Raw genomic sequence first — 72089 nt, 5'->3', positions numbered from 1 at the left:
TGACTGAGAGAGCAGAGACTTTGTTTTCACACACACACACACACTACCACCACATTTGTGTTTGCAGGAGTATTTACACTCTTAATAAAATTTGTAACATGGTGTGGAACAATACGTGATGATATGTGGGAGCTAATTTCACCTCACCAGCTTCAAGTGTGATGGCAGGATAAATGACAATTGTGCCATTTCTAAAGAGACAAAGTAACACTTTACTTGAAGGGCTTTTAGTTTGTTACTTCTCTTCTCTTGGAGCTTCACACGTTACAGAAAAAAAGTCAAAAAACTATTTTGTATTTAGAAGGACCCAAAAAAATCTTTGCAGCACTGCTACTGAAAACTTATGGAGTCTGTATGTGAGGCTAGCTTAGGGCTAGCAGGGCTCACATCCTTTAAAAGGAGAGCTAGCTTTGCTGACATGCAGATTTTCAATGCAGTCACTGCCATACACAGAAAAATCTAAAATTTCTGTTTAAAGCATATGTTAATATACTGAAAAAACCTTCTAATGGGTAATTTTAAAATACTTTCATATGTTGAAGTAAAAGAGTAGTGTAATACTGGTTTGCTACTTTGTATGGAAGTGCTTTTAGCAAAACCATTACACCCAGTATTGGTCTTAACATTGCAAAACAGTTATTTTAGTGCCAGCTGGCATATTTGATAAGAATATGTAGAGAACATTGTTTCATTAAAGATTTATTGTGATTTTTTTTTTTTTTGGAAGGATAGCAGAATTCACTTTTTTTGGGAATGTAGCCTCTGTCACTCAAGTTGCTGGCTTGGTCTTTCTCAATTCAAAACCATCAACACAGCGAACAAGTATTTTTGTTTAGGCCAAATCAATATATAAGTTATAATTTTTTTAAACTAACTTTGTACAATCAGTAGGCTGTGTACTTGAAATAATAGAATAAAGCTGGTCCACCACAGCATTTCAATCTACTTTATGTGGGTTTTAAGTGCATTCGGGGCAGCAGGGTGTCCTAGTGCTCAGAGAGATTGTCTTGCATTTAAAATGTTAAAGGCTGAATTCTCCTAGTTGCCAGGTGTGCTGCTGAAGGGTCCTCAGGCAGGACAGCGACCCCCCCCCCCCCCCACCTACTCTCTCAATGTGGGTAAGAGCTTCCGCCTCTACATCATGTACATGAATGTACATGAGTACATCATGATTGATATACTACAAAACTGTAGTGTCAGATTTTGCACATGGTTTGCGGTAGCCTGTTGTGTATATATCTGTTTTTATAAAGAGGACAATATCACTCAATCACTGTCAGCCTCTCTCATCTTTTTTTCTGTGGACGGAGCTGTTTTATCAAAATGCAGTAGCATTTAAAAAACATTGTGTCACACAATTGGCATTTAGCGCTGTGACATTGAGCTGAAGTATATTGTTTGTATATGCTGTATAGTGCAGAATGAGACTTAATGCCCTATTCAGCGTCAAGTCTTTCTATGGTTTAAATGCATACACAGGAGTGTGGATTTTCTTTTGCAACACTTCCTTTGAGCTGTATACTTGAGGTTTTGTTTGCATCAATAGCAGAATTCCCCTTTGTGTAATCTTAAACTGCTTGTGATTGAAATATGACATTGACAATGTAATGCTTAAAAATCTTCAGTATGTATAACAATGTCTAGTTTCTGTCTGAATGGAGGTAAGAAGTGCATATTGTATGAATGCCATGCATACCACATATGTTTATAAAAAGGAATTTTGTTTTTTTTTGTTTTTAAGATTTTTATTTGTGAAGGTTTGTACTGCCACTGTAAAAGCTTGCTCCAGACATTAGCTAGTTTAATCACTGTGTACACTAACACGCACACTATAAGTAACTTCCCTCGGAGACTTGGCACTCGTAGTATAAATATAACAGAATATACGGACACAGTGTATATAGTAGGATACAAAACTATGTACACATCATGCACAACTGTACACATGATTAAAACATGCACTGGGTGGATTTACATCCGCGCATTAGAAGTAGTATTGAAGAGTATGTTACAGGAGTAGTTGACAGACAGCAGAGGAGGGAAAAATCAAATATTTTGTGGCAGACCTGAGTGGGAGGCATGCTTACAATTGCTCCTGTCATGCTGATCTGAGCCTGCCTGTCTACAGCACCGTGCTCTGCTGTGCTGTATTTTGTTGCGATTGTTTGTGTTGAGCTGTGTGACCCACTGTTTGGACTTCTGTTCCATTATCTTTCAAAAAACTTGCTGCAAAGAAAAGCAAAGTGAGAGCCCAGCGTCAGGTGCTACAAGCTGCTAGCTAGGCCTGTAGCCAGGCCCAGAGAGCCAGACCTGGCAGCTCCGAGGCTGCGACGTGTGAAACACTGCACACAAAGGAGCTCGCTCCATCTGTATGCACCCTACATAGGCAGGCTTTTGTTGCAGCCGACAGGCACATGACTGCTAGCATCTTAACCCCTGAGAGCCAGCGTCTCTTTTCCCCTCTTAGTGGACTGCACACTGCAGTAGAGACCACAGTGAGCAAGTACTTTGAGGAAGAAAAAACAACAACACTTGGTTCGAAGTTAGAGCTAGTGGTTCATTAGTGATTTATGCGTTTGGTATTTCTGTGGACACTTCGCTCAGTAAAAACACCCCAGAAAATTTATCTAAAAAGAAAAATTTAAACAGATATCATTGTATGTATTCTAGCATAATGTTTGTAGGCTCACACTTTAAATTCTCTGACATAAACGTTATTACAGCAATAATGAATGCTATACATTGTTTGAAGAATTGGACCAGGGCTTCATTTTTAACAATGATTTGGGGTTAATATCGAGGTCGTCCATGAATAGGGAGAGACCACGCATAATAAAGAAAAAAAAAAGAAAACATTAAATATATGTAAAAATATGCAGATGAATATTTTCTGTGCTGCTGTACAAATTTACAAAACAATAATTATGTAGGTCAGGGTGGTTTTCACATTTCAGCTTTAATTGCATTTTTGCTTTTTTTGTCAGGACAACTTTGATTATTTGTCTGTACATTTTGCATACAGTTTTAGGGACAGTGCAGAAATGAGACCGCTGAGTCCCGCTGGGAGACTTCTCTGCAAAATCCAATTAAAGATAAATCACTAGCATCGGGACGCGACGGCTACCACAGTTAGGAGATGCTCCGACCTATTAGCACTCTTCGTTTTTCAGTTTTAAGCGTGCCACGTGGACGTCCTTGATTAGAACATACTCATGCTCTCACTGTGTTTCTGAATATTTTCCTTATTAAACTGCAGTAAATTAGCAATAAAAATGATGGAAATTATCTTCTAAATTCAGAATCCTTCCTTGTGGAACTCTAGTTCACATAATTAGATGAAAGTTGACTTCATGTAGTAGATATACTTGCGTGTTTTGTATTATCCTGTGTAACTCAGACAACTCCAGACGTGTGCGTGCATGTGTGTATGCGTGAGTGCGTGTGAAGTCGGGGTATAATGTGTGCGCAGGCTCGTGCTCAATATGAAATCAAACAAACACTCTATTTAGCTGTTCCTGAACCCTTGGTCAGCTCAATCTGAGACAGACGACTGAAATGAACATGCTGTCACTCGGTCAGATAAATGCCTGATTTTTGGAATCAAGTAAAGAACAGAGGGGAAATCACAGGAAGGGAGGACAGAGAGGCTGCAGTTAAAATAAAACATGTCCTCACATCACCCCACTACCGCCACCTTCCTTGTACGAAATGTGGGTGTATGGTCCCGAGGGGGGCTGGGGTGCGAAAGGCTTCTATCTGGGCCGAGCTAGGTCACGCAGGCCCATCCAGGCTGCAGCGGCTCTGTGACGTGGCATTAAAATAGATCCAACAGCAGGTCCGAACCCTTTAAGAGGTGGTACCACTCCCAGAGAATGCCAGAGACCTGCGTGTACTGTAAGCTGATGTTTGATAAGAGCCACAAAAATGATCATTTTTAATGCGGGAAGGACCCCGAAATGTGAGCTGCAAGCAGCTGGGAATCAGGAGGTGTGTGTGTGTGTGTGTGTGTTTGTGTTGGGAGGAGGGGGAGAAGAGGGAGAAGTGGGGTAAGTTTCGAATATTAAAAAAAAGCATCCGAAAATATATTTTTTAAATTTTTATCTTTCGCCTGTCTGCGGTTTGTAGTTTGCTTCTTTTTTGCATTATTTATAAGGAGTTAACAATGTTCAAAAATACAAATATTTGAGCTGAAGTGTTGCAGCCTTGAGAGCACTTGACTTCACATTCGCAGCATTTTTCTTGTGTCATCTAGCAGAATATTCAGTGCCTCTCAGTGAAAATGTATTTAATGGAAGCTTGAATAAGACCAAGGTAACAAGAACAGCAGCTTCAGTTTTGTTTGAAATAAATATTTTCCATGTTCCACACTATAATATCTTACATTTAAAAAAGCCCTTTTGCGAGGATCAGAGTGGCATTTCTTTGTTCCCTGGATAAAAAGTCCTTGTAATTATATTTTTTTAAATCCTCAAGATGGACAGTGTATTCTAAATTAGAATCCAAACTTTTCTAATAAACCTTGCAGTTACAGAATGACCTAGAGAGGGGAGTCTCATGGTTAACTGAAAGTAGGACGATGATTCTCCCAAAGCACTGCCTTTACTTTAATGAGAGAAGAGCAGCAAAAAAAGGGACGAGCTGTGAAGCTGTCAGAGTGCTGCTTGTTTTGGATTTATTGTCTGTTTGGCTGTTTTAAAAGCTGTTCAGGACAGTCGTCTGTAGCGAGTGCAGGTTCTTCTCATCTCGTCTCTTTTCCAACCTTTGCTCTGCTCTGCTACAGAAAGGACTCCCTCCTCACAGAGAAGCTCGGTTTTCAGAGGTGAGTAGCTTGATGATTATCAAAGAAACACATTAGAATCAAAGTGCTCAGTTAGTGCCCTTGATAAGTGCCAACTGTGTTTGGGAGACACTTGAGAAGTTTGTTTTTGCCCATGCAGGCTTGTACACTTTGTATATTGTGTTTCAATATACGACTATGTTTTGGTCGGCCGCTTTACCTTATCGAATCCCATTGTACATTTGTAATATAAAACTTCTCAAAAACCTTTTTAGTAGGTAAAGTGGTAAGTATATAAATGATATATGTTTTTAATAATTGAAGTTCAAATGTGAAATAGTACAAAAAGATTGAAGCACTTTGCAGTGGTGATAGCTGTGTTTGGAACAGATAATTTGTAAATTACTCATTCAAAATGTCAGAAGGTCTGAAGGTTCAAATGATTTTGTACACGCAGATGGCTGCTGATTTTCTTGATAATTACAGTAAATTTTTATTATCAAATCTTTCTAAAGAGATTTAAAGTTACATAAGAAAGTGTTGAAACATCCTGGGTGACAGCTTTCTCAATACACTTTTAACTGCACAAACTGAGGGCATTCATTTCTAAGTATTTCCAACTGAAAATGAAGCTTGAGTAATTTATAAAATTTCCATATCCTGATTTTTAAAATAGTAATTATAATGTGTTTTTTAATGTCATTTAATCATGATAAGGCGGTGGAAAAAAAGTACACTACATTTTCAACTTTCAGCAGAATACAGGAAAACAAAATTATCATCATTTTGTTGTTGAATTTATAAACTGTCTTTTCAGAATAAAAGTTTGTCCTTTTGCAAGGGTACATTTTGAAAAAAAAAACAAACTTATCTTTTCCTTTGACTTGTTAGGTTAGATCGAAATTTAGAATTGAATTTTCAAACTTTTTCCTTTTAATAGAGCCCTACATTCTGTCAATGAATTCATTCATTTATAAATTCATTCAGTTTTTAAAAATTTATCTAGAGCAGAGTGAAATCATTTTGATCCTTGACTAAATTTGTTTCCTTTTTTCAGCACTGAATGCCTGTTATTCTGGCTCACATTACATTACCAAAAGCTCACAGTGTGGCTTTTATTTCCACTCATTGTTAATTATGCTATTATATATATCTATATAGATATATATAGAGATATAGAAATAGATTTATGTATAGATATAGATATATCAAAATTAATATTTATGTTTATGTGATGTATGTATTTGATTTTTCTGCTTTTAAATAAATGTATATGACTGTATTATATATAAGTCAGATACACTAAGAGAGAAAGAAAGGCTATAATAGTTCAGACTCTTTATTTTGTCAGTTTGGCATGAAATAATTACATTTCAAACTTGTTATAAACTTTAAAACCATTGAAATACTTAATTTGCTCCAAACATCTTTTAAGCAAAAAGAAGAAATTATTAATTATAATATGAACAAATCAAAGTGAGTAAGAAGCGTCCAGTCCACAGCCCACATAGTCCCTCGGTGTTAACCTCCGACTCTGTTTGGAGGACTGAAGGAATTCGTATCTGTTTCTCCTACGGTCAAGTCATTGTAGGTTTTTGTTTTGGCTTTTGTTCAAAAATAACTTTGCTTTACATATAGTGTACGTTTTTTGTAGCGATGTGTTAAGTTATGAGCAGTATGTGAGTGACTGCATCACTCAGTCCGCCATGTTGTCTCCTCCTGTCCTCCATTTTGTGATTCTGCCTCTCTGTTCTTGCTCACCTGTTTTTATCGAAGTTTTACCAAACTCTTCCTGGTTGTTTATCAAAATGAAAAAAAAAAATCTATTGCTTTCATATCATTTTCAGATGTGATTTTAATTTGTTTCTATAAAACCTGTCAGGCTTTTGTTTTATTACAGAGACAGCTTACCGATGGCTGATAACTCTGCCTTTTACCTTCAAGTTCCTTCTGAAAAAAAAAAGAGGAATCTGCCAACTACTGCAGTGAGGTGAAAGCTGCCTGGACAAGCAAAACTCCTCAATCGGAGGTCTGTTTCCTATTTGACAAGGCGTTTACCTCTTAAAACAATTTGTCTATATAATCAGCAACACCCGAGGTTCCATGCGACGTTAAGTTTTACAGCTCTGCAGTGTGAGCGACTGTGACTGGTAGCCCCATAATGGCCGCCGGGGGTCATGAGGGTTAATAGAGACTGATGTATGAGGCCCCAGAGTGACATCCCAAAGGGGATGGCCCCTTAATCCTTATTAGGCCTCTGTGTTAGTGATCCTTACCTTTCAAAGCAAACAGCACGCTCCCTTTGCCGTGGGGCCCCGGCCTGCCCCCGGCATTACACTTCTGACCCCGGGGTCGTGGCCTTTGTTCAGAACCCTTCAAAGACTGACCTTAGGGGTCATGGCTGTAATAGAGAAGTTGTCAAGGCGCGTGCTATCGAGGGGCCCCTCAGCGGACCACCTCGTAGAGGGAGCCGGCGCACCGCCCTGGTCACCGAAGAGAGGAAGAAGTGTGTATGTTAGCGTGTGTGTCCGCCGGAGCGTGAATGTATAGACGGCTGTAACTTGCTGGGTGAAAATACTACAGGGGCTTATATAGGTGTGAGTTATTACCGTTCGGGACTGGTCTGAAGCTTGTAAATAAGACCCGAACTTTGGCATTTTACACGCAATAAGTCATGTAATCACTTCAGAGAGGGTCACATCTCTCTTTACTGGCATTCCCAGGTGGTTCTACTTATTAAACTGCATTTGCTGACTAAAAGTCAAAAGTAATACATTGAAGAAATGGCATTTTTGGTGCAGATATGAATTATACATTTTTAATTTTTGACTTTTTTCTGTTGTGTCTATTGGTGAACTTCCCCTAAGAGAAATCTGAAAGCTGTTTCAGAATCGATCCTACTTCCAGTAAAAAAAAAAAAACTAATAATATTGAAGTCAGATAAAAATTTATGCTGTGATTTGTTTATATTTAAATGACATTTTTTTTGCCAGGCGAGTATTTGAAAAGTTTGAGCTCATATTAGTCCATTACTAGGCTCTGTGTGTGTGTGTGTGTGTGTGTGTGTGTGTGTGTGTGTGTGTGTGTGCGTGCATGCGTGCATGCGTGCGTGTGCGCGCACAAGTGTACCATAAATTTCCTGTTTGTATGTTGTTTGGTCACGTTTGTTGCAGTGGATTCGCACACTGATTTGATAAGGATGTGAAGGTGCTGGGAGTCCAATAGGACGACATCAACGATTCCTTTGTTTCAGCTGATGAGTGAACTATAACTCTCTTTCACAGCCATGTTGCCACTGCGCAACATGAGTTGTGCATCACTGACACATTCACTGCGGTCGGTTTATTTGATGGTGTTTTGGATTTAATTCTCCCATTCACACCTCTTTGATTTTTGCAGATGTAGAAGATTTGCTGATGCTTAATCACTTTACTGCAGCTTCTCTTCTTTTTTCTACTACTGTGTTCCAGCTGACATGTGCTTTAAAACATGATTTGCATGCTTATCAGATATCAACAATGCAACATGCCTTTACACACTGACTATAAATGTGTGGCGAGGCAGAGAACAGCGCATTTAAGCGTGAGGTGAAGTGGTTTGGTCAAAGAAATTGTGGTCGTGGACTCTTGAAGGTGTCATAAATGAGGTTGTTAATATTGGAGTTTCATCAATGGCAGCATTACGCAGGCCGCTCCTGCAGGGGCGAGGCCGTGCAGAGGGCTTCAGTGTCAGAAGTTGGCAGCTGAGCCAAAACCAGAGTCGTATCCTCAAGTGAACTCTCCACGACGTACGGTGCAAGAGGCTCTGCCAAGTTTTTTGAATTCCTGCCACATGTTAGATGGTAAACAACTGACTAGCAGAAACAGTGTCTTAGATACATGAGGAAGACTAAGACTAATTTGAAGACTCTTCAAATTGCAGATGAAACATGCATTTGTTTACACTATTGTTTGATTTATATTCAGCATGCAGTTGTTGTGGCGTTTTATGCTTGGAGTGATTGCAATTGGTTCAAAGACGTGGCGAGATGTGACGTCACAAGATTAAATCTGATGGCTGTTTAGTGCTTATTCCATTTTTTTTTTCTCATCAAAGGACACAAATGAGTTTATATCTTGACAACAGTGCAGCGAAATCATTCACATCGAACGTTGTAGCGGCCTCATTTCTCTCTCTTTCGTGCTCAGTTTTCACAACTGGAAGTTTTTCGCGTTCGTGCATTGTGTGTTTTTGATATGTGGATGGTGCAGCAGAACACAGAGAATCTGAGTTTCATTTGAGACTGTGGAAAGCTGAGGAGAGTTAGGCAAGACAAGTGCACTCACTCTCTCTCTCTGGGTCCGTCCTCTGAGGTAGACGCACACTCATACACAGCAGTGTAACGCCTTTTCTTTCAGCCTTCAGGACTGAAGAGTGAGGAGGTAGGAGAGGCTGCAACTAAGCAAGCGGCCATATTAGTTTGCTGTTTAGCCGCTTCATACTCGCTCTGGTCTTCGTCTTCTTCTCAACAGTAAAAAACACACGTATGAGAAAACGATTAAGTGTATGTAAGGAGGTTTTCCCACCTTCATTTGTGTCAGTGTGCGCAGTTCCCCTTGAAGACAAACTGAAATCAATACCAGCTAGCCATGCTCCATGATGTGAGATCTGTCGTTTCTTTGGACAGTTTTCCCTTTTTCCCCTCTCTTTTGTGCGGCTGCTACTTTGGGGAGAGAGGAGGGGAAAAAATTTGCCTGTGTTGAGTTCTGGGTTTCTTTTGGGAAAGAGAAGACTGGAGGGGAGGGGAATGGCGTCCAAAAGGGAGGAAGTTGGGGATTTTTTTTTTTTTTTGCCATGGGGGAATCTCTTGCAAACAGCTAAGGGGCATTACAGCACTTAGGTCACTGAGAGAATGGACGCAAGTTGGGTGGAAACCGGACGGGTGTGAATAACCTTCAGCAGGCTGATGCAGAGGTTGGTAGGTGTGCATGAGACAGAGGGGAGAGAGAAAGACAGCAGGGGTGGTATCTGGCACAAAATCACACAAAAAAGATCCTCCTCATGCAGGCTTAAATTAACACTAGTTGTTCAGAGCAGGGCTGTTTATTACTTTAGTCTATAACAGTGCTACTGAAAGGACAAGAAAGGGTGGGAGACAGAATAGGCTGGACACTGAAGGGGAGGCGGAGGGGGAAGGAGGGTGCAGGACACGAGCAGAGTCATCAGCAGAGTCCATTTTATCGTTCGGTTACTGCCCGACATTTCTCCTCTCCTTTTTCGCACGCAGGAACGCCGCTGCTGCTGTAGATCGCAGCAAGGCGAGGGTGGCCTAGTAATGGCACATGGCGGGCGCACTGCGGTAAATATTACAGGATTTTACAGCACGGTTCACTGTTGCAATCAAGGCAGGGCAGTCGCACCCAGGTGCTTATCTGACTTTGAGCGTGTGCCAGAAAAAAATTATTTGTAGGTTTTTGACTCACTAACCTGTCTGTGCACGATAAAAAAAGAAGCAACAACCAAGACTGGACTCTTCAGTGATGGACTTTAGTTATTTGGCCTTTATTGCGGAAACACCATTGTTTCTATCGCTGCCTGGAAGTATTGTAATAAAGGACATGTAGGTCATAGACAAATGTCTTCGATTAAACTGAAAGCAGCAACAGCTCTGAAATGAAAAGATAACTCCTTAATCTTTTGTGTTAATCTCAAAGTTAGGTGTTGCAAGTTGTCCCAGAATCCTTTAATAATTTGTGAGTGTTTGCTGTGACTCTACTCCTCAGGAGAAGTGCACACAACCCCCCCCCCCAGCAGCTCCCTCCCCACCCGCCTCGTGCACGCGCACGTCACGCCGGTGATGAAAACGCGCAGTGTGCACGCACTCCCACACGTTCCTGTTTCATCATCAGCTGAGCCCCTTCTCCTCCACTCACAGCTCTTCTCCCCTCCCTCTCTCGCCCCCTCCCCTCACGGCTCTTGCTTCTTTTTCTATCCATCGCTCTCCTCCTCCTCCTCTCTCCCTGGGTCCTGGCCACATGCGAGAGGGTAGACTAGGACGCTGCAGCTCTGGAAAAAAAAAGAGAGGGGAAAAACGCTCTGCTGCTATTTCTACAGGCGGGCCCTCCCCTTTAGCTAGTCTGTGCCAAAAGAGGGAGGGATTTTTTACTACTCCCAGTCCCAGGATTTTAACCCTCTGCCTGCTCTTGCTTCTCTGTGCAAGATCTGCTCCTCAATATCATGCAACAAGTGGCTTTGCTTTACTCCTACTTCGACATTGCTGCGTCACATATGAAGACGTTTTTCAGGAACCCCGTTTTCTTCGCCTGGCGAGCGATGATCGCTGCATTTTGTCGTTTTTTTTTTGTTTTGTTTTTTTTTTTTGCTGCTTTTTGGTTGTTGTCAGTAAAGTTAATCTGGACTGGGTAGAATAGGTTTTGGTTCGTGCCCTACCGTGATGTGAAGGCTTTTCGAGCACGTGCTTCTTGACTGATCGCCATGCTTCCTTTTCTCGTGAGTCTTCCCTGAAGCTGAGGACGAAGACAGCAGCTTGTTTTTTAAGCATGCTGTTTGACCTGCGGCCTGATTTCATGTTACCTGTGCATGTGTCTTGGTTTCATCAGATGATTTCTCATGTATTTTCCTGTGCTCTTATCTCCTTCACCCTCCTCCTTCCTCACCCTTTCCATCTCTAAACCTCTCCTTCTTTTGGGTTTTCTGCCCCACCCTCTCTTCCTTACTCCCCCTCCTTCTCTCTCTCTCTCTCTCTCTCTCTCTCTCTCTCTCTCTCTCTCTCTCTCTCTCTCTCTCTCTCTCTCTCTCTCTCCCTCTCTCTCTCTCTCTCGTGGGCAGTCTCCACTGAAAGGGGAGCAGGCAGGAGGGCGGAGCAGCAACAGGGCTTTTTCTGGGACAGGTGCCAATTCCAGACAAAAGACACAAAAAGCCAAAAAAGAGTGAGATAGTTCCCAACGACAGGCAAAAAGTGGCATGTTTCGAGTACTGATTTGTTGTAGTAACGTGTGTGTGCATGTGTAACTGTTTGCCTCTTGCAGTACTTTTTTCCACTACATGAATGAGTGGCAGCATAGATCTTGAATTCTCTCTTTTCCCCCCTTCTCTGCTCTTTTGCTCTCGTGAAGGCATTTGAGTTTCGAGCGGGGAAAAGAAGGAGGGGTGGGTGGAGTTGGGAAGGGGCAGTGGGAGGCGGAGCTTTGCCTCCTCTCCTCCCTGTAAGTCTTCTGCATTATTCATATGCCCGGGCCAGTGCTGCAATCTGACTGGCTGCCTGGCTTAGCATTCACCCGACATTCAGCAGCTCTGTTTGCTAACATTCCTCATTCAAAGCCTTGTTAACTGCCAGACGGGAGGAACACGCGACTCCATGGGAAACCCACATGGCCTCCTTATTGTGGCGGGCCCTGACAGTCTCAGACTAGAAGGTGGCAGACAGGGGAGAGCTAAGGGAGCCGGTTTGCAAATACATGAAAGCAAGTTAGCTGAGGTGAGGCAGGTTACTTGAGGTTTGGAGAGGGCGTTTGGGGTTAGGTGGCCAGATTGACAGGGTAAAACCCAGACAGAGGGGCAGACAGATGGGCAGGCAGACATATAGACAAGGCGCTGAGGCAGACAGGGAGGCTGGCAGTTTGTGGGACTCTGAATGGGTTCTCTCGTTGCCGTGCCCGCCTACTCCTTGCAGGGAGTGCAGAGCTGTGTGACTGAATCCGAGCTCCTTCTCTGCCCTTCTCTACAGAGAGGATATGTGGACATACAGCTACGGAGGGAATCCAGCACAATGAGCAGCGGAGATTTCGGCGCTTTACCCCAGATAGCTGACTGACTGCGGGGTGTGTGTGCCAGTTGCCTCAAAGTCTCAGTGGGTAAGTAAAGAGAGAGTGCGTGTGGGTGTGGAGGTAAGTGTGTGTGTGTTCATGTACGCCTGTGTATGTGTGCGTGTGAGGCATGCACACATGCAGGGGTTTTTTTTTTTCTTTTTGTCTGACAAAAACGATGAAACACGAAGCTGAAATCGGCACTGCTTCGTTTTGACCCAGGCTCCATGTTGGTGTGTTTTAAGTCTGCATGTTGTTTCCTTCGGGGCGACTATCCCGAGAGAGGAGGCTTAACTGTATATATGCAAACCGGGGGGGAAACGTGGCAGAGGCTCTGAGTTTTTTGATGAAACCAAGTTAATCTCTCCTCTGGTGCATTCGTACCTGCAGTTTTGCACTCCAGGTCGGCCTTTTGTGTGTGTGAAAGAAGGTTTTGGAGGGAGCAGAGAGGGACTAGTGCTGTAATGTTGGGCCAAGGGCCAGACAAGGCCTGCTATACAAGGCCGAGCCACACCACAACGGTCTCTCTCTCTCTCTCTCTCTCTCTCTCTCTCTCTCTCTCTCTCTCTCTCTCTCCCTCTCTCTCACATCCCCCCCCCCCCCCCCCCGTCTGTCTCTTTCCTCTTTTCTCTCCTGGTCAGCTATCAGAAAATTATAACTGTGTTTCTCTTCGTGCGATTTTTCATTAAAACCTCGTCTTTGTGTATATGTTTAAAGTTTCTGGTTTTTAATATAAGGTTAAACATCTGAAATCGGGTCATTGTTGACACGTGGCCACACGTAGCGTTGATATAGCTCGAACAGGCCTTTTGAATATAGCGTTTATTATGCTTTACAACTAATATTGCCCAAATACAGCTGTTCATTTTCATATTTTACATTTTCCCTCACATGCATAAACAAAAAAAAAGGCTTCGAGGCATCAAGCTGTCGACATTCCTCCCTTTAGTTCGATTATATGGTTTGAAATGTTAAATTCGAAGCAGTGCCATTTGGGTTGTGTACCCGAACCGGTATGCTTTGTAAAGAATTAATGAAAGCTGTGTTGTCATTAACATTCATCTCACAGCTGCCTTTTCCCCGAGGAAGAATATTAGCTCTAATTTTGTCTGTATAAAATCATATTTTACACATAATTAAAAAACTCCACACTCCACACACAGTATGCCACACCCCCCGTTGATGCTTTCTAGTGTTTTAATCTTTAATCTTCTGTTAATTATCGCCCATAAAATTGTTTTTTTAACCAGCACTGATTGAAAAATCGTATTTTTTTTCCCCCACTTAGCCTGTCGATGTAGCTTCACGTTGAACACCTCAGCACATCAGTCTACAGTGACCAATAAGGTAGGAGTGGAGGCAGTGTGAGTCATCCCAGATAGCTCTAGTCATCCCACCTACGTCCTACGTTTCACACTACAGGGCCTGGCGCGAGATCCGCCATCACTGTCACCTCGGCCGGAAAGCTCTAACTTCGCTTCCCGCATTAGGTGTGTCTGAACCCCTTTTCTGAGGCCTTCAGCCTGCTGATGTTACAAGTTAATACAACAACATTTGATGAAAAAGTACGTCATCGCTGAACGCCAATCGACTCGCGAGGTGCGGCAGCGGAGTCGGATGAAGGTGATTTGATTGTTTTTTTGATTGTTTTTTTTTTTGTTTTGTTTTTTTTTATTTTGTATGTCCTTACATTTCTGGTTAATACGATCACCGAAATGAGAGGTAATATTTGTGCGGCGAAGTGCCGCTGCTCGCGATCAAGTGCTTTTCGTGAAACGAGGAGAAGCGAACTTTAATACACGTTTCATAACATGGAAACTGTTGATTGTTTCGGTAACTTTTGAAAAATGTCAGAAAATATTTTATAGTGTTATAGAGTCTGTCAGTTGTACTTATGTCACAAGTAACAAGATGTACAGTATTTTTTAGTAAGAATATTTTGTCTTGAGGATACAACAAAAGGCAAAGGTTAAAAAAAAAGTATATATTTTTCACACAAAACCGGCAATAACTTCCACATTTTTGTGCAGTTTTACACCACATTTAAAATTTTATTCCTGCATTTAAAACATTCTCTCAGATGACAGCTGAGGAGTTCCGCGTTGTATTTTTAAGCAAAACAACTAAAGTAGAAGCTGTGGATTTTGCCTCCACGTTGAATCTACAAGCCTAACATGTAAAAGAATCATATGATGTGTTGCAGACAAAATGAAGGAAATGTGAAAACTGACACGTAGATCATCACATCGCCACACATCTAGAAGCAGACATTCAGGACGCATGCACACACACTCACATGCTCACACTCACACAGGCAAACACCCAGACACATTTGATGCTATGTACCCCACAATGAACCCTGGCTCCTGAGATGAATGGGGTTCCCACGCCTCTCCCAAGGAGTGCATGGCACAGCCTCCTCCTCACACAGCATTCACACACACGCACACACACACACACACATTGCACACAGTACAGATGGCCACACAAACACACACAGGTGCATTTGGGTATAATGTAGAGGCACACACACACACACACACACACTTGCAATGAAAAAGGCACACAAACACACTTAAAATATTGATTATTATTCAGAGCACTTACACCCTTGATGAGCATGTCAGTTTTTAAAACTGAGGTGAGACACACAGCTTTATTGCTGGTACTTCAGCAGGTTGCCATAAAAATTACTTTTAATTTGTTAAGCAGCAAACAGGAAGGTAAATGAGGGATGAGACGTATTTGGGGTGTTCAGCTTTTGGTTACGCCTCCTCTTGTTTCAGTGTGTATTAGAGTGTGAGCTTGTGTGTTTGTTTGCACTTGTGTGTGTGTGTGTGTGTGTGTGTGTGTGTGTGTGTGTGTGTTAGTCAGTCATAAGGTTTTGGTTAGCAGGGAGAATTTAAATGAAACAGAAACAAAAGTTCGTGGGAAAATCTAACATTTCATTTTCCAAGGGTTCAAGCAGCACAAAGTGTGTGTGTCAGTGTCTCTGTGTGTGTATGGTTTTCACATGAATATGTAATGATTATAGATGTAGGTCTCTTAGTTTCAGTCTAAAACCTGATTGTAAAATTAAAAAGGGATATATTTAATATTTATTTTATATTTTCACTTTGCACATTTGACTGTTTTTCAAAAACGTGTCGTTTTTTTTTTTCCTTGTGTCAAAATAAGTGCGTTATTCCTTCTTACAATATGCACATAATATAAGAATACATTAAAAAATTATATGTAGTGAATTAAATGTCTTTAATTATACTTTACATTACAGGACAATACTTTTTCTAAAATAGCATTGCATTTTGTGTGTGTGTGTGTGTGAGAGAGAGAGAGAGAGGGGAGTTGTTATATTTATTTTTATAATGTGCACATTATATTTAATATTATTTATTCGTATAAAACGTATTTAGTAAAGAAATGTGGATTATATTTGTAGTTTAATTAGATTGATTAGGTTTTTTTTTTCATTTCTTAATGTACTATGATTTTATTATTTTTTTATACACATATATATTTATATATACACACACACACACATTAAGTACTTCTGAAATTTCTGTGTTTTATTTTTAGGATAAAAATTACAATTCACGATTAAGAAAATTACAGATAATCTGAATACATAATATAAGTAATAAGTAATATAATTCCCACTGGTGATTTTCTGAAGCGAATGTTTTTCTGAGAGATGAATCTTCAGCTTCTTCATCACTGGCCAGTACATGGTAATATAGTTATCCAGTCTAAATTCAGCTGCAGTATTCTGAGCCATGATCACTCTAACATATGTTACATCAACCTTAATGATACACTCAAGTAGCTGCTTGGCAGGTTTATGACCTGAGGGCTACATGGACACCTTGTGTGTGTGTGTGTGTGTGTGCATATGTGTGTGTGTGTGTGTGTGTTTCGTGAATACCTGTGTATCTGCTCAGTATTTTTTATGTATGTAGAGATGTGTGTGTGCATGTGCGTGCCTGTGTGAGTGTGTGTATGTGTGCTATATTTACTCCTCCGTTTTTGTCTTCCAATTGCAGGCTCATTATTTGGGAATGACTGTATTTTCCTGGTCAGACGTCAATGTCAAGGTGAGTTTCAAGATTTGATTAATTTTCTATATTATCAAATGCATTTTTATTTTATCTCAGTGTGTATTTACTTAACACTGAATTATCTGTTTATTTGTGTGCGCGCGCCTTTGTGCGCATGCACACGCACACACATACACACACACACACAACGCTGAATTCTCAAAGTCAAAATCATTTCGGTCATGTCTATAGCTGGAAATATGTATCATCTGGTTTCCTCTTCCAAGCAGCCTGTAGGCATACAACACAATTAACACAGTTTGTCGTTAGTTTATTGAACACAGTCCGGCTCACATTGTTCCCAGCACACAGCAGTGTCTGTGGCAGAGAGTGACGCGTCCCCATCAAAACCAACTCGGGCGCGTTGTGTGTGTCGTGTCATCTGAATCAGTAAGTCTCTGGTGCAGCTCAAAGATAATCTCCTCAAAGGAAATTAGTCGGGAAAAAGGGTAAAGAAAAGCCGTCAGCCTAAAGGTCAAATGAAGATTAGAGGGAAACAGTACACGAGGGCACACCGGCTGGCACCCGGAACTGCACAAAGGCCTCATTGTCACGGGAGCCCTCGGCTCTGCACACACACTCCCTGCATACTTGGGAAGACATGACACCTGTTGGCGGCTTTGGTCAACTGCAGGAGTAGTGACCAGACACCTTCACAAATGTTGACTTTTTTTGTGTTGAGCACACTAAAATAAGATGTAATTCCAAAGCATACAAATGTTTAGAATGACTTTGGACACAGGTTTTTGCCTCGTGTCATAGAATTTTTATCCTCTTTGTCTGTGAGTGTGCCATTACATAAAGGCTAAAAGAAAAACACTAAATCGTTAAAGAAAAAAAGAAAAGGAATAAAGCAGCTCTTATTTCTATTTGCCAATTTTTGCTACTTATTCCAATGCTCCAGGCATACAAGGTCCTCTCACTTCAAAGAGTCTCCAATTAGCCTAAGTAACTTTCTTGACAGTTTAACAGTGTTACAGTTTGTGGCGCAAAATGTTGGACGAATGTTCTTATGGAAAGTTGCAAAAGAGTTCATGGCTGCAGTGTGTTCCTCAATCCCACCTCCTAATGACACTATTATGTTTTTTACAGACTTCATACAGGTGTTTGAAGCATCTATCTATTATGATAATACACTCTGAACACATTTTATTTTAAATACAGTTTATTCAAAAGTATTTTAAAAGTTTTTTAAAATTTTAAAAGTTACTGCACTAAAGATGAAACACGAAGCAAAATATACAGAATTCATTTTAACACTCTGCTAGTGTGTGAAGTGCACACCAACATTTAATAGCTTTAATTTAACACTGATGTTAAAGGGTTAGTTCACCCAAATTACAAAAGAAACATCATTTCTGGCTTACCTCTACTCGCCACTACTTTCTAGCCATACAGATTAACTTTAAGTGATTTTTAATGTGTTGTTTTTAAATGCCAAAATATGTTTTCTGTCATTTGCATGAATGGACCCTTTAAGGCAAAGGCCTTGTCCTGTGTAAACCAGATAGCTTGCTGTCCACACATTAGCAGCATCAGGAAAGAGCGCTCTGTTATATGCCTTACGAGCTTTGGACATGAAGTAGCTCGTGTGGAGATTTGTGTGGCATTTATGGGATAACCGACCTGCAATAAAACCATCACACACCGGTGCATGCGTGCGCACAGTGTTCGTACAAGGAGTTAAGGCGGTGACTCACTTTTACAAGTTGGACCCCACATTGCTTCCTCACATCACCCCCGTCACTGCACAGCTCAGGGGGGTTGGTGGGGGAACCGCAGCAGAACCGCAGTCTCTCCTGTCACACTCAGGAAACTCCCTAAAATAACCACAACCTCTCCTTTGACCTTTCAGCCAAACACACACAGACATACAAATTTATGCTCATTTGCACCAAAGTTTCCCATGATAAACATAAACAGGTTACAGATGAAGTATGATAGGTTATCTTCAGTGGGTTTAACTGGCTAATTTACATTAATGGTTTCATTTATTGACCGTGGGTGTGTTCACTTTACAGACCTTACCTAAGCCACGAGGTGCTCATGCATAACACATAACACAGACACTCTCACTCTCCATGCGGTCGTGTGCATGTATTTGTGTGCAGGCCTTTACACACAACAGGTACATATCCTGCTTTTGTGGTGTAGTTTCACAGTGGAGCCCTGCGGTTACGCTGTGCTCTGCTGTGTACACATGAGGTGAAAGTGTGACCTTTGGACTGCCAGTGGCAGATCACTCTCACCTCTCATTTGTCTCCATCAGGCCGAGGAAACCTGAGAGGAGGCGAGCTGCAGAGAGGATGTGACCTGTCAAGAATAAGTGACTTCCAGGAAGTATTTTGACAGCTTTCTTTGATTAGCAACAATTAAGGCAGGAATGAAGAAATGATCTCTGTTTACAGCAGACAGTTTGTTCACTCTGCCCTACTCTCACATCAGGTTGAATTTCCTGTTAAGTACAGAATGCAATAAAACAATAAAAATGACACCCATTAAAAATAATTTTAAAATATTTATTAATAGAATGAAAACTAATTATAGTTTTGCATTTAAGTCATTTAGATAAATCATTTTGGATACAGATTGTCAATTAAGTTTAAAAAAAAAAAGCTTCAAAACAATTGAGATAAATATCACAGTACAGTTCACTATCTGTAGCAATTTAATTCATTTGTACATGCTAGCAGGGACACAACACATACTGGTGGTTTAATAAAAAATAAGATTAATTCATTATTTCTTCATCCTGGAAGTTATTAAAAGTGCCTGAGGCTCATGTGTGTTTAAAATGAAGAAAATATCAATTTACAGATATGTGATGTGAAGTAATAACACATGCTTGACCTTGGGTTCGAGAGTAATCTCACCTCGAAGGTCCTCTTGCTATCATTGCTTTCATCTCACAGTCTTCATCAATAGATTTGTGTTTTATATCACAGTCACAAAAAGGAGTAGCTGTAAGGAATTTATATCACATAGAAAACCTATTTTTATAAACACACATTTCGATTGCAGTCGATCTGTCATCTTATTTCATGTGTGTTTTCCTCCAGGTCGGCCATCAACCACCACCACCACCTGAGAGACACCAGGAGGAGACAAACTGTCCTTTGGGGTGAGGTAGTAGGTTGTATAGTTTTAGGGTCATTCCCAAGCTGTCAGATGACTATACAACTTACTGTCTTTCCTGGATCGACTGTGATGGCGGCGTCATCATCATCATCATCATCATCATCATCAACAGAAGCTAATTGTTCACAACGGAAAATATAACTTCACCTCTTCAGATAAGAAGCAGATAAGATGGAGATCAGTGTTGGACATAATCATAACATTTTCAGATAATTAAAGCCTAGATTGTAAAATAGGTGCTGCAACATGATAAGGTTGGTGATTATATGTGTACATTTGTTGTTGTCCATTTTTTGTCCTGACATTCATTAGTGTATCTTACAGAAGTACAAACAAATACAATATTTTTGGTGATTAAAGTGTTATTGCAATTGCAAATGCTCCAACAGCACACCTTCATTACCTAATATTTGAATAATGTTTTTTACTTGTGCCATTTTAACTCTAACGTTATCATCAATAACCTGCATTGGCTGTAATAAGTGTCTTCATTTACACAGTGAACAGATCCTGATCTTCCTCCTACCCGCCTGGGTGACTTATGGTGTTCGTACAGGGTGAGGTAGTAGGTTGTGTGGTTTCAGGGTTGTGATTTTACCCCATCAGGAGCTAACTATACAACCTACTGCCTTCCCTGGAGGGCAGCAATACATCACAGGAGCACACATCTTTGCCACCTTTCAACTTGACAGACAGCCATTAACTAAAGATTTGCATTTGATATCAGAGGTTTCGATAGGTAAGTAGTGCCAAGTCACAGCAACGTTAGTTACTTTACAGATACTGTTAACTGTATGTATGGATTCTTGGAAAATGCAGTTGGCAAATTTTCAACATCATTAATGTTTTAACATTGTATGGTTTCATTAATAAATGAATAAAGACCAGAAATGAAATAATGTAAGAACGATGGTGCTGTCTGATCCTTTCAATCCCTACATAGTACTGAGTTGCAGCAGTTAAAACTCAGTTATTTGAATAGTTTTCTTCTGAAATCTTTGTAAAGAACTCGTTATTCTTCAAAATACAAATCCTAAAAGCCTGTGTAACTCAGGCTTTCACATATAAGCATGTAGTGTGTCTATGAAGAGGAATGTTCTCAGATTTGTTCGTCTTTTGTCTTTGTGTTTATCTTTTGTACTTTAAAACAAAGGCAAATACTTGGGGATTTTTTTCCATTCAAGATGTTAATGTACTGGATCAAAGGAAAAGAAACTTCTAGGAAACCATTTGAAGCTACGAATTTCAAAGTAAACAAAAAAGGCTAAATTGTGTCTGACAGATGTTCAACATTTTCTGACGCACCTCGTGGTGTAGTCAGAGGCTTTGATCTGCATCCTGAAATTGCATCTCAAACTTCAACACAGCTGATTTGTGGTTCAAATCATGTCAGTTTAGCTTCAGACTGTCTCTAATTCAGAAAACATGAGGATGTGCCTTTCTGTCACTGAACAACAACAAGGTGCCAGAAAAGAAGTCATAAATTAACCCCGTGTGAAAACTCAATGAGCATGCTCAGAGGAGATGTTGTTGTGAAGGTTCACTGTTGATGTCAACAGGAAGCGATGATGGCCAAAAACCCCCAGCCTGTTTGTGTCTCACCCCTGACCGTACACAGCAGATGGCGCCAGATATTACATGTTATACTTAACTTGAGATGTTTGCAGTCCAAAGTTCAGTGCACATTAACAAGATATATTTTTTTTTTTTTTACAGATTGAAGTGTGGAGCAAAGAAAAAAAGGAAGCTGGACTAACTACTGTTGGCTTTCCTACATTAAATGTAAAGGGGAATGGAGGAGTGTATTCTGCAAACATAAGTAGATTCACACACAGGAAAAGTATAGATAAACTATAGTTGTAGTCAAAAAATTATTTTGCTTCAATGGAAAAAAAACTGATTGCTTAATAACTTCAAAATGTTTTGGGTCCACTCAGTAAAAACACTCCAAAAACTGCTAAATTATTACTGAATGTCTCTATTGACATTTAAGAAGAAGAAGAATCAGCTTTATTGACAGTATATATATTTTTATATACACACACCTAATTCGTCTTCTGCATTTGACCCATCCTTAGTTGAACACACACATGCAACACCCGGCAAATTACATGCAGTGAAACACACACAGGAGCAGTGGGCAGCATCAAGCACCCGGGGAGCATATTGGGGGGTAAAGTGCCTTGCTCGAGGGCACATCAGCTGACTTATGGAGAGGGGGGGGCATTTTTCACATTAATCACTCCACCACACCCAAATTTTTCCTGCCCGTCCAGTGGGGGAATCAAACCGGTGACCCTCCGATCACAAGCCGCTTCTCCAACCTCTAGGCCACGGCTATAAACCTAAAATATGTCATTTATACACATAAATGTTGATTAAGGTTAACATGCTTATTTCACAAAGAAAACTACTGGCTGTTGTCCCATATTGATTTTCTCTGGTAAATTAATCACATAAAGACGAGAAGCAAAGGGTTTTTAGGCTGTGGAATGTGGAAAGGATAGTTGTGAAGGAATATCAGGACCTGACTGCTGGACCCTCAGTCTAGTCATTAGTCTACAGATAGCTGCTGCACTGTGCAGAACATGTCCTTACTGGTGCGCAGATAATACTGTTTTGTTCACTGCTGATCTCTGAAAAGTCAAATCAAATCCAGGACCACACCTTGCCACAACCTACTTGATTGCTGCGAAATACAGTAACATACTGATCAGTTTTACACATTTATATTAATTGTAACTTGTATTTTTACCATATGAAGACTAAGCTGGAAGAGTAACATAAAATGTAATGCATATTTCTAATCATAGCTCATTGTTCTCCATAGAGAACATGCATTGAAAATATCACTCAAGTATACTTAGAAAATGTACATTAAATATCAAAAATAAAAGCACATCCTCCACCTGTTTAGGGTTATTAAGATGCAGGTAGATGCTTTAGATGGAGAGCTTTTTATAGTGCAGGTGTAATTTAATATGATAAAGATTATTTCACATTTAAATTTAACAGTGCATCACATTTCATAAATGCTAGTAAAAAGTACAATGTGTTTCTCTGAAATACTATCAAGTATACCGCAGCATAAAATGGATTTACTCATGTAAAGTACCAGTACCTCGAGGTACCACTGCACATGCAAAACAGGCTACATGCGACAATAGGTGTAATACAGTAATGTAGTGCTAAGAGGTGTACACTGGTCATAATCAATAATCAATCTGGCAGCCTCGTGTGGTTTAGTGTTTTACTTTGAAAAACCGTGATTTCAAAATTTAGCCCTACGCAATTATTATCCTGAAAGAGCTGACCCTGGTTACGTTTATTTACGTAAGCGATTTGCAGTGGCCTCGTTGTAAGTGGTTTAGGACAGGGTCGGCTGACACCGAGTTTACCCGGTGTTGTGTTTGTGGCCAACCTGGCATGTTACTGCGTTGTTCAGGAGACAACGCACATGACAGCACCTCGCACACGTCCGCGAGGCGTCCCGTGACATCTCCGTCCACCGGGGAAGAAAATAGGCTGGGCGGGCTCGCTTTTAGATCTCCGTATGTCCATTGGTTAAAACCATAGGTGTGTCGGGGGGGTGTGTACGCCATGTCGCCGTCGTCGCTACGTTACTTCCTGTTGGAGGATGAGCGGACGTTTGACAGCGAGAGCAGGGAGTCAATTTGTCTGTTTTTTTTTTTTTTAGCAGAGCAAGTCTTGAACCGGCGTGTCGGAGCGGCAAGGGACCAAAACACGTCCCTCCTCTGGTGACAGACAGACAGACAGACAGACAGACAGCCGTCCGTCCCTGTGACAGCGTGCGGAAATGCTTCGGCATAGCAGCCTCTGAGGTAGTTTGTGAGCTCTCTGCTGTTATGTAATTGTGATTATAAAACTTAAATGCCTATTTTAACCAACTTAACTTTTATTGTGCTGGAGTTAAAAGTACTGATCCCTCCTGCGATAAAGCTCAAGTAAATATGGTTTTCTTGAAAGTCCATATGCTGTTATAAGAGGTTATAAGAGTTGTAAGAGGAATGCAGGCTCCTACTATCTTCGTGTATGTTCTTGTAATTTCCGGATTAGCCTTCACCTGCTTTGTGATGAACAGGACACGCTATTGTGAAGGCGGAAAATATTTGTTTATTGGACATACTTTTCTCTTTGTTGTCTGTGCTGTACCAAGAAATAGTGTCAGGTAAACATAGCAGTTTGTAAATGCAGAACTTTGTCTTAATCACTCTGGGGATCTCCTGTGCACATCATTTTTTGGTTTCACATGACATTGTGGGTTTGAGATCAAATCTGATCGAGACGTGTCAGCTGACAGTAAACTTTCACAATAAGAGCATAGATGAAATACACATTTTTTGATTTTCTCTCCATTGCGGATCTGTTGTATCCTCGATGTCATCTGCTAACATGCTTTGTTGAGTGCAGTTCAGTCCTGTTTCCTCTTCCTCTGTGACCTAAAGATAGCAGCCCCCTGTCTGGGATTATAGTTCCTCTGGGATTTAAAACACAATGTTCTTTGAGGTGATGGGGAAACATGGGCTGGGCTGTAGTCATCTATGAAAGGGGGAAAAAAAGTCAAGTCAGTTGTTGTTGAACTATTTCACATTTAACAACAGAGAGAGAGAGAGAATGAAATAGGCTTAAGTTACAGAATCTGTGGATTCATCAAAACAATGTGACCACTTATGGCTGCACATCTGAGAATGCGGAGTTATCAAATGTTTGGCCTTTTTTTTTTTTGCTTGGAAAATAACTTGAACAATGATCAAAATGGCTGCAGATGAATATTTGTCAAAGAACTAATTAGTGAACTGACTAACCCCGACAGACATCCATGCCAGACCACAGGTCGGGACACACAAAACAACCAAATTGTCAAAACCAGATATGGAGATTGGTTGTAGGCTTGTGTTGTGATTGGATGTGCTTATCGAAAGTAGGAATCAAAATTTTCAAGCGAGAAAAGGAAATCCATGGGTTACATTTAGGGCGAAACCGAACGCACTGAAATGCTGTTCATTCTGTTGCAGTGAAAAACATGTTTGCCTAATCTACCCTTTGATGGAGAGGTCTTTGTTGACTGCCAGGGGTATAGTCAGTTTGCCAGAGGGCACACGTTGTGCGTCAGAGCAGCTCGACAGACCAGTTAGAGAAAAGTTAGTCACCGGTTATCTCAGTACAACTTCACAGTCTCCACAGAGCAGTCTGTATGTACACTCTAGGTACAGGCCTGAATCTTTCTCCACACATAAATGACTTTAGTGTAGACTGAGGACCTGTCCTCTGAAATGGTGCAACCCAAAGACTAGATAAACAAGAACAAGCATGCTTTGATCAGTCATGTCCTCTCTGTCTGACCTAACAAACCAGAGGTGACAGAGTGCACCTTTTCTACCCAAGCAGATATAGAGTGCATTTACCTAATTATCATGTTCGTTAGTTCAGCAGCCAAGACACTTAAAGTCCTTATCAGCAAAAGTTAAAGTTGTACAATCTCATATTAGCTAATGTTTCTTCCATTCTTGGCTTACGCATGTATGCAGCTGTGTAAACTGTGATTTGATATTGTGCTCAGATGAGCTATGAAGTGGCCCCGCAGCCAAATCTCTTGGTATGTCACACCAGGCATGTTACTGAGTCCAGTGTAGATGGTATAACTTTGTCAGTATTGCAGTACAGATGAAATGATATGATGATAATGTCTTGAGCAAACGTTTAGGAGGTGTGGAAGGACAGAACCACCTTCTATCTGGGCACATTCCTGTTTTTTTACCTTAATCCTTCAGTTGTTTTGTTCATGATCGCATCATCACTAACCCATACAGGTCTTTCAGACAGTAAGCTTTGTAATATCTGCTGCCAGGAATTGCTGGAAGGCTGGGAGAGCATTATAGAACGTGGCCATGGTGCTGTGATGTTGTGTGATGGCTCCAGCAGATGTCCTTTACCCTGCTGAGAGCAGCTGGGAGCTCCACCACACGACTCCTCCCACACATACTTTAAGATCCATTCATAGAGGACGGACAGGACATAGGAAATGACCTGAAGTTGTGTGTCCATACAGTACAATCTTAAAAGTGTCTGGAGAATCAGAGTTGGTCAATAAATCAGAATCAAAGCTTTGTGACAACCTGTGTGTTGTATACTTTGGGTATGGAAATTAATCTAGGAATGATGAACTGCACCCATGTATCTTGCTACTGTTGCTTGTTGAAAGGTAGTTATTATTTTATTTCATTTATTTATTTATAAGGACAATGCACACTAGGCAGCATTTCCGTTAATATGCCAGTATTAGCCAGCTGGCTAATTTTCAACTGTAGTCCTTTGGTGAGATGTTATAAAACCCCTGAAGTAATAAATATAGTAATTGTATACTTCAGCCTTATTGCTTGCCAACCAAGCTCTTCCTCTGTTGAGTGATGGCCCCATTAAACACTTGTAGCCACCAGTCCCGGACATTCAATGTGTCATTGTTTTCCTTGTCCACACGAGCAATGGAAAATATGGATAATTATTGTAAATTTCTGGAAAGTCAATCAATTTATAAACTAGAAATAAAGTCATTAAATGAAGTCATTGAAGAAGGATATTATATGAAGATATTATATCACACTGATGGAAAAAACCTTCCAAAATCCAATATTACCCAAGAGAAGTCATGCTCACTGAACACATTGAGTAATATTAATCATATCCTCCAGTCCTAATCCACAATAAAACGTGGGCTTAGTGTGGATGAAAGGTCAGAAGTCCGCACCACCTCGAAAACCTTACTTGGATTTATCCAAAGGTGGTCATTTTGAAACTCACAACCAATCTAATGGCTGCCTCAGGATTTCAAGTTATCGTTATCACCCATTGTCCTCATGCTAATTCTTTTCCCCCTCTTATCACAATCTGGTGAGTGAGGGGTTGTTCCTCCCAGGTCTGGTTTGATCTTCACCATGGCAGGAGATGTCTTCAGCCCGCCATCCCCTCTGGGGGATTCCCTACTGGACAGTCCACTGTGTGGAGACCTTATGGAGGATCTTTGTGATATCTCCCAGTCTATAGGAGACGACACTCTGGGATTTGATTTCCCAGAGTACCAGAGCGCTGGCTCAGGGTCTGAGAGCTCCATTGCACTGGGTGAGTAGTCCAGTGGCCTCATAGTTGAAAGAAAAAGCAAAGAATTGCAACAGGGTACATGAAAAAAAACTTAGACATAAATTCATATATGAACAACTTGAAAGTCCCATCCATCCATCCATTTTCTATACCGCTTATCCATCAGGGTGGGGTACACTCTGAACTGGTCGCCAGTCAATCGCAGGGCCGACACACAAAGACAGACAACCACACATTCTCGCACTCACACCTGTGGGCGATGTAGAGTAGCCAAAGTTGACGGTCCCGATTTGCTTTTAAAATCATGTCTGGGTTTATTTATTATCTCGTTCATGAGATCCTTCTAATAAGTAATGTGGATCATTACAACGCTGACCTTTTGACCTCTTGGTTCCATTGTTCCCCACATGTAAATGCACTAAAGCGGCCAAAACACTGTGTGTCTGACTCAATTCCTTCACCTCTCCTCGATTATATTATGTTACGCTGTCTCCAAATTCCTGAGCAGCACTTCAGCGTGTGACCCATCAACTTAAAGTATTTAAGTATGCAAGAGACACTTATCTGAAATACTCAGAGACCTGTTTAACAGGAATTGTCAGTGTATAAAGTGAAATACAGTTTCTGTCATGGAAAGTAACAGATCTGATCCTGATCTGTACCAGCTGACTCACTCACTGTGATTTGTTAGTTCAGTGTCTAGTATGAATATTGTTCTAATTGGCTTTCAGCCCGCATTGTAAATAACAACATAAGCAGAAGACTGGAAAAAGCCAGCATGGCTCTGTCTGTTACTAGAGCATTGAATCTGTTTTTTAAAATCCATTCAAAACAGACAGTTAGCTTAAGCTAAATCAACATTATTTATGCTAAACTCAAATAATCCTTTGCTAAAGTAAGATAACTGGCTAATTGTGTACTGAATGAGTGGTATTACTCATCTTGTCTAAGCTAATATGCACGATTCCCAAAATAACAAACTATTTCATAAAGTGCCCTCAGTTTGCTGAAGGCCTTATGTCCTCTGCTGTCCTGTGTAAATAGATGTGTGAATCAGTTTTTAAGACTAGACATAATGTTTTTTTCAAAAAGCGGATGCTATAATTTAGATTGAATTTGTTCAAATGGTTGTTTAGTGAAACCACTTGCTATTGTCTCCTTTCTGCTCTGTTGTGCGCTGAAGACACATTGACCCCAGCCTCCAGTCCGTCGACCGGGGTCTGTGGAGCAACGCCAGGCTCAGAGGAGAGCTTCACCCCCCTCAACTTGGAATGCCGGGTGTGCTCAGACAAGGCTTCAGGCTTCCACTATGGGGTGCATGCCTGTGAGGGCTGCAAGGTGAGACATGTACACAAATAAGTATAAACGGAAAGACGGATCCAATCCCATTCACAATGATGATGATTATTTGGTCTTTGGCTTCCCTCTTCCCTGCATGTAACTGTGCAAATGTATCAAAGGTGAAAAACACAACACAGATAGACATTTGTACTTGTGTCCACACACACACACACACACACACACACACACCTAAACATCCCTAAAAGGCACAGACCTAGAGGCCAGTGGAAAGTTTCAGAGACACGCAGTCGGGTCATGTGAGGTTGGGGACATAGTAGCCTTGGTTGACTTGTCACCTTTCCCCTGCTTGGCACAGAGCCCAGCTGAGTGGCATTAATACACACACAGAACCCTGCTGTTCTGGACACCAAATATTACCGTCTTGCAGTGTCATCTTTGAGATTTGATAATAAGAGAATTTTGTGTGTTTTTGTTAGAATTGTAAAGGTAGATCCTTCAGGCCTGAACTTGCCAAGCTCTACAGGACACTTCTGTGCTGGAATTTCAGAGATTCTTGAGATTTTAACACACAAAAAAACAGTTAAAACCATTAAAGGTTATGGGCCGAGTCATGTGAGCTTGTCTCATACTTCTCTAAGCTGGTGGCAAATTGTTGCTGCTAATCTAAACCTTTGTTTGCTATTTTTGCACTACTTGTAAAGGTGTGAAATTCCCCCTTTAAAGTTTTCTCCCCTCTGACACAGCTCCATCTTGATCCTGTGTCTGTTTTATTCAACAGCAACTGCATAACGATCGAGAAATCCAGACAGAGCTGGTTCAGTTACTGCTGGTGATCTGCTCTTCCTGCTTTCTTCCATAATCATTCCTTTTCCCCTGCTGGAGGGAATCTGCTTTTTCTCTCCTCTGGAGTGGCACAGTGCCTTGGTTTTCACTCTAATCTATAGGAGACAGTAGAGATGGACACAGACAGGAGCCGTTTCACAATTTCCATTTCTTTGTCCAAGTTTTTACAGTATGTCCTCTTAGTTGTGCATTTGCATGCTCTTAAGCCGGTCATATTCCTGCCCACATCTCATTCATCAAAATCAACGCAGCCTGCCTTTTTGTAAAAAGCAGGGTCACGATGACTACGAACATGTTGCACACGTGAGCTGTGTATTTTGACCGCACTTTGTTCCTAAATTCTCTGACATATGATATTGCACCATCATGGAAAAGTCTGGCTTGTGATATGTAGCAATAACAGTTCATGGTTTCCATGCTGGACAGGCTCTGCATATCACTTTCAACACCTCACTTTAAGAGAGGAGCGCTTCATAGTGGGAATGTGAATGGAATGTGCTGTGATGCTACGGTGCGAAGGCTCAAGTCTGTGGTGATGATGGTGCGACGTGTATGGGATGTTTGGAGCAGCAGGAGAGTCAGAGAAAGCCTTCAGTCATGGAAAGTTAATCAGTTCAACTCTGAATTCTCAGCAGATGGAGGTTTGTTCGATGTCTAAATTGTAACTTTTCTTTCTGTTTCATTGAGAAATGTTTGCCTTGAAGGAAGCATTGCACAATTCATCTCTCTGCTTACGTCTTTAGTCTTGATACTCACCTCTTACAGCTATATAATCACAGAACAGTACTGGCCTCTGGTTGTGTCTGTACATCCACACACAGACATGTATAGACATGCATGCTGTAAACACACACATCTGTGTTTTTTCCTCCCCTCTGCAGTTCTTTCAGTTCTTTTGTTTTGCACTGTGGTTTTGATGATATGTCGCTGAACCACATGTCCGCAGCTGTACATATCCTCAGTGTTTTTCTGAAGATTACAACTTGTTCTCCCCGCAAAGCTTTTTTTTTTTTTTAATTTAGAGCTGAAAATAAGCAAAGTGATGTGCGACACATGATAACCCTTACTAACGATGTGATTTCAATATAAAGGCAGGCAAGAGCTTTTGTAAGATGATGGCTGATGTATTGTGTGACCATGTGGATTCAGTCATATTGCCAGAAAATCCATATTCTTTTCTTGACAGTGAGGGATGAGGAATGTCCTGACTGAAACCTCAGTAATGTAAGCCTGTGTGTGTGTGTGTGTGTGTGTGTGTGTGTGTGTGTGTGTGTGTGATAGCATGTCAAAGGATCATAAGTTCTGGCACATGTGTGACATCTGTTCGCATGTGTTGGCCCACAGCCGTGTAACTCACAGTGTGTTGGAGGGCTGCGAGATGTCATGTCCAATCAGAGTTATTCTCCAGACAGGTTGGAGACATTAAGACATCAAGAAAATGTTTCAATAGCATTTCAGAGACAATAAAAAGCAAAAAATCAAGCAGACAAATTGTTAAAGACTGAGAGTGCAGTTTGTAAGATATGGCCAGAATTTTAATTTAAAACATTCATTAAAAAAAAATAAAAATAAAATAAAGTCACATTATCAGCAGAAGGTGAAGAAGCAAGAATGTTGAAGTCATGTCAAAGATGTCTATGCCGGGCTCTGAATGTACAGAGGACTGGAGCCTCTGCAGCACAGGTGAAAGGTGATCAGCAAGTGAAATCTAGTCCTGATCCACCTGAGGCTGCAAACGGCGGAAGGCAAAAAGAGATACTAATTCTACTGTGTCAACAAGGGCTGTAAAATAAACATAATATATTGTAAATACGGTCTGTGCTTGTCGACTGTTATGCTTGAAGTAGAGGAATACGCAGCCTCGGTACTCTTGCTTTTAAAATGAGCGTGTTTCTCAACTAATATTAATAATTATTAGACTTGCTAGCCAGGCTAACAGGGTCCAGTCTCTCCATGAAATTCAGAACTAAAGGCTCACTGAACCAGAGTGAATGGGAATCCAAGAGCATTGTTAAATAAGACTTGAACATGTGGTCAAACACATCATGTTTTGTCCTGAAAGTCAAGGGTACAGAACAAAAAAACATGTGAATGATGAATTAATTTCCATATGCGCTGAAGTACCTAGAGAGTGTTTTTGTGGACTTTCTGCATATTTAAATCAGAATGTTTTCATATGTTCTTTAAATGAATTCAAAAGTAACATGACGTGTCCCTTTGTGTCCACCAGGGTTTCTTCAGGAGGACCATCAGGCTAAAGCTGGAGTATGACAAGTGTGAACGCAACTGCAAAATCCAAAAGAAGAACCGCAATAAGTGCCAGTACTGCCGATTCCACAAGTGCCTTTCTGTTGGCATGTCCCACAATGGTAAGGCAACGTCCAAGACAGTTTTAAGTTAATGAATGTAATGTTTGTTTAACAAACATAAGTGAAAATTACATATCCTGGTTGGATATCTTTTCTTTGCTCACAAATTTAACTTTTAATTAATTAGTGAGAAAGTAAAAATTTGTTCCATTACATTTTCAAAATATTCTGGCTTCCAAATTGTGCGCTGACGATCGCTGGGACTGAAAGATCCTGCAAGTAAGCACAGAGTTACATAAAACTCTGCTTACATAAAACTCGTCATTATAGTATGTGTTCTTTACAACAACAGCAGGATTCCTTCTGTGATTTGGCTCCAGTTCAGTGTGTTTTGCATTGACTGGGTTTTTATAGAACAGTGTCCTGCCCGAGCCCGCTTGACATTGACAAAACACAGGCCCATATAGCTCCACATCTGGCCTGTCATCTGCACTGACTGCTGAGGGGTCATTGGGTTTGTTACAATGGCCTCCCACTGCAGACAGAGCAGTGTGAGAAATCTGAGAGAAGGACGACATGTTGTCCTCAGAGGAGAGGAAAGAATTAGGCTGAATGTTTGTGTGTCTGCACACATTCGTGCTTGCCGTAGCAGGATATGTCTGATGTGTCTGTGTGTGCTTTCATTAGAAAAGTAAGACACCTTCTATTTGAAGACTTGTCCTGCTGTTGCTAACGATGAGCATGTCTGTGCACCAGCTATCCGCTTTGGTCGGATGCCTCAGGCGGAGAAGCTAAAGCTCAAGGCGGAAAGCAAGATGGTGGAGAAAGAGGTGGCAAGTCCCATGTTGGCCGACCACAAGATTCTGGTCAGGCAAATCCACGAGGCTTACATGAAGAACTTCAGCATGAACAAGGCAAAAGCTCGGCTCATACTCACCGGAAAGACCAGCAAGCCGGTAAAGGAAAAAATAAAGCAATTGTCAGACGACATATTCTTTGTTCTGTATCCTCACCTCCCAACATCCTCTCCTCTCTCTTTTCCCAGCAGCCTTTCATCATTCACGACATGGAGACGTTCCAGCTGGCAGAGAAGACGTTGGCGGCTCATATGGTAAATGGTGGCTATCCAGAGCCTGAGATCGGCCTCCAAGCACGGGAGATGGTTCCAGCTGTGGGGTGTGGGGAGCTCCAGCAGAGGGAGGCTGAGGCCAGGCTCTTCTACTGCTGCCAGAGTACCTCGGTGGAGACGGTCACAGAGCTGACAGAGTTCGCCAAGGCGGTGCCTGGTTTTCAGAACCTGGATCTGAATGATCAGGTGGGTTTAGGGATGCTGCATCTGCCTCCATGTGGAAAAGAAAGATTTGACTAAATGTGAATTACAGAAAGTGTGTTTCTGTTGGAATTTTATCTGAAAAAGACACAAAAAACACATTACTGAGCCATGCTGTGGCCTTACCTGCCTGTTAAGGTGACTCTCTTGAAGTATGGCGTTTACGAAGCCCTCTTCACCCTTCTGGCCTCATGCATGAACAAAGACGGCCTTCTGGTGGCCCGCGGTGGAGGCTTCATCACCCGAGAGTTCCTCAAGAGCCTCCGGCGGCCTTTTAGTGACATGATGGAGCCCAAATTCCAGTTTGCCACACGCTTCAACTCTCTGGAACTGGATGACAGTGACCTGGCCCTTTTTGTGGCTGCCATCATCTGCTGTGGAGGTGCTGTGAATCGTGTGGAAGATTTTACGTAATTAGATTTAATAAAAGATCACAAGAAACTAAGTCCTCCTTCTTCATTCTCTCTTTCTGTTTGATCTTTTCCCTTCAGATCGCCCAGGCCTGGTGGACGTGCCTCTAGTGGAGCAGCTGCAGGAGACCGTCATTCAAGTACTACGGCTCCACCTGCTGGCTAACCACCCACAGGACAACTTCCTCTTCCCCAGACTACTGCAAAAACTGGCCGATCTCCGGGAGCTGGTCACCGAGCATGCTCAGCTGGTGCAGGAAATCAAGACAACAGAGGACACATCGCTACACCCCCTTCTGCAAGAGATATACAGGGACATGTACTGAAACGATAGCAAGCACATGGTCATGAACAGGGACATGTATGTCAAATATTAATAGATGTCATTTAGAACTTGATGTACATAAATATGTACTGACAGTATCGTATCAATGTACTGTAAGCAGCTTATTGTGCAGCTTCTGTGGACGCACACTTCTGTGATCTGCAGGGGTTGCATTGAGACCATGTGACTTTATACTGGAGCAAAACATAAATGAAACAGGGGAAAGGCAGCCCATGTAGCTGGCGTGAGCGCTTCCATGGGGACACAGCGGGGAACTCAAACTTTTTCTCCACACACCGTAGCTGTGGAGCGGATATTTGTTTAATTGTTTTGAGCATCCAGTTGCTATGCATTGGGCCCTGATGCCAGCTTTTACTCTACAGAAACAAAGGCTTAATCAAAGGCAAAATAGAGAGTAGGCTATCCAGATTTGCATGGCATTAAAAATGGCCATACACATATTAAGTATATCTAGACACGACTGTGGAGGTCATGCATGCAAGACACAGTAGACCTTGACTCTAGACGTATTCTGAATATTCTGGATACTTTGTGTAGAAGACACAAAAGTCCCTTATTGATCTCCCATGACCCTTTTGAGATTAGTGCTTGATGAAACACCTGCATCAGTATTCACTCGGTGCCATAATGCCTCAGTGCCTGAGCTATTTTTTTCCTCCCTTTTGACCTTGAGCCTTCAGAGCTTTTTTCGTCTGAACCATGGGGTAGATTTATGACTGTAGTGCTGAACCGGGGATTGTTCTCACATATTAAATCATAAATTGTGAACAATAACATCAAGTAAGCAGTGAACTAACCAACCAGCCATCATTTGAAAATACTGTCATTTACTGTATTGTGTATTTATTTTAAATACTTTATCCTACTGCTAAGAAACAACAGGATAGCTCAACCAACATTTTTTTTTTTTTGTCAGATCAGTGCTATAGTGGACAAAGTATTTTGTGCAAATCCTGCCATCAAGACACTGCTGAAAAACTGCATGGGCCAGTATTGAATATTTTGACCACAAACATAATAATCAGTTAAGCTGGTTTCTGTTTTATTTTGTAAATATAACAAGAATTCAATGACCACAGTGAAAGGGACGTGTGTGTGTGTGTGTGTGTGTGTGTGTTTGTGTGCAGACAGTAAAACAGCCCGCTAAAAGAGGAGCTGACTGCCTCGTTTGCTGTACTGAGACGACACCTTCAGATGTAGTGTTGTCATGATGAAATGGTTTATATATGTATTTTTTGCCATGTTCAGTGTACAATTTAAAAATGCATTTGATTTTTCATTAAAAGGAATCAATCATGTTGTGCAGTAAATAAACTAATATATTTAGCAGAGTTTTATTCATCTTTCCCTGACTTAAATACCCACCTAATAACATCAGTATTGCCTGCTCATCTAATTCACATGTCACTGTTAGCCAAAAGGCCTTTTTCATTGCAGATATTCTGAGCTGTTTTAGCAGGAATAGCACAGGTGGAACAAATAATGTTAATGTTAGCTTCGTTCTGTTTAAGTGTCCCAGTCTTAATGTTATTAAATAACCCCGTATTATCCCTTTATGACAGGCTGAAATACTTCAATTAATAATAAAAACACACAAATGCAACAAAACAGTGTTAGTGGCACTACACATGCTGTTTATCGCTCTGCTCCCCCGGTCCAGTAGGTGGCAGTAAAACTTCAGGAAACAATAAGGCAGCTCTCGATCGGAAAACCAGGAACTGTTTTTCAGCTCCCTTGCCTTGAATGATGGAGCACACTATAAGTGAACCTCCTCAAAAAATATTTACTTGCCTGTTGTGTGATTTAAGTAGCCCTTTTACTTACTTCGGGCAGAAACCACCAAACACCAGAGCCATTGTGTAAGTGAACATTTAGCTAAATGCTCCTTTTAACGCTATGGTGTTGGCTAAGCTAAAGCTAATGTTGTTAGCTGCTGTGCTGACGTCTAAAAGGCGAAATTAATCATGTAGCGCTTTGTAGCAAATTCTGTCTTCAGACACGGCTATCAAGTTACAGTTCAGTGTAAGTGTGCCTTTCTGTCGTTCCTCAGGTTGCTTGAAGAGTGTTTTGTGACCAAGGACCCTTTCAGTCCGGACAAGGAAAAGTTTTTAGTTCTGGGCTCCAACTGCAGCCTGTGCAACATGCGAGTCTGTGTTGGATCGGTAAGATGTCTTGTAATTGAATTGATGTATTTTTTGTTTTGTTTTTTTTTTGTAGTTTAGCAAATGAAATGCCAGCTACACAAAAGTTGTCATGCTCCTCCAGCGACAAATGACTCAAAGCTCGAGAGTGTGTGTTACGTGAAGCACAGAGCGTGAGCTCCTGCACTCTGAATGCAAATGTTACTTTTTTTGAATGCAGTGTTTTGCGACAGAGCAAAAGTAACTTGACCACATGGGGAAATTTGAAAACTATGCTGCTGTGACAGTTTTCCACTTGAACTGGATGAGTTGACCTTGTAGATCGCTGTTGACAAAACAAACATCTGTGATGTTTTCCTTAGGTGGCTTTTATATATATATATATATGTGTGTGTGTGTGTGTGTCTGTGTATATATATATATATATATATATATATATGGCTGTGATGCCCTTGAAAATTGAATAATCTGGTTTCACAAATAGATCTAACAGAATCAGTATGATTGGGAACGTCAGGTGCTTGTGTGAAACTTAAAGCATTTGATGCTGGACTCTTGCTTTCTCTTATGTCAGGACTGCAGTCTTTTCTACACCAAGAGGTTCTGCATGCAGTGTGTGAACAAGCACCTAGACCAGTTCCCCCATCAGATTCAAGCCGAGCTGGCCAAGAAGAAGCAGAGCTCCAAGGCTGCCGTCTCTTGACATCAGACAGGAGGTCCATAACTTGCGTCTGAATGGTCGCATGAAGAGTCCCAAACATGTGAGGGTGCTTTACCATGCATAAGAACATTGCTGGCTAGTTAAGCTGCTGAGTTTCCAGAGAGGTTTATAGAAGCAAGCAACAGGTGTGACTAGTTTTTCTGGACCCCTGCTGTATTGTGCAGGCTCAGAATTGGACCTGCTAATTTGTAGCTATTAAAAATGTGCAAATGTGCATTGAACATGCTTAGTCGCCCTAAAGTTGCTCTAAATGTTTTGTTTAAAAATTTTTTAGAAAGTACTGAATACTGTGCTGCACAGTATTAAGATAATTACAGCCCATTTCTCCAACCTGATTCGAGATGTGGAAGTCGTAGCATTTCTCAAGATCAGTTGGCAGGTTAGGAAGCAGATTCATGTTTCCACCGCCTTTGCAATGTAAAGAAATTACTAAGTCATTCAGTTTTTTATTGTACTTGATGACTTATGCCTGTTGTATAATATCTTAATGTGCCACTTTATGAGAAAACACATCGAGCAACATGTGGTAACAGTAACATTTCTATGTGTAATCCTACTCTCTACTCCCCTACTACTCCTCTCCTACTAGACACATTTGACACCTCTGCACTTTGATTTTTGCATCCCTGGTCAGAGGGTGCATTGTTGACTTCTGTGGAGTCAAACAAATGTTTTTTCTGTATTATCTTAAACTATAAAAAGACTCATTCAGTGACATCCGTCTGTTTTATAACTGTTTATTCTTGTATCATAATTAATGTTGCAACGGTTGCATCATCCCACTGGCTCACTCACATTTAGCCATGTTTTTCTCCGAAAGTAGGATAATGAGCCCTAATATTTCCAACCATGAAGCCAAAAAAGAAGTATGACTTTATTACTTAAAGTATCGGATGTGCGTGTGCCTCCTTTTCTCAATTGCATGTCTAATCGGCGATCAAATCTGAGGGTTCACTCTCCACACCGCTGTGCACAGTTTGCAGCAGCATAAACACATTATGGATTAAGTGTGATCCCGGCGATAACATCGATATAACAGATGGCCTCGCTGTACACATCACGAGATGTTTGACTCTTTTAAAGGGTTAATTGAAACAGCATGGCCATAGAGGCAGGCCCAGTGGTTTTTACTGGCAAACGCTGCGGAGGAATGCGGAGTGACACTCGCTGTGGAGTTGAAGTTGGGACACTGATCACTCCTGTGCACAAAGCGAGCTTACTACTACGGCTGATGCGTTCACTCACTCACCGCTGGGTTTCTGTGCAAATCTGGGATGTACAGCGAATAAATGTGATAACTTGGAAATAAATAAGTCAGTAACTTTTAAGATGCAAACTGAGATCTGAGAGGAAGTGCTGGTGATTTTCAAGGTCCTTTTTTTTCCAGAAAAAAAGCTGCACCACTTTTTTTTTTTTTGTTTCCTTGGTGTTTAAATTCCACGCACACACAAGCAATTACAACCAGCGAAGCACACAAACCACCCCTGTGGCACCAGTGGCAAAGTCTGACAGAGATAGGCACTGAGCCAATGATGACGGAAGTCTTTCTGCTCCAGAGCTGATGTCATTGTGAGCCAGGAGGGACATTTGTGGCTATTTTGTTGTTTTCCTGCCTTAAATCTCATTTTCGTGTCTCGTTGTCCTTCAGTAACCTTGAAGCTGTAAAAGAATGGATTTACACTGATTGAATTAAGTCTGCTTAAAGTGTTTATGTGACACCAAATCAGATCAGGCTTTGATATCAGTCAGCATTCATAGATCACTTGATGATTGATTCCTGTGATATCCTCAGCAGCCGGGAGCGATGCCTCGGACTGGCACCTCCAAGAGGGAGATAAACCTGTCTCCAGTGTTGTTTTCTTATCGGGTTTTATCCATGTCATCCTAAAGTGCATGAACACAGCACACAAATGACAGCTAATGAGATCAAATGATATCTTTGGGTGTTCAGTTAAAAGTCTAACGTGATGCCTGCTGTGGTAAATCAGGTGCTAATGGAGAGATAAAACACGATCAGGCATTCATCTGTAACTGCAGCCTCCCTTCCTTTTGCGTTTTATTATGTATTTAACTCATCAAAGAGATTAATTAGGCCATATTCATGTGTAGAGTTAATCCAATCCAGCTCTGTGTTGCTGTTGTTGCCGCTGTTCGACTTTAAGAGCTCTATGGGCGGTCCTAGTGCGCAGACCAATGAATCGCCTTCTCTGTTTAAATAGTCCTTGATGTCAACTTCTCTTCTTCACTCATAGCTCCCTCTAACGCCATGTTGGCTGTTATGACTTGACTTGTTGTTTTCATCTGTCTTACTACGGACTTGACAGGAGTGGCTGTCTTAAACACCCCTGCGTCTTTGGAGACGCTTTATTCCATTTTTTTTTTTTTTTTTTTTCTTCGTTGCGCGTACGCGTTTTGGATGATACGCGCGGACTATGCGTGCACTGTTCCCTTGACTTTGCATTTGAAAGGAATACTACTTGGAAATAGAAGTTTGAAAGGGTTTGCTTGTTGTTTGCGTATTTTGTTTTTGTCATATGTGCAACAAAATGTCAGATGTTCGCCTTTCTAATGCGAGCCCGACATTGGAGAGGGTGGATGCGCGGCAGCCGGACGCCGTCAGACCTCCGGTCCGCAGAAACCTTTTCGGCTCACCTGACCGAGAGGAGTTACGGAGGTATTTTGAGGCTGCGATGCAGGAAGGTGTGCAGGATTTTAGGGACGACTACAATTTCGATCCCGTCACCGACACACCGCTTACTCCACGCAATTACGAGTGGCAGGAGGACAGCGACGCACCGGAGTTTTTTCGCAGACCGCCTCACAGGAGCCAGCGACCCCAGCGAGGTGAGGACTCGCCTGGCGATAACAACCGGCAGGATGCCGAGGGACGCAAGTCGGGTCGTCAGACAGACACAGTCGGATCGAGAAAAAGACGTCTGGAAGCTTCAGGTGATTTGCTTTGACTTATCAGCGCTGTCACTCATTTGTGTTTTATTTCGCTGCCGCAATGCAGGGGCGCGAAGCAACAGTTGTGTCCCGGGTTCAACCGTACGATCTGATCTGTAGATTACTGTCTCTGCAAACAGGAGAAGACACTGGGGGACGGGAGGTGGTGGGGGTGGCGGTGATGGGGAGGGCGCGACGGATAAAAAAGTCATTTAAAAGTCATTCGATGTCTTGCTATAGGTGAGGGTGGCGGCGTAACGCGCCTGCACGCCTCAAACCCTCGCTTATTACACGGTAGTTTGCACATTTTCATTCTGTTCTCGATAGTGAAATTTCTCAGCAGCTCGCCGAGAATGTCAGGTGCCTTTTTAACGGTGGGACGTGCAGCTGCGCACAGCAACACTCTGACAACTTTTCTGCCTGCTTTTTGTTGTCTACCAGGTCCCTGCTCCGGCGAGCGTCACAGTAAAAGGTCGCATACCGACGAAGACGATGATGAAGACCAACCGGGCGGTGCAGCAAGTCAGGCGGTAAAAGCCGCGGAGGAGAGACCGAGCAGGGCGGAGAACAGCGCGGAGGTCCAGTGAAAAACAGTACCAGGTTAGAAATCATCACCTCACTGTTTGACTGTTATGAAACCACACGAGTTGGTAATAACACACGGGTTTTCAGTGTGTGCAAATCTGACAATCGGCTTCGATACTGGATGCCAGTAGATCTTAAATGCACTTATCACCAGCATCAGGAAGGCATTCAAAAACAGCTGTAAACACACACGTCTGCACGCAGCACCCACACGTCACCGGCCCTTCAAACTTTTCCCTTTTTTTTTTCTTTTTTTTCTTTTTTTTTTTAAATCCTCCACAAGCCTTCATGCTTTCACTATTCACCCTCTACGTACGATGGATATCAAGCATGATGAGCAACTGTTTTTTTTGTTGTTTTTTTTTAATTGCACCATTCAATAGTCTGTTTCCTCTTTGTGTCCCACAGAGCGGGGGAGACCTGTTGCTGGTGGAATACTGTAGCCTTTCTCGTCATCTGACAGATGGGAGAGAAAATATAAAAGCAGCATTTTCCTAAAGAAAGGAGAAGGAGGAGAGGCTGCACAAGCACTGAATATGTACACTATCAAGTTTTGGCACTCATTTCAATTAAAATTGCCTCAGAAGCAGCAGACTATGTAGCAGTGTGCAAAAGGATTTTTGCTCATTTTCTTTCTTTCCTTTTTTTTTTTTTTTTTTTTTTTAAATCTACTACCTATGTTTCAGATGTAGCACATAAACGAAAGCATATTATGCTTTTCATACCTTTGTTAAATGTGTTTGAATAAGTGTGTGAATTTGACTCGGGAAGTTGCAGTGCAATTTCCAGCAGAGAAATATTATTTTGTTAAAGTGGTCATGTTGTATTATTCAGGTAATTGATGTAAGTTAAAAATGCAGATTTCAAACGTCAGGGTTATGTGGAAACAAAATCTCTTTTTTTCCTATGGCTTTATTTGTCCCAGTGCTATGTATCTTGTTTTTGAAGGCCCAGATGGTCACACTGTAAGTTGAGGGTCCATCTAACTGGGAACAGCCATGACAGATAAAGTTTACATGCAAATATTGTCTCCTTATTTCCCAATTTTATTGCATTATTTTTAAACTTTTTTTTTTTTTTTTTTTTGCCAAGTTTGTGCCTTTTGTTGTGGGACTTAGGGGGTGGGAGGGTGGCTAAATTGCTGAGCAATATCCAACCAAATTTTAACAGTATTTGCTAATAATCCTAAGAATTAGCCTTTATTTTTAAATTAGGTGAGTTAATATTTGAATGGCTTTTAGGTCACATATCCTGCCCCTTGTAATAAGAGGTGTAGTCCAGGTTAACATAGAAAAAATATGTTAAAATCACTGGGTTACTTATGCAAATATGTGAATCAAAGATTTGTGGTGTGGAATTCATGTGGAACATGTAATTGCACTATTTTTAATTTCTCTCTTTCTATTTTTTTTTTTGTTTGTTTGTTTGTGAGGGCAGAAAAACAAAGTGACTCCCTCAGTGTAACCCTTTGAAGAGTACCTGTGTGCTTTTTTTTTTTTTTTTTAAACACTGAAAAAAAAACTATACTAACTTATTTATGTTGAGGTTTTTGTTGTGGGTGTATGTATAGCTTCCCAAAGCAACATTTTTGTAAATATATATTTTCATTATTGTTTTTAAGATAAATAAACTGTTGCAAAACTGAGCCTAATAATCGATTTTATATCCTGTGTGTTTTGTTTTGGGTTTTTTTTTTCCCTTCTCGTCAGTCTGCGACTTGATTGATTAAAAAGGTGGTGTAACTCACACGTGTGCTCACTATTTTGATTGCACAGCTCGCAAACACTCAACCCTTAACAAACACTTTGAAGCGATCCACCCTTTTAAACTGAGAGACTGACCATAGTGATTACAAAATCTTCCACAAACACCTTATAGAGATACAAGCACATTATTGGGGAGGACTGATGTGTTCTTCAGCATGAGGAATGACACTGTGCTGATAGGATAGCACTAACTGTACCATAAAGAAATGTAATGTTCTATAATGAGGTTTTGGTCACGTTGACATATGCTCTTTAAACAGAAAAAAAAAAAAAATCAGCTGTGTGCTCATTCCAATAGGAATCTGAATACCAAAGCACTTCTGAAACAGTCCCATAATTTGCCAGTAGGAAGTTTCCTATGAAGTTACTGCTGTGCCAGTAATTCTTGGTACAATAAAATGATGTAATGTGTGTGTCCGGATTAAAATGCAGTATCACAGTGTCCATCTAAAGTGTGGACACGGCACCAGAGAGCAGGCTGTGACTACTGGATCGTCTCAGCCCAGCTCTGCCTCTCAAGTTGAAAACAACAAGGGTAGGTCCTGAGGGGGAAAAAAAGGGTGTGTGTGTGTGTGTGTGTGTGTGTGTGTGTGGAGGAGGGGGGGGGGGGGTAGTTACTGGCATTCCTTGGCTCCAATCACAGCAGAGGGAAGAAAAGCAGACCACTTAGGAGCCAGCCAGTCAAAGAGCTGTGGGAGGGAGCCCCGGGACAGCACAGGCTGTTCTTTTCATAAAACACACACCACCCAATTAGTTTCATTGGCTGCCTCTTTCCTGTTGATACCAGCGTGTAGGAGTCAAACACAGAGTGAGCAAGAAAGAGCAGTTCCTATAATATCTCATACTGGCTGCAACTGTGTCTGCAGTGATTACCAGTGAGCTCATGGCCTTTTAGTAAATATCCACGGAAGACGGTAACACTTTTTGACACATCGTTGTTCTCTTTTCAAACAGTAGGTTTTTCTTATTGCGAACACAAGACATGTCAGATGACAACATTGTGGTAAAATGTATCAGTACTGACCTAATGCTGTCTTGAGAAATGGTGTAAATACCTGTTGCCACAAAGAAAATCCAGTATGTTTTGATTACTTCTTATCACTTCCACTTTGAGTGGGAGCTGTTTATGTGTTAACATGTCCGAACTCTGTCCTCTGTCACAGATATTAGTCAAGTACAAACCATCCATCCATTCACCTTCTATACTGCTTAGGTTGCGGGGGGGGCTGGAGCCTGTCCCAGCAGACTACGGGCGGGAGGCGGGGTTCATCCTGGACTGGACGACAGGCAGTCACACACTAAGACCTAGGGGCAATGTACAGTGTGCATGTTGAGGGATTGTCGGAGGAAGCCGGAGTACCCGGAGAAAACCCACACAGGCACAGGGAGAAAAACTCCACCCAGAATAGCCCAGACCAGGATTCGAACCTGGAACCCTCATGCTGTAAGGCAGTGCTAACCACTGCACCACCGTGCCGCCCATCAGTGGAACCAAATTAATAATTAGTGCAGATAATAATTAGAAAGCACTCGAGTCTTGACATTTGCACTAATCTGGGAAAAGCAGAAGAAATTTTTATTTTGTTTTTCGAGGAAACTTTGCCTGTATAGCTCCCACCCATTTCCACTTAATCATAGTGTGGGCATTTTTTTTTAATTATTAATCCAATTTTCTCTAAATGTGTTACATAATACAGTCTGTATGGATTATGGATGAGCAGAAATTCAGTACTACACTGTTCTTTGTTTAGTTTCATCACATTAACATTGAATGCCACTTGACAGATCACTTGACATCACAGTCTTGATCTGCTTGCGTTTAACGTTATGGCTGAGATTTTCAATGTCCTTAATACGTTAACACAGTACTGACAGACAAATGTTTTTAGCTCACTTACTTTTATTGTTATTTTTAATACACAGCTGGACTAAATTATTGAGTTAAAATGTCTTTTGTCTACTAAAGCCTTTTCTGCAACAAAACAAGTGCATATATGCAAATTTTTTTTTCTTTTTTTTGAACCGGAGTCAAGCCACTAAAACTAGGCCATTAACTCCTTTCCCACTGCAAGTAAACAGGTTTGCCTTTGTGCTTTTTCCTGGTGTGTCCTGTATGAAGTCACAAACTGACAGTGAAAATAAACACGTAAACTAGTCCCTTTCAAATTCCTGTAATTACTGTAGTGAGCAGCACAAATTTATATGAAAAGTATAATATCAATAAATTTAAGGTTATCTTATGTACAGCTTTACAATAAAACACCAAGTGCAACTTGGAATCAGAGTGTGCTTAGCTACATCCAAATGTTTGCTGATGATGTTGTACTATATACACATGGTAGAACTCACAAATGTCAGTCAATAGAGCAAATTTCAGATAAATAAGAAGCTACATGATTTATTGTTTATCACACCAGACCAGGGTAAGCACACTGCAAATGTCTCATGTGTAACATTTCACAGACATAACACATAAATCACATACGTATCTCCAGTTCCAGTGATTGTGTTTCCATCTGTTTTTTTTTTTTTATTTTTATTAACAGACTAAAACAATCCTATATTTACAGTGCTGGCCCTGTAATCCAAATAAACAAACAGATAAATAGAAAGCTTCCACATACTTTTTGTCCATTTCTGTTATACCAGTCAGGGATCATACATAGAATATTCCATGTACGTTAAATTGACAAATTACCACCCTCTCTTGTCCAGTTAAATGGAGCCTTTCACTTATGTGTAACTGACACATGACATTAGCTGATGTTTGTTCAAACTGACAGCGAGTTCTGCTCAGTGAAATGTCAATTTCCTCTTCTTTGTCTCTGGTTTCCAGCTACAGTATAATCAAAAATAATACATGTAGAAGAAGCAGACAAAATTGAAACTGCTGAGTACTCAGAATGATCCCCACCACAGTAAGATTAAAGTTAGTGAAATTGACTTTCTAACGTGAGCATGCAATCCAGCCTCTCAGATTGGGATCTGGCTGAGTGAGCCTAATTGGACTCACATCTTTCAGGTGGTGACAATTACATTGTCCTGCTTGGTGTCCATGTAATGGACCCAACTGAAGAGAATGGCAGAATCAGAGCTCATTAGATATTTTGGAGGTTGACAGAGTGTTGAGAAGATGGAAGAAGAAATGTCTCTCGCTATGTGTGAAATATCTGTATTAATGCTTCAGAGTTTAATATATCTGTGCTTTTTATACAGTTTACACAACCTCTACACAACCTTTGTTCACCCACACAAGTGTTTTCACCTGATAAAACCTGTTCTCACTGTATGGCCATGTACAGACATGATTGGCATTTTTCTGAATAGTTTTTGCACCTGCTGGGGGGTTAAGTTACACTTTTATCATTATTAAGCTTGGTTTCATCACACAACTTCCAGCTTCAACCTGAGCAGAGGTCTAATTATCTAAAACTAACATCACCTGTGTGGACATGCAGAGTCTTTAAAAAGTGGCAGCATTCACTTTGCTCAGTGCTGCCAGTTCACAGAAAGCCTGCTGTTGCACTCACTCTGGGGATTTTTTTTTTCAAGAATACATGAATGTGAAGCTAAAACAGTGATGTTCAGCTGGTACATAAGGGTTTCACCAACAGAATTAGAAAGCAGTTCCTGACTTGAGAGTGGGAGAAATGTTTTAGGGGGTGCAAAAACAGCAGAGGTTTTGCAAATCTGGGGAGAGCAAGCGGTAAACCTTTGACCTCAAGGTGGTAAATGAAGAGCGGCAGTAGCTCTTTTAGTATGCCACGATGCAGATATGACATCACCACTTTAAAGAATTTTAGAGATGTGTGCCAAGCATGACCTCAAAACCACGTCCAATATAGGGCATGGGTGTTTATGTGTGTGTGTTAACCCCGTATGTTTACACACACAAAGCAGCTTCCTCACGCTGACTTTCACTGTTCTCCCCTACGTTTCACAAAATATGGAGAGTTTAATCAGTCCCTGCACACACAGGTTCTCTGTGAGCTGTGCGAGTTTGCTTCCAAGTCAGGAAAACGCTTCCATACTTCCAGTGTTAAATTCGTAAGCCCCTAATTGTTGCTGCAGATAACGAGAGGAGTAATGGGTCATAAAAGTCTGACATCTTGGACCTGACACTATGAATAGATATTCAGCAGAGGGCCTACAAAGTATGAGCTCATAACTTGGCAAACTCTGCTGTTGAGGGGGAGCACTTTTTATAAACTTTTTTAAAAACTTTTTTTAACTTTTTTTTAACCTTTTTTTTTTTTTTTTTTTTTTTTTTTACAAATGTCTTGTTTTGGAAATACAACTTCCCCATCTGTTTTGTGTTGTTATTAATTTGTCAGATTTTTTTTTTTTTACTTCTTTTAATTTATTTATTTATTTATTTTTCTTTACAAGGGCAGGGCTGCTTTATTTTTCCGCTTCACTCTGTCTCATGGTCATGTGCTCTTGGCAATGGGTGAGAGTTGGAGAGATGAAGTGAGGATACTTAGGAGGGAAAAAAGAAAAGAAGGAAGCAAGAAAGGAAAAAGAAGGAAAGAGACGGAGAAGGACTGAGTCAAAGGGAGGAAAGAGAAGACAGGCTTTCTGGCTGTGTCTTGCGTCAGCTCAGCCAAATCACGTCCAGTGCAGGATGTAAACAAGCTAATCCGCCAATGTGAAGTTTTTACACATTTTGCTTCGTTCTGGACTGTGTGACTCATGCAGCCTGACTGTGTGGCCTCAGATGCTGCCTGGCCTGCTGCTATAGTACTGGAGTGTTTAGTTTGCCTTGCAGCAGGGGTCACCAAGACAGCACAGGCCTGCTATGTTTTCTACTAATGCACACAAATGCCCTTTGATAAAATAGACAGATCGGAACAACTGCTGCCCTTTCCAAAATAAAACCACTGTGAGTTTTCTGTGGTGTTCAGTTTAATAGGACTAAACTTATTTGCCGTCCTGAACTTTTGTTTTTGTTCTGGTTGATTTGGCGACACCTGTGGTCAGTGGTGGTAACAGCAATAACAAGTGCAGTTTAATTCGACAACAAGCACTCCGAGCAGCTGCTTTGTCAGGAGTACAAGAGATGAGTAACTGGTGTATCTGTTTACAGTGCAGCCAAACAAACTCATGTTCTTTTAATAAAGCAGGCGGTCAAAAATAATTGCGACCAAAATCAGATTTCATGGTATGCACAGTGCAAGTACTTTCCCACACAACAGCAGAAGAAAGTGAAAGGAGTTGATTATGTTTATATTTTAAACTAATTCACTGACAAAAAGAAAAAAAGTTGTTCTTTAGACGACAGCGGTCAGCGCTGACCTATGTGACCAAAAGCCACCCCCACTGGTTGAAAGTTTAAAATGAGAAGCAGGAGAAGTAACTTGCTCTGATGCAGTGTAGAGCAAGTAAACAGTAAACAGTGAGGTGGATATCAGTGAGATATAATTGCGCTGCATGCAAACATCTTTTCCTGTGATTCCCTCATGCGTAAAAGGCAATGTGAATCTAATGTGGGGATGGCAGACCCCACCACCACTCAGTAAAAACTACTATTTATTTGCTGATTCCAGCTTCTTGCTTTCTGTCTCACATGTGATAGTAAATGGAATATATTTGGGTTTTGGACTGTTCAGGACAAACAAGGATATTGTTAACATATGTTGACATTTGAGGATGTCATCCTGGGCCTTCTGAATTTGTGATGGCTGTTTACACTAATAGAGAAAATAGTCGTCAGATTAATCTGTGATAACAATGTAGCCCTACCCTGAATGGCTATTACTGAAGAAATGCTGACCATAAATTGTGAAAAATAAAACTGCAACTTTATATGCAGTATTTTATAGATAGAAGATACATGTCAGGTGATTTTATAGAGTGTTGTTAATGTTTTGTAGAATCGATGTTATGGAAGCTAAATGTTTTGTCCTCAAGGCCAGCTGAGCGTTCTCTTTGGTTTTAAGACCTAGACATACGAACAAACCATTGTAGGCTCTCTTTCATCCCTTTGTGGATCACATGTCTTTGATTTCTTTCATCTGGCCCTGAGGGTTTGATGACGTGTGTGTGTGTGTGAGGAGGGATGGTTGAAATCAGGCAACAATCAACTGCTGAGGTGACTCGTGCTCTCGCTAATGACTCGGGGCCATGTCTTTTCCTCATATACATCAAAGTTCAAGCAGCTGGGAGATGGCACGCGAGCCTCAGACAGCCCCCAACCAAGTTTATGTGTGTGTTTGAATATGTGTGTCTGTGCCGAGTTAAAATGACTTGTCCTCACCTATACCTTTGCAAAACACATCCTGCAATGCACCATGAGTGAATTTTCCTCTTACTTACTTACTACCTTGTTTATATAATTATACATTCTGCATGCTGATGTGCATGCAAACTTTTAATGCACCTTTATTGTGTTGTTGTGGTGATGCATTTGCCAAGAAACGTGTTTACTATGATAGCATGCAGTGTATCTGTTGGTGTGTCACCTCAACTAGTGTGTTTGCAGCTTGAAATAAAATAAACATCTTTGAAATGAAAACTGGCCACGGATGATCTCTGAGCACTTGACCTCTAAGCTGGGCTTTTGAGTGGTGAGTAATGTTTGACCTGAGGACAGACGTGTGGCTACAGGAAGTATCAGCACTCACAGGTCAGAGTGAGGGCAAAACAAACTCTTCTGATGTGTGTGTGTGTGTGTGATTGTTGCTGTGATTGGTTGAGTTTGGGTCACGACCCTGTGAGGGGGTAGATGTTAAAAGATAAATCCTGCGTGAGGGATACAGGGAGATTTTTTTTTTTTTTTTTTCTAAAAGACCATACCATACCAGTCACAAATCATGTGACTGGTATGGTATGCTTTTTGTGTATGTATCTGGGCATGTATGTTTCACATTACTTCCAACAATTTTTTGAAGAAAGCCATAAGTGGTGCAACTTAAAACTCACTTGAGAAAGGAAATCCAAAATCTACACAAATTTTTTAATTCCATTTTCTAGCCAAGATTATCTTATTGTAGCTTATTAATGCAGTTGGAAACATGTTGGCATGGCCTCAGAGACTGTTGTACCCACATACAGAGACCTGTCTCCACCACAACTTCCTGGATCAAGCTGCTGGACTCAAAGGGTGTAACCTTTTTTAGATCAAAAAGAGTGCAGGACTCCGGCAGGTTGAGGGGATTCAAAATGTAATTAAGGGAAATGGTGGAGGGAATGGTTTCTTGGGTATTTGGTCATCAATTTTAACTTAATGATGGCATTATAGGAGAAGGTTAAGAGATTATCAAAGTTACAACAGCTCATCCCAAGGGGAGCATGAATGTCTACACCAGGTATTTCAGCACAGATCACAATAGTGGACATTGCCATCCATCAGATTCTCCAGTCCAGAATTTTATTGCATTGCAAACACACCAGCAAAAAAGTTACTCAGACAGCTGCCTGCTTGCAAGTGTATTGCCTCTCAGGAATATAACCTTTACCCAACAGTCAAGGCTCCAAATGTTCACTGTGTTTGATTACTTATCAGTGGAGCCTGAAGTCTGCAAACTGGCTGTCATAGTTTGCTGAAATGGATGAATTGGCTGCCATAAAGGTAGGGAATTACTTTACTGTACTATGGTAATGCTATAGTATGGATTGTCAATGACCATAGGGCATTTCAGCCCTGAGTTAAGCCTCCCATAAAAAACTTCCTTTCCACTGCATTCACATTCAAACTCCTTTGCTAGGCTTAGCAGACCGTAACCGCAACCACGGCCTTGCGTGTAACCCTTACCCCGTGTTACCCTTACCCCATTTTCCTGGAGCATACTTCTGTTAATGAGATGAAACCTGCAGATAGGACAGGTTTTTGTAATTAGGCTGCTCCGCTGGGCCGAATATATTGCACAGTGTATGACATTTAGCATGTGACTTCTCCCGAGGTGGTAAAAGATATTGGAGTGACTGTGCTGAATGTCAAGACTCGTGACAGTACAAGTGTGAATGAGCCAAAAAAAAAAAAAAGAGATGGTGTGTGAGATGTGGCTGCCAGACGCATGATTTAGGAGATGTACACTGGATTTCTTTTCTTTCACCTCTCTTTCCTGCACACAAGCACAAATAAATTACATTGGAACGCTTTTTAGGTTAATCTCCCGCTTTCTGTTTATCTTTCAATATACACAAACACACTGAGGTTTTCACACAAGGGCAGGAGGCTACAGTTTCAGGGTGGGAGATGCCCTCAATCTGAACTACTGGCAGGTCTTCTCCTTACATCAGAGAATTGACCCCTTCCATGGAAGACCAACTTGCCCTGACTTGTGTGTGTGTTTATTGTGGTCAAAAAATGCATGACCCTTGCTGACCAAGAAATCTACTGAAATCCTAGTGGGAGATGGCCATGAATTCTTAGCAACTGCTGAAACTGGAAAAAAAACTGCCTGTTTCTCTCTTTGTTTTAACACTCTTACTTTCTTTGAGACATTTAAGACACAAAAATACTGCCAAATATTTTTTTTATCTTGGGGGGGAAAAGTCTACAACCATGCTATCTCTGGGAGGCTGAACAACAGTGCTTTGAGCTAAATGCTACTGTGAGTGTGCTAATAAGCTCACAATGACTATTCTAACATGCTGATGTTTAGTACGTTTAATGTATGCCATATTCACCATCTTTAATTAGCATATTAGCATGCTAACATTGCAAAGTTTAACTCAAGCTGTTGGGAATATTATTATTTGGCAAACATTTGACTGTAAACCAAAATATTGCAAAACTTTTGGAAAACATTTTCATCTGATGATGGTGATGGATGGAGGGAGAAAATGCAGGTATAGATTTTGTTGCAAATCAGTTTCAATAGTTATCAAGGCATTTTTATTCCCATCCACCAATGTAAATCTCACGGTAGCAAGAAGAAACTCCAATATGTGAGTTCATGGTTTCCAAGACAATGTGAAGATGGAGATCTGGAAAATTTTGTGCTAGTCCAGCCCCTAGTTGTAATATTGTACCTGAGGTCAGGGGATCATTAAAGACCATTAAGCAACAGCATCAGTTCCACATTCAGCCCTTTTATACAGAATGGTGAGGCGGAATAATGGCACAATATTGCAGATTGTATATAAAAAGGGCTAGAGGTCACATAATTAGAGCAGAAGGACAATTTTGTAGATTGTCTTGCATGCTTGAAGCTGGTTGATGGAAAAAGTATATATATATTTTTTTTTTGGTGTACTGTGAGTTCAAAAAGTAAGCCACTGATCCATAGTTTCTAGGAAAAGACAGAAAAACCCACAGGTTCAGCATTGTGTTATATCTTCATTATAACTGCACTGCAAACATTTCAGTCTGTTGCATCACCTTTATCATTTATCCACAGGAGTAGATAAAATACACTGCAAACTTTAACAGAAAGGTGGATTTACCTTTAAAAATCAATATATTAATGATAAACAACCACTTATTTGCTTTTTTTGTCACTCCTTCTAAACAATAAAATCGAGCACAAATACCCTCCAGCATTCAGTTTGTGCATGTGTAACTACTTCTCAAAACACAACCCACACTTAGGCCTGGGAGCTGCCCAGTGCAACCACAACCACAGCTGGGTGTCCAGTTCAGCGAGAGGCAAGCGCATCGCGTTCACCTCCACTGCCCACTTTTATCCTGACGGTCTCAGTTTACCCGGAGAGATGATTTACAGATGTTGAAACTCCACATCCACATGTTGATTTGTATAAGCATTCTGCTGTGAGAGAAGATGAGCAGAATGGTTTGCTAAAGTGAAAATAAAGACACAATTCTCTCAATGCATTATTAACCACAGCAGATAATGTAATGTGTTTTTGCTTTTATATGATGAGAGAGCAGGTTTGGCTGAAGGATGCTTTGACTGTTTAGAGCACAACGTTGGGAATATATAGGTTGAGCTTATTGAACCTTGCTGTGAACCACTGGCACGAGATGCATTGCTGCATGGGGCACAGACACATGAGAGAATCCTTTTTTTGTGAAGGTTTGTTTCCTGGCGATGTGAGAAAAAAACAGAGAAAAAGAAGACAGACGTCTGGGGCCTCTGTTTTTTACTGAATTGATGTGGTATCAGGGTCTCTGATGGCCCACACACTTACCAGACCCATGCACTTTCACGCCAGCATGCACGCACGCACACACACGCATACACACACACACATACGCACAACCTAAAGCTCTCACTTCCCACACACTTTCACTTCTGATTCTGCTCTTTTATCTGGTTTGTAGTTAGAGACATTTTGTACCAGGCAACACATGCAAAGGGGACATGCAACTTCTGACATCGATCAGATCAAAGGAGGGTAAAACCTGCACCCACGCTTTGCAGTGGTGATTCTCCTGTGTGTGTGTGTGTTTGTGTGTGTGTGCGTGTGTGTGTGTGTGTGTGTGTGTGTGAGAGAGAGAGAGAAGGAAACGGTGAGAAACAGAAAACAACATATCTGTCTCCTGCTAAACCACAAGCAAATGTCACATCCAGTACATCACTGTTGACAGGAAAACCACTGAACCAAGTTTTTTTTCTTTTTATCACAAGTAAACAAATATAATATAACTTTTTAAAACAGTTACCTAGAAACTTGATAAAGGTTTATACACCAATGAACAGCACACACTTTGAATTTGGCTGATTCCTTGAAGAAAAACAAAAAACAGATTTTTTTAACAGATGTTGTATGATATTATATCACAAATCAGACGGAGCAAATCAGCATGGTCAGCACCAGCCAGCTATCTCCACTCTGGACATTAACCATCTGTCCACACAATCCACAGTGAAATCAGCAAGACACACCTGCGTGCATTTGGGCCAGACCAGAAAGCATGGCCTCCTTTTTTATGATTGATGATGATGATGCGTTTAGTCTGTGATAAGCGGTAATGTCGCTGTATTGGTTGATTATTAACTGTGATTAAGCTCTAGGTTCACACACAAGCAAGTGTGTTTACTTCAAGTGCACTAGAACAAAGGGCAACCCACAGCCTACATTAGACTTTATGTTGTAAGAAATGTCAGAATCACTTCTGGTTTGTATACAGTTGGATGATTCATTGGATTTCAGGCTGTTTTGCATGAACCTCTGCATATGATCTTAACTTCTTTTATGTCCCTGTACTATTTGTACATTCTGCACCACAGTATCTGTGCAAAGAGACTTATGCTGCCATTCCTAACACCTCTGATCTTCTTTCTTGATCTTTTTTCTTTCTACTTTCAGTTGCCAAGCTTTAAATGCTGTCCTCCTGCAGGTGCAAGCTTGTGTACTTATCAGAAACGATAACAATTTTTATTAAACTAAATTAAATTATTTCACATTCACAGTATGTGAAAATGTGTGCTGCTTCAATAACCTTTGCAGTTCTATTTAAGGTCTTTGGTCAATTTTCCAAACTTTCCAAAAATATACTCTTGTGATATTATGAACTGCTACTGTGAATTAGGAAGAGCTATGTCCTGAATAAATACTTAGATTAAAGTTCTTCAGCCAGGTAGGTTGGCTTTGATCATTTGGTGTACAACTGTACAGTACTGTACATCAGTAAAAAAATATGCATAAGAAATAAAATATACATATGTATTTTTGTAATCAAAACCCTCAGCTGTGTTTATACTTCTCATACTATCATAGCTGAATCAAGATAAAAGCATCACTCTCTAGCTGACATATCAGTTTTACATTGCAACACCTTGTGCTCATGTTCATGGAAATGAAAAAGCAAATGCAAATGCATGATATGTTTTTAATTGTTTTTGGATAATAATGGAGATCTGTGAGATAAAACTTATAACAGTGTATCATCTGCAAACATGATCAGAGCTACAAACATCCAAAGTTACAAAGTCACTTCAGTCTAAATTCTGCATTTCAGGAATTTTGTTGTTTTGTGCAATGATGTGTGGCGAGTTGTTGGCTAGAGAATCCTGTGAGATACATGGTGTTAGCTCATTATAGTTAGTAGACTATTACCTTAAGCAGATGGCAGAACAGTTTTGTTTACTTTACATGCTAGAGATCTGTATTTGTTCTATTGTCTGCTCTTCTGACTGGTTCGAGGAGGGTGGGGCTTAGGTGACAAAAAATGAAGTCATATACTACTGTGCACCAATCAGAACCTAGCAACATTTCAATATTTTTGATTATGTCGCTAGGTGACAAACCACACTCAGTCCTGATGAAGCCGAGTCTGAACTTGAGCTCTTTTACCGAATAATAAGTAAAGATGATTTTCTACTATGGGACATCATGTGTCTAATGTTGTTTTTGGAGCTGGCACAACAGACTGTAAGTAGGCGTCAGACCTGTCAAATTTAGACTACAGAATCACCTATAATAAGTGTTAAATCTCTTTATTGTCACTGACCTCCATTATTATTGCTATTGGAGAGTGTAGTAAGAAATTGTTTTGTCTACAAGCCACAGCGGTTGATGAATCTTAAAGTTGTGCTGTCTCTTCCACTATTTTAACAGCAAACCACTTAGGATAGAATATGACCAGTGGGTGATGTATTTATCTATCTGAAATAGAGACTGGTAGACAAACTTTGAGGCCACAGCAAGAATTTAACCAGAGAATGACTGGTGGCTGTTGTTAATTTCCCAACCTGCCTGTCACTCAGGCAATTTTTGCAACTGAGTGAATTCTGAACTTCCTCTATGGCTCCAAAGAGGCCTATAAAGTACCCATAATTGTTATGTAGATGAGCAATGAGGTTATGTCCTCGGCTGTATAAATATATCTTTATATGAGAGCATGGTAATGAGCAGTCATTATGATACAGGCTGTCTTAGATTGCAAAGTGAGTCACATCCTAAGGGCTACACGCACACAAACACACACTTTCACAGTTTTGGCAGTTTTCTCTCTGGCCCACAAATAGATGGAAGAAAGGAAAAGGAAAGAAGAAGGAGCTAACAAAGAGGAGATAGCTGAAACTTTTCACTTGTCTGACAAGGACAGGGAGATAAATGGAGCAAGTAAGTAAGAGACAGAGACAGAGAGAAAAAGCTATGAAAGAAATAGAAAAATCTTACCACCCAACTGTAGGAATGTCTTGGCTTTCACAGACAACTTCTGCCATTACTAGAAAAAGAGAGGGAGGACTGGTTTGCCTGGCAGCAACAGCCTCTAAATCACACACAGTGAGGGGAAACCACTGCAAGGAAATCATGAATTTGATTTTGATGTTATCAGTGTCAGTTCTCCTATCTTGTGTTCCACTACTGGAGTTTCTGCGCCTCATGCAGTAATCGTACATTTACACACTTCTCTGGAGTCTGATAAGACCATAAGGCCTTCATTATCATTTTTACCACCACAGCACGCACACAGATTTATACAGCAGCCACTCCCCTCCCACTTGCAAAAGCTGACACCACAGAGCAAACTCTCAACCACATTTATACTTGTACCAAAAATACTTACAAGAACAAATAATCACAGTTTCTTTGTCTTGTAGTGGTTATGTATAATTAACTGAACCGTCTGTTTCTGTAAATTATGTGTTCCTACATATTGCCTTCATACTAAAGATGTTCAGCAGAGCCACAAAAATCCACAACACTGTGAATGCTAACACCGCTCAAAATCATCTTAAAGCTGCACTCTTCCTTATTGTTATATTGACAGTGAAACAAATGAATATGTGTTAAGTCAAGCTGGTTGCTTTTTGTAACAAACACATAGTAAATTATTGTAGCGTTTTGACATTTTTTAGCTCATTGTTTTGGTCTAATGGCCATCAGCGTTGCTGTTTCGGTTTAGTCTCACTGCTCTCATCAGCCTTGTTTCCAACCAGCATGGGGTAGCTGTTATGAAGGGTTATGAAATGAAAATCTTACTTGCCTGCCACCAAAAACAACAGATCAATGAAGTTAGTGACTAGCTAGTGAATATCTTGGGACATTTAGCAGACAAAGGTAAGATAATTTATTTAGGACATCTTTCCTGGCTGGGACATCCAATCAGTTGCAAGTCAGCAAGCTTGGTCAATGTTTGTGGTTTCTTCTTCGTACAGCACAGCAGTGAAGCGAAGGATCCACCTCTGGTGATCTTTCCAGCTCCAGCTGGTGCCAGCTCTAGCAACTCGATAGCATGTCGGAGTTGTTTCCTTTTATTATGTCTACCACAATGTACTATGCTGCTTTTGGATCGAAATACAATGTAGAAATAATACAAATCATAGATTGTTATTAATTTACTTTTGTTTTATTTATTCAAACTCCTTTCACAAAACTTTGAATTAAATTGTTTTAGTGAAATTCGAGTAAAGTCAGTGTATGTATCATCAGATATGTAGTAGGAGTATTTGAAATATAGATTATAGATAGATAGATTTTACTAAAACAAGCAAAAAAAGTATGGAAATTCCAATATGTTGGATGCAGGACCACTAATGCCTTTAGCTATGTGATGGTCAGTCATTTGGGACATTTCTCATTAAACCACCGTTTCATCATGTTATTATCCCAGAGGGTCAGTCTATAAAAGGAGGGAGTGGTTTTATTACTGCTCTCTCTAATATCCAGTGTTGTTGGAAAAAAAAACAAAAAAACCCTATCCTCCTCTGGGCATATTGCCAGGCCACTTCAAAGGCACTGGAGTAGCGCAAGGTCAACGGTCAAACTGTTTGTCTTGCTCCCATCAGGGGCGCAGTCAGTGGGGCATAGAGAAGGTAGATGGACGGAGAGATGGGTGGAGATCTTATCGGGGCCGTGCATGTTACTTGCATGTTTCTTGTTATGGAAATTTACGTCGTGATGAAAACCATTGATTATAGTAGGACTGTTTGAAATAAAGAGAGAAAGCATCCGTGAAACTGTGTATTTTATACATTTTTGAAACTTTTTTTTGGGCCTCACTGACATACAATATTAAAGTTCCCCTGTGGGGATTTTATACTTTGTTGTTTCCCTGTTTTTCTATGAGTGTGTCAAAGGCCGTAACCGTGGAAACAACATTGGAGGGGACCAAAATCTGCTGGAAGAAGAACTGGTAGTAACAATAACAATGACAGTTTATTGGGTTTTGCTACGACTTTGATTACATTTGCTAATGATTACTTTGGATGGCCATACGTGGTTGCTAGTTGTAACATATCAGTTTTTATATTAGCACTTTTATATCAGTATTTTGGAGGGAATGTGTCATATCATAAAAAAATGTGATGCACCAACAAATACAGAAAAGAAAAAGCTGGATAGAAAACTACTCTTATTTGTTTACTAGACTCCATTGGGCACCTTTGAGTTCTGGTAAGCTGTTAGGAAACAGTTGCCTGTGTACACATCAGGTCATTGTATTTAAGTCTCAAGGAGAAATGAGAGCAGTAATAACTGGTTCAGCCACTCTCAGGCAGCAGAGCAAACTCTAAAGAGGTCAATATGTTGTAACACTATAGAAAAAAAAACTTGCAGTATCAAAGTTTCAACAGGCATGTAGAAGAACATGTCATTAATATATAAAGCTAACCTTGATGTTATCTACTAAATCCACCTGTATCCTCTAATGTGTCAATTGTGTTCCATGTATAATTCATATTCAGCACTTTTGGATTATACAAGATCACTTAGGGGACTCAGCTGAGCTAAGCTAGATGCAGAAAACAGGGATGGGAACACAAACAAGTCATCTATCCTAAGCTGACAATAATATTCATCCAGGGTCAAACAAGGAAAAATGGAAAACAACAGATGGAACCTGCCTTTGAATAAAAATTAATTTTCTTTATATTCATCTATTTTTGGACTTTAAAACTCTGGAGTTTTATGAACCAGTGACGAAATTCCCTACAAAATAGTCATGTTAATCATCATTTTGAAAAAGTAATTTACAACATGTTGAAGACTGACAAGGCGACAGATGCTCTATGTTTTAGAAAATCTAGAGGTGACAGATGGCTTCAGGTAGCCTAATGTTTCAACCCCAAAACTGAAACCTTAACATTGTTTGGAAGTGAACCCCTCATATACTCCAACCACCATGCCATAAGTCATCTGCTGCTAGGAAATTGTGGAGAGAATTGGGGCCCAAGTTCGTTCCTTGTCAAAACAGGACATACTACAGCAGTCATTAAATTGGAAGGAATGTTGGGAGAGCGTCTCGTAATTTCTCTCTCTGTCTCTCTTGGCCTCCACCTCTCTCGTTTGCTTTTGGAAAGGCAAAATGAAAGACAGGTGCTGGTTCGCGTGCTCAGGGTCTCACCGCATTGGAGCCTGAGGGCAAAACGGTGCGAGTGAGTTGGTGAGGAAGGGCATTTGGAGGAGACAAGGAGCGTATTTCACAAGCGATGGATCAAAGAGTGACAACATTGATTACTTAAGGTTTTCTTTCTTTACCTAATTTTCTTTCTCTTTACATTTGTCGATCTAGTTTTTCTCTCCGTTTTGGAGGCTAATATACAGTCCACTAATCTAATGAAGGCCTTTTTTAACGAGCCTCATTTGGAGAGCCAGATTTTTTTTTCTTTTTACTGGTGATTTGCAAAACATCCAGCTTCAAGGGTGATCAGAGGTGTTACTTCCTGCCATTTCTTCTCTTCTCACCTCTCGTCATTACTGATGTAGCTCTGAGGATCGCATCTCCGAGGACAAGATTTTATCTCTGACAGCTGTCTGAAGGGAGATCTCATGAAAGTCATCTCAGGTGATCACCTAACAAAGACACTCAGTGATAAGATGTGAGGCAGCAAGTAAAGAACAAGATGAAATTGTACACTACCACAGGAAATTAAAAATTAATGGATTAAGAACACAGCAGGTTTTAAGTTTCATGCCAATATCTGGATAGGCAGTATAGAGTTTGCACATGGGAGACATGCAAGGTATTCAATTTCCTGTCAAAAAAATATACAAATGCCAGACTATTTTCCATACTGAGCAGCCACCAGTAACTGATTATTAATGGAGCACTGGTACTCACATACCGCACATATACAATATGTTGAACATTCTGTCATATCTTAAACATGCCAAGTCTTCACAATGACAGCTATTAAATTACAACGTGACAGAAAGTATACAAATGAGCCAAGCTGGCTTTCAAAGGAGGACAACTTGCTAATGGGTAAAAGTGCAGTCATGTTGATAATGGAGACCATTATCATATTGCTACTGCGTATTGCAACATAATCAGTTGGGTTATGTTTGGGTTGCAGAATGAGGATATGTGTGGGGTTTTTCTTGGTTGTTTTTTTACTAGGACGAGGGTGTGGCTGTGCTTAACTTCGCCACACATAGGTTACGCTTGCATGCGCACACATGCATTGACACACACACAAATGTGTGGTGCTATTTGGCCAGTCAAAATGTGGAACTTATCACTGCAGGCCCCGTGTTGTCTTCTTCTTCCCTTCATGTGGCAGCTTGTGACTGTACAAAAACAATTTCACAATTGTTGCATAATCATTATTAACCCCTATGATATCAACATGAAGACAGAAGTCATTAGTTCAAATCATTTCCATTTGTAAATCTCTAGCTTGCTGCGCCATGTCACTTATATAAACCTGCTAAAGTATTTGGCAGATTAGATACGACTTACTTTATTTTTTAGCTTTGAATTCCATGGCTAAAAATGAGAGGAAGCATACACACAAACACGCAATAGGAACAGATTTTACTACTAGCACTAAAAACCAAACTGGTCCAACCAGCAACTCAGCTCAAATGATTTCCCTCCAAAACTGCTGGGCTGAGACACAGGTGCAGAGGGTGTTGGCAGGCTTCCCTTTCTGTTCTGCAGGCAGGGGACATTTCCAAACAGATAGAGGTACTTTTCCAACCAACAGCAAGGCCTGTCCAGGAGGGCAAACCACTACTGGAATCTGTGCCAGTGTTTTTCATTGCATTCCTCTACAAGACATATGTTAGATGAATGCCAAATTGCAGCAGAGAGGCAATAATGAAAAACAGTGCTTCAGAGCTTTTATTATAGCCTGATGCAATTAAGATTAAATGAATGAATAAAATTATAATACTAATAAAAATAAAACCTACGAACAAGAGTCAAGAGTATGTGTGGAGAAGTGTGTCTATAGTGCAACTGTATTTACTGGTAGGTGGGTGTGCATGCGTTCCTTAGCATATACTATTTGCTCATTTGTAAATGTGCAAAATCATTGTGTATATAGGTCTGTGTGCTTAAAGCTTGTGATAAAACTGTGACCCTGATTAGGTATAAAATAAATATAAATCTTTGCCCGTGTGCTGGTATAAAGTGTAAAGTTTACAAGTTACTCATAAATCACGTGTAGCAGGAGGTGATTAAATGTGCATTATGGTCAATAAACTTGTGGAATGCTCCTCTGTCAGCAGAGATATCAGACATTTCATTACGGTTTATTTATACTGAATGAATTTTCTGATCTGCTGTAATAGTGCCACCCTTGTCCCAGCAGGTAGTTAATGAGCTAAGCATTGAGGAACACAGGAGATAGCTGTTTTAACATTGCCCTTCAACAGGGAGTCACTAATAAATGTGACTTCCCTTGAATGACCATTTAAATGTATGTTAACTTATTTTTTATTCTCCTTTGTTGAGGTAAATGTTCTGAAACAGTTAAAATTTTCCAAACACTGAGTACAGTCAATACGCTGTTTTACGCTGTGCAGCACAACACTTAATGTGCCCTGCCAAAGACCACAATTCACTCCAAATGTTGAACTTGTGTTTCAGAGTTTTGGGAATAAACCATCTAGAGCCTCACTTTAACCTGAATTTATTTTTACATTTTCCTGATGTGAGACAATCAAAACGAATTGTGTCATCAAAATGTATGTAAAATTGTATTATTTTTTTTTTTCATTTAAAGCTGCACCAGTCGATATTTTGATATTAACATTTGATCAATTAACTACATTTAATTTGAAGGGTATTGCTCTAAAAGTAGGACTTAACTGTGCAGTTTCCTTCAGCTCTACAGAGCATTTTGGCATCTTTCAGCACATTGTTTCAGTTGTACTTGATTGTTTCGGTTCACTCTCACTGCACTCATCAGCTCAGCTTCAGGCCAAACTAGGCATCTATTTTCAGTGAAAAGGCTTTAATCAGCTCACGTTGCTGCCTGCCCAGCACCAAACCGCAGACAGGAAAAAATATAACAGCTTAGGAGTCGGTGGAGACTTGCATTTTCAATGGGACCATAAACATGACGACAAATGAATGCTTAAGTTACTTTGGCCCGCTGGAGGTGCAAATAGGAAGCTGAGTGCTGACATTTTAACCCCAACAAGTTTATACGGTGATAATATGTTGATGTTGTATTGATATCTTGTTCCAAGTGGCAAAAAAAAATCAACTGTTATTGTTTTAATTTCTCATTGAGGTTTCGAATTGATAGCAAGGTCACATTTCCTCCACAGCTTGTGAAATAGTATCCATGTAAAGTTGTTAAACAAACAGCACGTTCAACAAAAACTATTTAATCATCTGTTTGTTGTTTCGGTATGTGTTGTCCCCACTAAGCATCAGTACAGAATGAGACGAGCACAAAAATAACAATAAAGCCTTTATGGCAATAAGCAGACCAGTTGTTAGTATGTAACAACTGGAAACAGACACTATTGTAAAAATTTGTCCTTAACCTAAACCATACTAAACACGACACAGGAGTCAGCATGACTATTTCTAGCTTACGATAAAGAAATCCGCCCCTGCAAGTGCATGTGAGCAGGACACTGTGGTACACAGGCTGAGATAAGATTACTCCCTCACACTCTCAGTCTGTCCTCCCTCTCTCCTCTGCACTTTACTCTTCCTTCCTCCTCCAATCTTTCTTTGTCTGTACCTCACCCAACTGCCTCCATCTACTGTAACCCCCTCCTTACACACAGACACACACAGACACACACTCCCTCCCTTAACATGAGGTGCATAGTACTCCAGTACTCATCAGGAACACCATACCTCATCATACTTGTCCTTATCTCTTCCTTTCTGCTCTTACTCTCTCATCACACCTCCTTTATCTCTCTCACCCTGGTTCATAGAGGGTTAATGCGTCATCGCGAACCGCTTGGATTCACTTGAGTAACGCATGCAACTTGGACATCTGGTGTAGAATAATGGTGTGTGAGTGTCATTTAACATAATGATCAATTTATCGCAAAAGTAGCAAATGATTGTAACAGAAAATGATCCGCAGCTCACTTGCTGAAAGATTGTAAGAATTCAAAGTGTTTTACGTCTTTCTTCCATATTGTGACTTATACAGTGAATACAAAAACACTTACCTGACAGTGAACCTGTTGAGAAATTAGATGTTTAATTACATCTTTGTGATCTAACATCTACAACATCAAAGAGTGTATGAGATAGAAACAGCAGTAGATTAATGAGGTCACCTTGATTCTGTCCTCTAATATGTCTGTGGTCTTGTGCAAGGCCTTCAGGTAGCATAATCACGAGATTGAAAAAGTTATAAATTAAGAAAAGCAAAAAAGGATTTTGTAGAATTTCTCTGCATACTTACTTACTTTACACAGCAATGCTCAAGGCTCAATGCTCATGGTTGTTTCCATAAAAATTGCCTCTACAAGCTGATGAATTTTGGGAATTTCTCTCGTCATAGTAAAACACATGTATTGTAAATCACACACAACCTGTGCAGCTGAAATGTTTAAAGCAGTTACAGGTATGTAAAGGCTGAGCTTTATAATGGTTTTCAAATTACAGAGGATTTCCTTGTTTTGATTATTTTGGTGGCTTACAGATTATTTCATGAAACCAGAACACCAGCAGTAAAAGCAACCCTGCCTTATCCTTAATCACTGGAGTGAGCAAAGTGTGGTGAAGAGCAGGAAAAGAGAAGATGGAACATTTTCTGACAAGGCTTTGCGGGCAAATGAATGCCAATGGTTATTACGTCTTCTAGTTATAAAAAGATCAGCTGACCTTATGAACCAATGAAGCAAAGAGTCCAGCGGTAAATAGCATCAAAGGGTTTAAGAATAGAGGCTGTAGCGTATGTATAAATATCATACCCATAATCCAAAACCGAAAGGAACTATTCTCCTCTTACAACTGTTTCTGATTTTGTACAAAAAGGCAGCGCTTTGATTAAAACTTGCCCACGAGATGTTCTATGATATTTAACTGTAAGCTAAACATGGCGATGAAGCCAAGATGTTCGGGATCTATAAACCTCTTTGATATCAGAATCAGTCAAAGAGGCGGTAAGCAAATTAATTGTATCTCTGATGTTGAGAACAGCACGTACTTTATTTGCATTAGCTATTTGCATTATGCAGCCATATCTCACAATGGGATGAAGGGGAGTAGTAATTTCTTAATGGCTAGCGAAACGACTGACACGTGCCTCAACACATTTTTGTTATCTGGATTTTTTTTTTATATATTTTTATTTATTTATTTTTTTTGTATTTTATATAAGGTTGTAATGACCTTTTGCATTATGAGTCAAACGTATCCTTCTAATTATGTCATACCTCAAAGAGTCGCACACCCCCTTTCCAGATGGTTTCTCCCAAAAGTTGCAGGACTTTATCAGTTCGTTGCAGCAGGTATGCACACACACACACACACAGCCCACTGATGAGTGCGTTGCTGATGTGGTTAGTGGAGCATCAGTTCCTTTTTCAAACGTATGAAAAATGAGTAATCACACACACACAGAACTTGACAGAATTTGAGAAATAAAGATATAGTTTGTTATGCAACATGGCTTGCTCGTACTGGGTAAAGTCAGTAGCCGTCTCTCGGTCCAGCTGTTGAGGTAGAGAGGACCCAGGAAGTGGACCTGGAGAGAGTTGGGGATTCCTTTTGGAGTCTAGCAGACAGACCATGTTGTAGGCATGAAAATTCTAGACATGGCAGTTTGTGGCCCCTGCCCATGCACCTCCAACCACACTTTCGCTTTTATAGCCAGCAACTGCTCTGTAATGACAGTACTGAAAAGTCATTTGCACTGTGGATATAATCTTTTAAAGTGGCTTCACGCACCTTAAGATTTTTTCAGGTGAAGCTGAAATATTTAGGTCTTCTTCAAGAAAAAGTAACAACCAGCTTATCTAGAAGTGAGCGTCACTTTCAGCAACCGTAGCACACATAATTGACATGTAAATCTCTAAATAAATACAGTGTATTTAGTGAAGTTTTAAGGTAATTTCTGTCATTTCAGAAGGCACATGCTTGCTAAAGGAAGCAAGAAGAGCCATAATATTCTATTCTGCGACGAGACAGCACATATCTGATGCCACGTATCCCTCAAAACATGAAAGACTTCTTCCTAAAGATTCTTCCTGTGACATTAAGATGAATGCAGGGTCCTTCATAGTGTACTGGTATAAACTGAGAACACTAGCAGCCTGGAAGTCTGGAAACTAAGCTAAAACATATTGTTTGCATAGGAAAAAGGTCAGCGGAAATGTAAGTGTAATGTGATGTAAAGGTGATTTGAAGTTAATGGGCTAAAACATGCAACACAGTCTGCATGGTCATTAAAGCAACACACTGAGACTCTCGTTCTGTGTCAGCTAAATCTGAAAGGCGCTATGGTTGATCTTTACTCAGCGAGATCTTTTCTGCTCTGCAGGGGCAGCTGACTTTGAGTATAAATCAGCAGGAGACCATCTATTCCTCAGACAGGCTTGATAGCTCAGCTTTGCCAAACGGCCAAAAAAAGGGCAAACTGCAGAATAATTTTAAGTGCTCATGACTCCAGGATAAGTCAGCCGACAAATTTATCCCCCATTAATGATAATAATACCCTTCTAGGGCTATTTTCAGCCAACAGTGGTTGCCATTAGATACATTTTTAGCCTGCTTAAATGCTCCATGTTTTTTTCCAACTCTCAGTTTCTGAGGGGAAAATAGATGCTGGTGGAGAGACCTCAGACCGCAGCATGGAACTACGTCAGGCCCATTAAAACGCCAGAAGTTCACTAAGTATAGGGAGCACTCCTCACGTAGCACGCTGTTCCTCTCTCTCCTCTCTCTCTTCCTGTGTGTTTGTGTGTGTGTGTGTGGTTATGAAGTCCAGGTTTATTTGTCAAGTCAGGCAGAGTTTAGTGTGAAATATAAATTGAGTGTCATTCAGTTGGTAGACCATCCCCCGACATCTCCCAAACTATCTATTTTGTGGTCGAATTTTAGCCTTGCTAGCTGTCCTACTTCTGCATCACCGCTGAGCTGTGAGTGCATTTTGGATGCAGAGTGTCTATAGGATTGATGCACAGTGAGTGGGTAAACAGCTTTTTTTTTTTTGTTTCCCCGCAAAATAAATCCCAGACCATTTGTCTCAAACTCCAAAGGCATGAGAAAGACTCAAAAAGGAGAATAATCAATATGTAGATTTAATTTCTTACTGGATTTACAATTTTGGTTTTGGTAAAAACATGTGTTTTTATGTATATTCCACAAGGACAGACAGACAGACAAAAAGTCAGCATTTTGAGCCATACTTTCCCCTGATGCCGTGGCTCCATTTCTCACTGTGCCCCATTATTTTTGCTATATATAGACAGAGAGATATTTTATACAAGCCACAATGACAAAATATACAGGGGAAAAAGTCTCCATTTGGACCCACACCCTTTTTACATGGTGGCCAGTGAAAGTACATAAATATATAGGACTCTCTGCACTGTACAAGGTGGCAATGAATCAGATTAGTTTGAATTGCACTCTTTCAAAGAGGTGATGTGTTTGGCGAATGTGTCATGAAGTGTCCTGAAGCGTACACACCTCTTGACTGTAAAATGCGCAGTGATACTCGTTGCATTTTGTGCACTGAGAAGACAGTTTCTTGCTGATTCAGTGATAAAAGCAAGGACGTGCGGTGTGGCATTTTGAAGCCCAATATGTGTGACACTCATCTCACAAGTTCTCTCAGTTATTCATCCGTAGAGGCTTTAGCCCATATTGTCTCCAGCTTAATGACGCTGGGATCGTTACTATGACTGTACTTGAACTTTATCAACCCTTTTCTGTTACGTGACACATCATCGCAGTTTCTTTCTTTTTGGGTGTGAAAGTGGGTGTGGCAGACTGCTTCCAAAAGTCCAAATTATCATTAGTATTTTAAATAAATGCATATCCTCCATCAGTTTCCAACACTATGATTTCAATTTGCAGCCTAAAAGTACAAACTGCTCTTTAAAGCCACAACCTCTTAGTTTCCATTCACACAGGAGCGAATGTTTGACTTACTCTTCCACATTAAAGTATTTATTCTGCTACACAGAGTATGACTTTCTTGCTGCAATTCATATTTAGGGATCTTCCATTCTTATTGTCAGGTGAGATTAAGTGGCAATTACCCTTTACTAACACCAAAATTGTCACAGCATCATATCATTTCTGAGACACTGGCCTGCACACATGACTAACATTTATCAGAAACAGATTGATATCAAGGGAATTGAAAGTAAAACTATCTTTGCTCACTGCCAGGTGATGTGGCACTGACCGGAAAGTAGTGCCTGGCACGTTATCAGCTTCCAAAGGTGCGATTGTCGTTACTCTAAAATGCAATGGCACCAGCTGATGTGACACACCCTGTGACAATCCTCTGGGAGGGTCACACATTCTGAATGCCAGCGGCTCTGAACAGGTTTGATTTCTACAGGTATGACATGGCCATCTTACCAGTTCTGCCTTCACTAATGGAATTTATGCTGAGATTATTTCAGCTTGTTGTTTATTTCACAACACCCCCGTACCATTTTTGAATATAACTTCACTTTGTACTGCATATACTTTACAGTTTGGTTTTTTTTCCCCCCACCAGCTTATATCCTGCTTCTGTCAGAAGAAGATCCACACTGATTCATGCATTCACACTGTTTGAGGTCTGACTGAGCAGACACTAGCGGCGCAGGAAATTCATACTATTGTGTGTATACTGTATTTGTAAACACATGCATTGCAGGATAATGATCAGATTACCTCATAGCTTCAGGTGTTTGCATGCTGCCACAATGAGCTAGAAACAAGAGCGGGGTGAACTTTGCTCGCATTACCCTTTGGCTACAGTTCTTCCCCGGGTGCAGCGTGAACCGGAATAACCCAGAGGAGTTCTTACAATGAGTCTCTGTTTGACATAATGCTGATGCTGTTGCCAAAGGACTTCCCCTTTCAAAATTACTGATGCTTCTTTAACTTGTGTATGAACTGTGTGGTTGGAAAATATCTCTGTTTGTACACATGATTATCTTATTAAAAAACAAAAAAAGATTTTTGCGACACTGAGTTTGAATGAACAGGTGGAAAGGTACGTTCTGTGCAGTCACTCACGCTGGGATGACACAGCTAATTTAACATGATCACTGAGAAAAGAGAGGGGTTTTTTTTCTTTCTTTAGGGCTGGGCCCAGGAACTTTCTAGATGGAAGCATCTGATATCAAAGGAAATGAAAGAAAAACTTGCCAAGTGACTGGGCCCACAGGACAGACAAGAAGCACTGCATGGCAAGAGCAATTCTTGAGGTGTTTCCTTATTGGAAAAGGTGTGACGGCTATTTTTCAGCCATGCACTTCATCAGCTGATGTAACACACCCATAGCTGTCCTCACCTCATGCCAGTAGCTGTGAACAGGTTTCATTTGCCAACAATGACCTAAATGACCATCTTAGTAGATGTCAATATGTGAGGTTGATTTCTGTGTTGTTTTCTCAACTGAAATACTTGCAGTCTCCAGCAACTGCAAAGCAGCACAGTATCCACCGGAGTTACATTGACATCAGATGATTCGATACCTTAGCGTACGAAGCCAACGTTCAGAGCCAGCGTTGAAACCAGTGTGACATGAAACAGAGTGTAATGGTTTGGTGGTGAATGGGTGTTCAGCGTGTCTGATTTCATAAAAGAGACCAGACTTTGTGTCCAATCACAGACAACTGATTAACACAATTAATGTTTGCTTCTTCTTTTCTCTCTCTTTTTTTTTTTGCTTTGATCTAATTGTTTTGGTCAGGACTTCAGCGTAGCTAAAATACATCATAACAACACAACACAACAGTGATATACCATAAACATGATTCCTTGCCCAGAGTCTTTGCACTTTGTACTGACTGTCATTACCACCTGTTACGTTTCTGCATTGTTATTGTTACTACTATTACTACTTCTGTTACTACCATCATCACTATTATTGTGAATACTGTCATTGTCATTCCAATACGCTGTTGTTATGAATCTCTGTACCACCCCCTCTCTCGTGCGATCTCTCTCTCTCTCTCTCTTGCTCTCTCACCTATGCATAAAAGTCCAATATCTTAGCTTCTTTTACCTACTGAGGTAAATATCTTCCCCTTTAGCTGCTAAATGCTCTACTTTGTTTACCATAGTGGCTAAATTTGTCTGACTCTCATTTGGTGCAGGGCAGGTAGTGTTGAGTGAGTTCATCAGAGCTTTGTTTCACTGATAACAGCTGCCTGCTGCAGCCAACAGAAACAGTGCTGATGAGAACGATAAGGGCGAGCCAAGCAGTAAATCTGGGGGTCGTAAAATCACGACAATGATCCGAAACATTAAAAATATTTGTAGCGCTAACAGAAACTGCAGAGTCAGGTGGTAATCTTCTGTATGTTTATTATGAGTAAAATCTTTCACCTGTAAGTTGTCATTCGATCAGTTGTTGTTGCAATATTTAAAAAAAAAGAAAACACCGAAAAGGTCGATGAAAATTGCTTAATTTCACAAAAACCTTTAAAAAAAAAGAAAGAAAAGCTATTTCAGTTGTCGAAGTCTCTTCATTGACCACTATTGATGTCAAGGCCACTGGCTTTGCTTTTTTTTTTCTTCTTCTTCTTCTTCTTCTCCACATGTGTAGCCTAGTTTATTCACTCAAAACTAGGTGATGATTATGTGACATTTCAAAACTTTGTTTCAAATCACACCGTGCTTTACTTGTGACATATAGCAAAGTGATGGACACCAGAGGGATACAGTATCTCTCATTCTCTTCGGGTCGTATATACCGATGCTGTTTGCATGTAACCACGGCCATAATAGCCTCATTGTTGAAAGCTATGTTTGTAACATTAATCAGCACTGTGGTTTGATGGAGTGCAGGTTTATCTAGTTATGCCAGACAGGTCAGTTGAATTACTTTGTAATGAAAATTGTTTAGTTGCATCAAGCTCAGTAATTAACTTATGACAATGGGGCAAAGTAGGGTGAGACTCTTCCTGCTTTGACTTCTGGAACCCTTTTGTCTTTTTGCTGTTTGACTTACAAGAGAGAGTTACTTTTGCTTGTGATGAGTCCCCAGGCTCAGAGTATTCAGGCTAGTACCAGCACATTAAACTTTAACTGAACAAACCTACAGTGAGGACATTATCCTCGTCTTCCTCGGTTCAGTCCGATTTTCTGTCTCTATGATATTTAATGTCCGTGATTCTGGGATGCTGTGAGACTGGGGCATTCATTTGGATCATCCCATTTGTCTCACTCGCTTCTGCTTCCATGGTAATATTCACAATATTGTGGTGTATTCTGTTTATTCAAACAACAGGAACTCAAAACCCCCGACAGTGAGACAATTTGAGGACATTAACCTTTATTCAGTTTCTTCAGTTTACTTAAATCCCACATATGATCAGAGGTCAGGTTAGCCTGCCTTTGACAGTGGCTTTCTGCCAGAAAACCCCTTAGTTACTCCAAACTACACTTTGGTTGCACACTGCTAAAAATAAAAATCTGGGGAAAAAAACATCATATATATATACCTTACATGGTCCAGGCTGCTGAGGCCTTTATGGTTGCATATAAAAATAAACAAGCGTGCTGTCATCACAGAGGCTGTTATATTCTAAAGCCAGGCAATTAAAAATGTGCTGATAGTAGCAGGGTAGCAGCCGAGAGCAGAGACAGTGCCAGGGCTCCATATGTGCGAAGGGAGGAATGAACTCACAGCTGAGGTCACAGGAAAAGAACAGCACACATGGGTATATTTGGCGGATGGCATTGTGCAGTTTGTGCACATCACTATTTGTGTGCACGTGTATTTACTTTATTTGTATGTAAATGCTTTGTTTGCTCAGTCTGTCTGTGCTCTGGGCTTGTGAGTGTCTGTGTGTGTGCGTCTGTGAGTGTGAGCAGCACACCAATTACTGTAAAAAAAGACTCCCATTATGGTAAAGATTATAGGGTAAGTTCAATGGCCGCACCGTGACAGCTTAATAGGGTGTGAGTAGGGCTGCATTGTTTGGTTTCTGCTGGATTTACTCGGTCAGAATGAATGGTGTCTCACACGCGCACACATGCATACATGCAGGCTTGTTTGAGATGTGGCGTGTGAGCAGGCCTATGGGCTCAATCACTCACCAGTGCTGATGACAGGCTACACACACACACACACGGGCTCAGAGCCTCACACAAAACTCTGCGAATATGCAGGAGTTTTTCCCAGGAGAGCGAGTTCACACTTCACACTCTGTATTCTGCAGGCAGGGTGGCCTGCACTGCTGCCCAACACCTGCCACAAATCTGCATTTAGGTAAACAAAAAGAGGAAATTCTATAAAAACTTATATAGGGTTTGCCTTTCCGCTGTTGTGCTTCCAACTGTTTTGAAACTAAAATTAGTTGGGAAATTCTTCACATGATTCCTGGTCCAAATGATTTGCAGCACAGGTCTTTTAACGAGGCGGCTCATGTTGCAAAATACACAAACGTGGAGTAATTCGTGTTTGCACTGTAATCAAAGCTGAGCTGAGAAAGCTGAGAAAAGCGAACCATGCACATATCCACCAGAAGTTTTCTGTCTCTCACTCCCTCTAGGCTACTGTGTTACCCTCAAGAAGTTCAGATATATCAGATACATTCAAGTCCCCTAGGGGATAAATTTTGACGACTTTGGTGATTATATTTTTTGCTGTGAAATGTATGGACAGCTACTGGATGCAATGTCATGCAAGTTGGTGCATTCATGGACATTCATGATCTCCAGAGGATGATTTTTTAAAAAACTTTGATCACCCGATCTTTCTTCTCACACCTCCTTAGGTGAACATTTCTGTTTGTCCAGAATACTTTGGTTTATGAACAAATACCTGCAAAAGGACCTTCCCATCAGCCTGTGATGCACTCTACTTTTGAGCCACTAGTAACATGCCTATTCTTGTTTAATTCCAAATTTCAAAGTAGTGACATTTGTCTTAGCCATATGTTATTAAATGCAACCTTTCTAATCACTTAAGTTAAAAAACTTAAGAAGGATCACGAAAAACTAAATATGTTCAGAAATGTGATTTGAAAAGGAGATTAATTTGACTTATATTATATATATTTGCAGTATATGCTATAATAACTCCTCCATTACTACACCTTCAGGGTGTGGAGAACATGACTGTTAGAGGGGATCAAAGGACTGTCATCAGCTCTTAACACACCCACTGATAATTTAGTGTGACAATAGATTCGTCAGTTTTCCTCTGTGGTGTACTGCAAGCTCTGTCCTCTATTGCACTTTGTACTCTGTGTCACCAAATTCAAATTAGGTCACTGCAGGGCCTGAGACTTCAGGTCGTCATTTTCCTGTTGTAAATATGTATTATTGTTGAACAGTCGTTCAAGTTAGGAGGATGATATTTTACATCAGCAGTGGTATACACACTGATCAGCCGCCACATTAAAACCAACTGCTTGATCACGTGTAGGTCCCCCATGTGGTGCCAAAACAGCTCTGACCTGTCAGAAGAAGGGACACAGGACTTCTGGGGGTATGTTTTGGTCATCTGCATCAGGATGTTGAATCCTCTGGGTCCTGTGCATTGAGGGTGGGATTGTGGATTCGACTCATTCTGGTGCATCCAGGTGGGTGGTGTATGTCAAAGAGCATCCACATTATTGCCAGAACCCAAGGTTTCCCCGCAGAACCCAAGGTTGTGGCTGATAAGTTGTCACACTGTATTCTTCTATTCATTTGTCGATTTCTTTTTCAAAAACAAATAAATATGCATATAAAATATACAGTAAATCATGTACTGCATAAAAATATACAAACACACAGAAATCTTTTATGATACAAAATGTACCAAAACAAAATTAATGAAAAATGTAAGTCATTTACTGAAAGAGTCCCAGGAAAGCGTAAGCCTTGTTTGCTGGAACACAGCTGAAATGAATTCACACAGACACACACGAGTAAGTCATAAGTCTACCATCTGCAGCCTGCAGCATTCAGTCCACAACGGGGAGTGAACTCATCCTCTCACAAACACAAACCAGCGGGCGAAAAACAAACCAAACAGAGACTTGGTGAGTCTGAGTCCTGCAGTCTGAGCTGGCAAAGAGTCCTGTTTGATAAATGATGTCACCGAAACTCAGCTTGAAGAAAGAAGCGGGAGCAAACACTACTGTCGTAACGAGTCATAAGTACATACACACACACACACACATATCTGTGCCGCCTTTGCCTTCCATGGCATGGTGAGGTCATTTGGTAAAGAAAACACTCCTATTTGAATTCTTCCTTATCTGTGCTCACTTATCTTATTTT

At 40.7% G+C, this 72089-nt stretch overlaps 3 protein-coding genes across 4 annotated transcripts; all 3 read left to right on the top strand.

Annotated features, from left to right (window-relative positions):
- The first annotated feature begins 23463 nt into the window (after positions 1-23463).
- On the top strand, positions 23464-34801 carry pparaa (peroxisome proliferator-activated receptor alpha a). Of its 2 annotated transcripts, none has more exons than XM_046378703.1 (8): positions 23464-23656; positions 26729-26951; positions 28114-28268; positions 31306-31444; positions 32141-32340; positions 32430-32699; positions 32853-33096; positions 33206-34801. In XM_046378703.1, the coding sequence occupies exons 2-8, from the start codon at positions 26768-26770 to the stop codon at positions 33448-33450; spliced, it is 1437 nt and encodes a 478-aa protein (XP_046234659.1). In that variant the 5' UTR covers positions 23464-23656; positions 26729-26767; the 3' UTR covers positions 33451-34801. The 2 variants fall into 2 exon arrangements, with proteins under 2 accessions (XP_046234659.1, XP_046234660.1); XM_046378704.1 differs by having other exon boundaries at positions 23469-23656; positions 32433-32699.
- A 344-nt stretch (positions 34802-35145) lies between these two features.
- Positions 35146-37047, top strand: cdpf1 (cysteine rich DPF motif domain containing 1). The gene is made up of 3 exons (XM_046378706.1): positions 35146-35329; positions 35521-35632; positions 36186-37047. Exons 1-3 carry the CDS (start codon positions 35214-35216, stop codon positions 36312-36314), a joined length of 357 nt encoding a protein of 118 aa, XP_046234662.1. The 5' UTR covers positions 35146-35213; the 3' UTR covers positions 36315-37047.
- Positions 37048-37778: 731 nt separating this feature from the next.
- On the top strand, positions 37779-41521 carry LOC124053492 (cyclin-dependent kinase inhibitor 1B-like). The gene is made up of 3 exons (XM_046378705.1): positions 37779-39281; positions 39720-39878; positions 40272-41521. Exons 1-2 carry the CDS (start codon positions 38867-38869, stop codon positions 39863-39865), a joined length of 561 nt encoding a protein of 186 aa, XP_046234661.1. The 5' UTR covers positions 37779-38866; the 3' UTR covers positions 39866-39878; positions 40272-41521.
- Positions 41522-72089: the final 30568 nt, after the last annotated feature.

This window comes from Scatophagus argus, chromosome 22 (assembly GCF_020382885.2).
Source record: "Scatophagus argus isolate fScaArg1 chromosome 22, fScaArg1.pri, whole genome shotgun sequence".
NCBI lineage: Eukaryota > Metazoa > Chordata > Actinopteri > Scatophagidae > Scatophagus > Scatophagus argus.
This window is presented reverse-complemented; position numbering and strand designations above follow the sequence as displayed.

Bases quoted from the DNA above. Each gene is read 5' to 3' on its own strand.
- pparaa (XM_046378703.1), top strand. From the start codon at position 26,768: ATGGCAGGAGATGTCTTCAGCCCGCCATCCCCTCTGGGGGATTCCCTA. The intron at 26,952-28,113 runs GTGAGTAGTCCA...TGTGCGCTGAAG, and splicing joins TGAGAGCTCCATTGCACTGG to ACACATTGACCCCAGCCTCC. The intron at 33,097-33,205 runs GTGCTGTGAATC...TTTTCCCTTCAG, and splicing joins TGCCATCATCTGCTGTGGAG to ATCGCCCAGGCCTGGTGGAC.
- cdpf1 (XM_046378706.1), top strand. From the start codon at position 35,214: ATGATGGAGCACACTATAAGTGAACCTCCTCAAAAAATATTTACTTGC. The intron at 35,330-35,520 runs GTAAGTGAACAT...GTCGTTCCTCAG, and splicing joins CCAAACACCAGAGCCATTGT to GTTGCTTGAAGAGTGTTTTG. The intron at 35,633-36,185 runs GTAAGATGTCTT...CTCTTATGTCAG, and splicing joins TGCGAGTCTGTGTTGGATCG to GACTGCAGTCTTTTCTACAC.
- LOC124053492 (XM_046378705.1), top strand. From the start codon at position 38,867: ATGTGCAACAAAATGTCAGATGTTCGCCTTTCTAATGCGAGCCCGACA. The intron at 39,282-39,719 runs GTGATTTGCTTT...GTTGTCTACCAG, and splicing joins AAGACGTCTGGAAGCTTCAG to GTCCCTGCTCCGGCGAGCGT.